Below are 70291 nucleotides of genomic sequence, written 5' to 3' on the forward strand. Positions count from 1 at the left end.
TTCTAAAGGTACCTTCTATTTCCCAAGTTTTTTGATTTCATAACTAAGGCACATGGCCCTTGGCAACAGCTAATTTCTTTGATGTTCAGAAGCCATCTATGTATATTCATTTCCACAGTTTGGGTTTTGTTTTTGTTTTGTTTTGTTTTGTTTTTGCCTCTAAACAGGGAAACTCAAAATATTATTCTCCCCTACCTCACATAGGGTTTTCAGGTAGTAAATTCTGAGGCAAAATTTTTTTTAATTTTTGAATAGTGTTAGGTTCCCTAGGATATAGGTTCTCAAACCCCTTCTTTGACCTCCTCCTAAACATTTCTGAGAGAGAAAGGACTTCATCACATCTGTGGAAGAGCACAAGTAGAACCTAATGGATTTTTAAATTAATTAATTCATTGTATGTATTTAGGTTTTGCAGCACTAGGATTGAACAAGCAAATACTATAACCCTGACCTCCATTTCCTTCCACCCCAAAACTACACTATATATATATATATATATATATATATATATATATATATATATATATATAAAATGCACTTAATTTGCCCCAGTTTCTTCCCCATTTCTAAGGCAGCTGTGGGTCATAACATCTCAGGATGAAAATCCTCCTAAAAGCTGTATGCTTTGGGTCAGCCACCTTTTTTTTTTCCATGAGAGAGCTCCTTGACATCCATCCCAGTCTTTGGGGAACAAGGATAAATTGCATCCCATTGTCATTTTTCTTCAGCTTCTGTCCTCCACCTCATGCATACTTTGATCAAGAGCCTGCTGAGGAAACCCAGTATAAAAGCAAAACCAAATATAAATAATAATGGTGACACAATTACTTTCTGGTGACACAATTTTAATCCTAAACAAAAGTCTCACATTAGACAAAACCAGATTGCTTTAAAAGAGGGCAAGTTCCCACAAATCACTGCAATACCACTTTTGCAACTTAGCAGCATAAACAATATAATGCACATAAATAAGACAAAAAACATTCTGCAATTTAAATCCAATCACTGGCAAAACAGACACAAGCTGGAAATCATCCATGGGAGCCACAGCATAACTGGACCAGACAGCCTGCACTCAACATGTCCAGGCTTTCACTCAACATTAAGAGACATGTTCAGCTTTCTGAGAAATTGTGAATAAACTCTAAAGCCATTTGCCTGTAATTTAAGGATAAAAAGGAGGAGAGGGGGTTTTGCGTTGTACAGACAACCCACTCACATTGGGATGAAAATAACTCCTCCTTTCTTTTTCTTTTTTTTCTTTTTTTTTTTTTTTCCTCTTAGAGAGGAAAAAGAGTGGCGGGCAGAAGAGAAAAGTGGGGTGTGGCTATGAATGATGACCTTGGGATGCTAGGGCAATGTGCCTAAGCAGAACAGTGTCTCTTCATGAGTCTAAAAAGTCTTTCCCGAGGAGTCCTCGCCATCAGAGGGCAAGTGCAGTTCTTCTTAGTCTCTGAATCTGCAAATCCTGGTTCTGGCATTTTAACTCCATGTGGGCATATCCCCTGTAGCTCATCCTTCAGCTCCCCTGAAGCTCTCACCCCAGTCTGCCTTCCCTTCGCAATTCAATAAATCATACCTTTATTTGAGGACAGACTGTATGCTGAAAATATTTATCCTAGCCATCCTGACTACTGCACACACCAACTGTCCTACAGTTGGACCAACCGGGGGTGACTTCATTTCCCCAGATTTGAAAGAATCTAACCTCTAAAAGAGAATTAGAGGAGAATGTAGTAGTATTCACTCATGCTTAAAATGAGGTTTGAGGCTGGGCAGTGTAAATCTGTAGTAATGTGTGTTGAACATGCACCAGGCTGTGGGTTCAATACCGAGAGGGGGAGAGAGAGAGAGAGAGAGAGAGAGAGAGAGAGAGACTTATACATTTTGTACATATGCTTACTTATTCATATTTGTTCTTTATAAACAAATATATATGTGCACGAATTCACACAAACATATAGAAATAACCAGTTATATATTGCTTATCATCTTCTTTGCCTAGAAAACTATGGAATGAAACCAGACCTGCCCAAGTACCATTTCCAAACTTTATTTTTTTTTGCTTTTCATAAAATCTTTTTCCTTCTACATCTTCTACATGTTACCTTTGATGTTCATCTTACTCACATTTCATTTGAATAGAAATGTTGTGAAAGAAATAACATTTTGCAATGGTCTTTAATTTGTCCCACTTTGGGACTGTGAATTTGCATGAGGAATTTATAACTAACCCAAGAATTGTCTCTAACATCAGAGGACAAAGGGTTAAGGGCATCTACAAACATCTGGCCATTGTTGTTGCTTGTTGTCTGCTTGTGGGCTCTGAGAATTCAACCAAGATTACTTTTACTGCAAGTTATTAGTGACTTTAAGAATTCCACTAAACCCCAAAGTGTTTTACTCTGTTCATTTCAATGAAATCCTTTAAATGTCCTAACTTTTCTGATAGAAATCATCTCATTGATTCATCAAGTGTTACCTATCCAAAGTGTTAACAACAGTTGTCAGCCAGACTAAGCCTCACTTTGCTTTGGCCTTCATTCTGTCCATAGCTTTGCAAAATGACAAAGATATTAAAGACACAAATTTCCTAGGTAGGCAGTGTGATGAGATAGAGGCTCTGACTTCTCAGCTTCACTAATATTCAAAAATCAGAACTGTAGAAACTTCCCTGTGAGGTTTCCTGGAGCATCGCCTGGCTGAGAGGAAGAACATTGGAGTATGGTTGATAAGCCTTAAACAGCTCAGCCTCATTCTGTCTGCCACACCATGGGCACATCATCATGGCAAGCTTCTTGTGAGGTATCCTGAGAGATGACTAATTATATGCACACCTAGCAAAATCTTGGCTGTCCACACAAGCACACTTACAAGCCCAGCTGGGTACCTTCTAAAGGCATAAATCCCACAAGAGATTTGGTCTGCAGACTTAATTTAACTGTTGCTTCATAGGACTACAAAACTGTTGGTCTGCAGACTTAATTTAACTGTTGCTTCATAGGACTACAAAAGCCATCCAGTTTGTTGGCTTTTATGTCAGTTGGGAAAAAACCATTTAACCTTAAACTTGAAGCTTTAAATATCCACATTCCTTCCTTAAGAGAGAAGGGAGGGCTGTCCTGCTTGGTTAATTATTGTATTGACAATTTCTGTTTTTAGAAAAGTATGAGTTACCTTTAAGTGTTTAAAAACTTGAAATCGAGCCAAGGGGAGAAGACACCTCACTATTAAGTCCTGGGTGTTTCCTGGGGGGGGGGGGATTGATAGCAGGGGGCTGAAGAGCCATAATTTTTGCAGCCAAAAGATCAATCGGCTCAGACAAAGGAGAATCCCCCCAGGGAGGAACAGGGCTTTCCTGCTGGCTGCCTGAATACGAAGCAGGGACATTGCTTGCCCTTCAGTTATCCCACTCTGATTCCATCCTAACGTCCCCTGTGAATTTTCTAACAGTTTAAATCTTTAAAAACAATTGTGTCCTTTAAAACATTTTGTCCACCAACAGGTGACTGTGATTTGTTAAACCTAAAGGAGAAGGAATGAGGGGGAGTGTTCTTTTATATCTCTATTAAAAGGAAAAAAAAACGGGCTTTCCTGAATCAAAAATAAAGTAAAAATGGAAATCTGCGGGTACCCTGGTTACCTGGCAACCCAAGCCCAAGGGCTGCCTCTGTTCGGATGCTAATTTCCCCCAGCATGAAAGATGTACTCAGAAAGGTTTTCATTATGTGGAGCTTCTTCACTCTTCTGCACTTCATTCATCCCCAGTTGTTTGTTTTCCAAGTCAGGAACCCAGATTTCTGCCTGCTCTAAGGCTTGTCTCTGCGGGAAGGAAGCCTGCACTGGGGAGTTTACTATCACACCTTTTAAAATGCATCAGTGTTTTTGCAAAACCCCTGGGAAATTCTGTGTTAAAAGGAGACAACAGAAGGGTGATGGGGGAGTATTGCTCATGGCTGCCCTGCTGTCCCTTCCCTGTGGCTGGAGGAAATCTGCACTGTCACGCCAATTTCACCATAGGCACCTTGCTGTCTGAGGCTTCACTCAGGGAATTGCCTGTCACGCTGCAGATTGGTCTATAAATAATCCACCCAAATTGGCTACCGTCTGGAATAACAGTGACAGAGAAATAATGCACTCTACACCTTTGCTACAGCTTCTTGAGATTCCAACCCCACCCAGCCCCAGACTAACCACTTATTTTTAGTTCTTTCTATTACAGGACTATAAATAATATTTTAGGGTTGTTTTTGTTATTGCTGTGTTAAATTTGTCACTTAAAGAAATAAATTGGAAAGGATACAAGAGCCATGTGCTGAACAGCAAACTAGAAAGCTTTAAAAAATTAACATTTTTCTCCTTTTGGAAGAAAAATACTGCTCTATCTTCCCAAGTTTTTAGACTAAATATCCATGGTCCTTACAGTGATTCTGTTGGTCCCCATTTAAGGGAGACAGATCTGTCTGCTCTATGTCTTAAAAATTTTAGTTCTCCCAAGGTCTTGTCCCATTACTATTTATTGATATTTCCATCAGGGATTTTAAAATTTCAGTGAAAACCAAATCTCAAAGTTTTTCCTATTTGTCAGTATCTTTATTGAAAACTTTTTATGAAGGATGAGAATTTTAACTCTAGGTATCACAATATAGAAAGATGAGTTAATTCCCTATAAACTTAAAATTCTTTCAACAAAAAAGATTGAGAAACCAATATATGTGATACTTCGCTTTTTAAAAATGAGTGTGAGGTACAGAGATGAACAACACAGTCCATGTTCTTAGAAAACTTAAATTCTGAAGAGAAAGATATCTAGGAATTGGTTTGTGGACAGTTTGGTTAATATACAGGATACATGGTTTTCAGTTTCAAATGTGGCCTATCTGTAACTGTAAGGGGATAAATAGATGAGGATGGTGGGAACACAAGGTTAAGAGAACAATTCTATAAAACGAGCCCACCTTATAAACTCCCCACAGGTTTTCTTTGCCCCAAAACATTCTGCCTGCAGCCCTGCCTAACCCAAGGGGACAGGAAATGTCACACTGCTCAACAAACCGAGGCAGGGGGTTTGAAGGTCTGGCAGTCAGTGAAGTTAAGGAATGAATGAGGAATGAGGATGGTTGTTTATCACTGGGTTACTAACAGCTAACCTCAGAGATCCCATTTCCCAGCTCAACAGGTTGCTAAGACCTCCTTTCCTAACACAATTGATTATCCACCTCCCCTTCTTACTGCCTTCAGGCACATACTAGAGAAGAAAGGGAAGGTGGGAGGTTCTGAGGTCTATAAAAGAGCAAGACACACCCACTCCTGTAGGCATCTAGCTCTGGGCCCCACTTCTCCATCTCTGTTCCTTTCTTAAATAAAACTTGCTTTCTATGCTTGTCTAGGTGTTTCTCAGGTGTTTAATCTTCAACACCCAAGACAAGGAGAGGACTCTTTCCGGATCTCCAAGATCATCACAATGATACCTTCCGCAATTCACTCACATATTCATTCAACAAATATTTACAAAGTGCCTACTCCTTGGGGTAGAAGCTTAAGAAGATATAAAAGAAAAATCATAAACAAGTAATTCTGCAACAATTTTTTTCAAGACCCTTTGCCAGAGCAAGGTGATCAGAAATCACCTTGCTTGCTTCAAGATTATAATAAGATCACTGTTAATGTTGATTTTTTAAAAAATGCTGTGCACATTTAATATGGTTTACTCATGAAGTAGTTTCTTTATCCCAAGTGGGCAACACAAAAGCTTATTGTAAGAAACTGGTTCAAAACACAAAGCATTCAAGCCAAATACATGCAATTTGAATGCAATTGGGGTAAAGAATACCCCCAAATACATGCAATGGACCTCCCAAAGTATCCCCTGAGGAACTGGGGTTTAAGAGGTGAAGCTTTGCCATTTTGTTTGGAACTAGTTACCAAACTATTTCATTTAAAAACTGGACATATAAAGCCAGGCAGGTAGTGCACGCCTGTAATCTCAGAGCTCAGGAGGCTGAGGCAGGAGGATCATGAGTTCAAAGCCAGCCTCCGCAAAAAGTAAGGTACTAAGCAACTCAGTGAGACCCTATCTCTAAATAAACTACAAAATAGGGCTGGGGATGTGGCTCAGTGGTCAAGTACCCCTGGGTTCAATCCCTGGTACCTGCACACAAACAAAACACTGGACATATACATTTCATAAGAAGGAAAATATGAAAGAGTGTAAGAACATTCTCCGACAGTATTCTTAAACTTTGGATAAAGAGGAATAAAAATACTTGCTGGATATATTTCATAGCATTGATGTACAGATGAAATTTTCAAGACAATAGATGAGAAGCAATCTGTAACTGCTAAGGACTAAGCAATATTGGCTCATTTCACCACGAAAGTCAGTCTTTGCTGAGCAGTGCCTCCCTTATTCCTCTCTGACAATGGTCCCATCATACACAATAGGATACCTAAAGGTGGTTAAGCCAAGTCAGAAGGCTATGGTGAAATATTTCTTAGGATTCAGGAGAGAGCTGGGGACTGTGTTGGGCACCAGTCAGTTCCAGTAAGCAAGTGGCAATCACAAGAGCAGCAAAATACAAAGTCCGTGTATGAAGACTTGAATTGGGTGTCAACATGCCTTATACATAAACAGAGATATGACAAATTGTGGTATATATGTGTATTAAGAATTGTAATGCAAAAAAGGTACATGTATAATGGCATAAATTGATGTAAACATAGTTTATATACAGAGATACAAAAAATTGTGCTCTATATGTGTAATAATGATTGTAATGCATTCCACTATTGTCGTGCATTTAAAAAATAATAAAATCAATTTAAAAAAAAAGAGCAGCAAAACAGCTGATGGCTCTGAGAAGCTGAACGCACTTACTGGTTCCTGGAGAGTTTCATCCAGATATATCCTAGCCACTAAAATTGGGATCATGTGGTCTATACTGTGAAAAAGTAATACAAGTTGAGGCACAGCTGCAAAGGGTCCTTTGCAGGACAGTGTGAGTCATGTGAGATATCATCTTTGAGTTGCAGCCATCTCATATTTTGGCCATCCTGAATCATCATATGAAGCAAGAACATCAGACATTGAAACTCATTAGATGGTAATAATTGCTGAAAATGGATTACCTAATTTACTAAACTATCTTTGATGGTCAAAAGCTTACTAAAGAAAGACAAACCAATAGTTATTAACTGTTCACTTCGTGCCAAGCACTCTAATTGTCATTTACGTGTTAATTATATCGTGTCACATCCAAAACACGTGTATCTGAAAGGGTATATGATAAATCCAGTGTTTTTGTTTCTGGCTAGAACTGTAGTGTCACCTTCTCCTGCACAGAAAATCTTAATTAAGCTTCTCCAGAAATCTTCACCATAATTGATCTTAGGACTATCAGCAAAAGAATCTGTACAAAAGAGTTCAGTGTAGTCAGGTGTGGTAGCACACACCTATAATCCCAGCAGCGCAGGAAGGAGAGGCAGGAGGATCACAAGTTCAAAGCCAATCTCAGCAATTTAGGGAGGCGCTAAGGAACTCAGTGAGACCCTGTCTCTAATAGTTCCTGAAGAGTTTCATCCAGATATATCCTAGCCACTAAAATTGGGATCATGTGGTCTATACTGTGAAAACAAAACAGAGCTAGGGATGTGGCTCAGTGGTCGTGGGTTCAATCCCCAGTACCTCCCCCCCCCAAACAACAACAACAACAAAAGAGTTCAATGTAATTAAGCCTCCTATTTCCTGTTACTCTATCTTACAATATTTAAATTTGGCCACAGGCCTGAAAGAGATCAGCACTCTAGGTACTAAACACTAGTTTACTAGTTTTTCACAAACATTTATGAACTATCTAGTGTGTTTGTATGTCTCTGTGTGTGTTTGTGTGTGTGTGTGTGTATCAATTTGTAAAGGTTTTCAAGGAAAGTGTGTCTGCAAATGCAGAGTGTGATAAGAAAAACAGATTAACAAATTCTTTTAAGTAGGCCTCTGGCCTTTGGCCTGAGCATCACAGAGATGTTTACATTTCAAAGAGAAGAGAAGATGTTACTTGGGCTCCAGGGTAACAGCTGGCAGGGGGAAGGAAGAAAGGGGAGAAGATGCTGTCCCCTTCTCAGGCACTGTCCTTAAAGGTTAACTTGCCCAGAACAGTGAAAGAAAAAGCTACTTTTCTAGAAACAATAAGAGAGGTAAATAGGGAGCCTACATCCTGGGAACAAATCTTTACTCCTCACACTTCAGATAGAGCCCTAATATCCAGAGTATACAAAGAACTCAAAAAATTAAACCTTATTGTTTAATTAACGAGTAACCCAATCAACAAATGGGCCAAGGACCTGAACAGACACTTCTCAGAGGAGGACATACAATCAATCAATAAGTACATGAAAAAATGCTCACCATCTCTAACAGTCAGAGAAATGCAAATCAAAACCACCCTAAGATACCTTCTCACTCCAGTGAGATTGGCAACCATTATGAAGTCAGACAACAACAAGTGCTGACGAGGATGTGGGGAAAAGGGTACACTTGTACATTGCTGGTGGGACTGCAAATTGGTGTGGCCAATTTGGAAAGCAGTATGGAGATTTCTTGGAAAGCTGGGAATGGAACCACCATTTGACCCAGCTATTCCCCTTCTCGGTCTATTCCCTAAAGACCTAAAAAGAGCATGCTACAGGGACACTGCTACATCGATGTTCATAGCAGCACAATTCACAATAGCAAGACTGTGGAACCAACCTAGATGCCTTTCAATAGACGAATGGATAAAAAAAAATGTGGCATTTATACACAATGGAGTATTACTCTGCATTAAAAAATGACAAAATCATAGAATTTGCAGGGAAATGGATGGCATTAGAACAGAGTATGCTAAGTGAAGCTAGCCAATCCCTACAACACAAATGCCAAATGTTTTCTTTGATATAAGGAGAGTAACTAAGAACAGAGTTGGGAGGAAGAGCATGAGAAGAAGATTAACATTAAACAGGGGTGAGACGTGGGAGGGAAAAGGAAAGAGAAGGGAAATTGCATGGAAATGGAAGGAGACCCTCATGGTTATACAAAATTACATACAAGAGGAAGTGAGGGGAAAAGGGGAAAAAAAACAAGGGGGAGAAATGAATTACAGTAGATGGGGTAGAGAGAGAAGATGGGAGAGGAGGGGATGGGGGATAGTAGAGGATAGGAAAGGTAGCACACTTACACACTGGGCATAAAGTTCTGAAACTGCCTGAACTCTTAGGGGGATTAATTGATTACAGCGAAAGCTTTATCCTCTGAATCTGGTTGCAGCCAAAAAAAAAAAAAAAAAAAAAAAACTATTTCTTGCTGTCTTAGGTGTCCTGCCTTGTCTGTCCCCTACAACAGAACTAGCCTAAAATTCCTTGACCTCTTGACCCCACCCCCTGCATTTTCTAGAACTTTTAGGAGTCATCTGTTTAGAGAGGGCAGAAATAAGGATAAGAAAGAGTTGCAGAGATTTGAGGCTGCTCCTCTTCGAGAATCAATAAGGAGGGTCAGCAAAATTCATTTCTGATTTTTTCAGGTCAGATAGAAGAGATTTGTAACAAATCAATCAACATAACATCATGGCTTCATTTAAGACAAGGAGAAAAAATTACTTAGTATCATGCTTCTCACCCTTTTTTCTCTGGGAGAAGATACCTTTCCTTTTATCCTACCTTTTAGAGGTAGCTAAAACAATTGCAATGAACACATTAAATAACATGCAAATCAAAAGGCCTACACTCAATAAAGTATATTTTCCAAATTCATATGGATGAACACAAAATTCAAATTTACTTTATGAGATAGGTTTCCTTCTTGGTGAATCCACATCTGTGGAATTCCACAGGCATGTGCTAGAGTATGGAGGTAGATCTCCTTGTCATAGATTCTAACAAATTGAAGGTCTAAAGATTTTTTTTCAACTGTTTTTTTCTTTTTTATTTTAGCCATTGTATTAGCTTTTCATTATTATAGTAAATATATGAGATAATCAACTCATGAATGGATAAGGTTTATTTTGCTCCCAGTTTCAAAGGTTTTAGTCCATGATCAGTTGGCACTGTGGCTTTTGGACCATGGGTAGGCAGTACATCATGGAAGGAGTATGTGGCAGAAGAAATTGGTTCACTTTGTGAGCAGGTGCAGGAGGAAAAGAAAAAAGAGCCAACTATAGTCCCAGGATCCCCTTCAAGAACTTGTCCCCAACACCTAAAAACTTATCACTAGGCTCCATCTCCTGAGGTTTCCAGCACTATCCCACAGGCTGAAAACCAAGCCTTAACACACAAACCTTTGTGGGACACTTAACATCCAAAATTACAGCACTATTATGGTTTAGATATGAGGTGACCCCCCGCCCCCGAAAGCTCATATGCATGACAATGCAAGTAAGTTTAGAGTTGAAATGATTGGGTTATGAGAGGTTATGATTGGGTTATAACCTATTCAGTGCATTAATCTTCTGATAGGGATTAATTGGATGGTAACTGTGGGGCAGGTATGGTGTGGCTGAAAGAGGTGGGTCATTGCCTTTGGGTTTATAATTTGTGATCTGAGTTTATGTCTCCCTTTGCTTCCTGAGCTGTATCCCTCCACCGTATCCTTTCTCCATGATGTCCTGCTTCACCTTGGGCCCTGAGCAATGGAGTCAGCCTCTGACTGAGACCTCCAAAACCATTAGTGACAAATAAACTTTTCCTCCTCTGAAATTATTCTTGTCAGATCATTTGGTCACAGCAGTGAAAAATTGACTGAAACAAGTACCCACAAAAGACTTTCTTCAACCCAATGTTAAAATCTCAACTCCACCATAACTTCCCCCAAAAGTCACAAAGTCCAAGAAATGAAGAATAATATGGCTGAACTACACTTTTCCCAAAATCAAAATCCTTTTCGACTCTCACTATTTCAGGCAAGCTTTCATAGGAAACCTGACATTAAATTTTTACTTGTCTTTGAGTTAGAAAAGCCATTCCATTTAAAGCGTGGATTCAAGGAGTAGTAGAAATCCTTAATCAAACCTGAAATATGATTACTGAGCTCTGTAAGGTTGGTTTGAGGTGGCTAAGGGAACAAAGCACTAGGCAACCCCGTGCATGAAAGAGCAACCAATCAGGCGCCCCACAACCACCTGTCAATCAGCAGGGTCTCCTGACCAATTCTGGAAGGATATGGATCTCAGCGAGATTCCCCCAACCAACCCCAGGAGGATAAGGGACTCTAAAAACCTCCCTTTCCTGTCCCAAGCCCTCCCTTCCTGCCCTCAGCCCAATAAAATTCCAATTTGGCTGAGGCTGGGCACGATTTCCCCAGATCTGTTCTGTTGGACTGGAGGGTCTTGCCTGGGAGTGAATCTCAATAAAGCCTTGTTCAGCTGCTTTTAATCTGCTTCCTTTTGGTCACCAGTGCCTGACCTTACAAGCTCATTTAATGCAGCTATAATAGCAAGTAGTAGTCTAATAATGGTAACATAGCAATGCTACAATTTCATTATTTGAACATTTTTAAAAATATTTTTTTAGTTGTAGTGGACACAATGCCTTTATTTGTATGTGGTGCTAAGAATTGAACCCAGTGCCTCACCCATACATGGTAACCGTCTACCACTGCACCACAACCCCAGCCCCTATTTGAACATTTTTAAGCCTAGAGAATAAATTTGAAGAACTATCATATTAGCAAAATGGCTTTTCTTAAAACTGAAGATCCCATTAAGAGCTTAGATGTTTATATGTTGAAAACCTTGTCCATTTATCATTGTGTCCCCACCAAAAAACAAATACATTTCTATGAAATGGGTTTTAAGGTAGCCTGAAGAGCAAATAGGATCATGTCTGTGAACTGTTCTGTAAAGGACAGAACAAAATGCAAACCCAACTCCCTTCCCATGCCCCGTGTTATTCAGATTAGACTGACTCACAGTGAACAGAGATAAAATTTGAGTCTATTTATCATAAATAATATAATGTTTCAAGTACTGTCACATTCACTAATATTGCTTTATACTAAAGATTTATGCCTGCATTTGAAAAGCCAGCCTCTATCTCAGAGCAAAGCCTGTCCAAAGAAGGGGGCGCGACCTTTGTCCTTGGAAAGACACACAGAGCACTCCTAGGCCCAAACCACCCTGCTGAGTTGTTTAGCTACAAATAACAGGAGAGATCTGCTGTGCCAGGTGTTTCTGACTCAGTCAGTCTAGGTGGGGACTCATAGCAATTCCCTAGCAGCCACCAATCAGCATGAGACAGGGAAATACCTGGGATGCCAAATGACTCTCCCAGTAGTTTATGGTGGTTGATAATATGTTGGGAAACCATGTAGTTCAGCATGTACTCCCCTCATGGCCTAAACCAATCAGTTCAAACGAATCCCCCTCTTGTACTAACCAATCACCCCTACCCAACTCATTCCCGCCAGTGAATGTGCTAATCATGTTTTAGAGTTGTTTTATGATTTTCCATGGGTGTGTGATGATTTGTTAAGAGATGCTATGATGTATGTGAAGTCCCTGCCTTCCCCAAAGAGTGTATAAAACTGCTGCAAACCCTGGGCTGGGGCCTCTCAACGTCACCAGTTGCTGTGTGTGTGCAGAGGACCGAGCTAGCTCGCAATAAACACCTCTTTGCTGCTTACATTGATCTTGGTCTCTAGTGGTCTTTTGGGGGTCCTGAATTCGAGCATAACACATTTAAGTTAGGCATGAAGTCCACTGACATAGATTGGATTATACAAAGTTGCCAAGATTCAACTATTTTTTTTCCTTAGAGATTTCTTTTTTAGTTGTAGATGAACACAATACCTTTATTTTGTTTATTTATTTTTTTATGTGGTGCTGAGGATTGAACCCAGCACTTGCTCTACCATTGAGCCACAACCCCAGCCCTATGAGATTCAACTATTTTAACTTGTAGAGATATTTAGTTGATGGTTCAACCCAAAATAAAGCATTATGTTTGCTTTTATGATTCTGCAAATTTATGAACATAAAAATTAGCTGTTATGATTCTGATAATATTTGCACTAAATAAGGAAGAGCTATGCTGCCCACAGAATGGGGACCCTCCATAAGAACATGGAAGGAGGTAGCAAAAGGGTAGGTTTTCTGACTGAGGGTGACAGAACCTACTCACTCCAAGGGGACTAGCTGAGTAAAAGAATCCTTGGCCAGCTGGGTGGTGGTGCACTCTTGTAATCCCAGAGGCTCAGGAGGCTGAGACAGAAGAATTGTGATTTCAAAGCCAGCCTCAGCACCAGCAAGGTGCTAATCAACTCAGTGAGACCCAATTTCTAAATAAAATACAAAATAGGGTTGGGGATGTGGCTCAGTGGTCCAGTAGCCCCTGAATTCAATCTCTGATACTAATAAAAAAAAAAAAAAGAATCTTACCCTGTGATTTGGAGACATGTTGCTTCCAGCCCATAATAGGATATTGAAAGATTATTTTTCTCTTATCTCAGAATTTCAACTACAGCCCAAAGCTGAGGATAATAGGTGCTAAGAACCCCCACATTCTGAAGAGAACTGCCAGACATATCTCTGCAGAACTTATCAGTTATGCAGCTATCACCCACTACTCCCACCAGCCTGTATAAGTAACAGATTAGAAGTTCTAGAATTCCTATGTGTTACCAAGTTGTTGGTTCAAAAACTGAGTGGAAGTTGGAAATGTGAGGAGGTGTTTTCTGGGGGTGCTATTGGCATTTAATGGGCAGGATCAGGGATGCTAAATATACTGCAATGTAAGGAAGAGCCCTGTGCAGGAAAGCATTGTCTGATCCAAGTTGTCAGTAGTGCTCCCACTGGGAAACAATGGCATACAGTGAAAGTCCTATGGTTTTTCTTCTCCCCTCCAGGTATAACCGAAAGTTTGGTCCCTGTCCCCAATGCCAATCAATGCCAATTTGATAATAAGGACACAGTTGTGAGAAACAGGAAAAAGGAGGTTTTTTGCTTTGCTAGAAAAGGGGAAACACAGGAGAACGCCTATCCCAAAGGCTATGACTCTCTCCATCAGGAGGGACAGGGGGTTTTAAAGGAACTTCAAGGGTTACATTCCAGTTTGCTCTTGTAGGGGGTCCCAGGGGGCCCCAGAGTGTATTAGGATTCACTTGTTAATTTGGGAGTTATTCACTTCCCAGATCCTCAACAGACATCTCCTTCTTGTAGTGGGTGTGTTCAAGGGCAATTAACTGGGGGAAGAAAAAATAGCACTACCTCCCTAATCTTGTTAGGGAGGAGGAAAGGGGAGAAGAGAGAAATAAACATTTTAAAAAAATAATAAATCTCACAGCAATGAGGGCTATATTCAGAAGTTTAAGGGACCACTGTTACACAGGGACAAGGTTATTCCTAAGCCAAAGCCAAGTCATATATTCTGGAAGAAATTGGTAGAGGTTGCAAGAAGACTGGCACCAGTTTTCTAATTGGGCTCTCCATGAATCTGCCACTCTGTCCCTTTGGGCAGAGAATAAGAGAATACATTGAGGGGAGGAGGCTGGCTGAAAAATGGGGCAGCAATGCAGCCATCTACCTCCCACCTTGCAAAGAATTCCTCCAGATCAAGTGGACTGCCTGGAAATTACCCTGGCTGAAGCTGTGTGGCCAGAGGATTGCCCACCAGGTGGTGAGAGAATTGTTGTTACCTGCCTGCCACACAGAGGGTGTGGCCAGCCAAGGAAGAAAACACACTCTTCTTCCATAGGAGACATGTCCCCCAGTGCAGGTCCTGTGGGTCTCAGGCCAAGCCTGGTGAGAAGATCTCTTTCTTATTGGATATGAGACTGATATCTTAAACTATTAAATTAAGCTAGACTGGAATTTTACATCCAGAAGTGTCCACAAAACAGGGATCTGTCCAAGATATTACTAAGATACAAAATATTTGACAGCACATGATTGATGGCCAAAAAGAGGGAGAAAAGACATAGCACTGTTTTATATTTGCATGTCACCCAATCTTGACTAACAAATATCCTTAGATGATAATTTTTCAACATCAAATTACAAAAATAATTCTACTGTGTGGATGGAAACACTTCAAAAGTAACTAAAACTGCTCAAAGAGATCCATGGCTCTCTCCAGGGTCAATAATTGTAAGCGCAAATAGATTTTAGCTCTTGTAGGCAAATAGTGAATTTACTGGAGACTATAACAGGCTCACAATGCTCGTTCATTCAATAAACACTTGTCAAGTGCTATTATGTGTCAGGTATTGTTCTGGGCATTGGAATACAACAGTGAACAACAGCCAAACTCTTTTCCTTCATGAGGCTCAGCATCTAATGAAAGAGTAGGCCAAAATCAAATAATCATATCTACTGTAGTAGACGTAGTAAATATGCTTAAAGAGAACCTAAAGTAGGGATGGGGAGAGGGAATTCTTATCTATATAAGAACTTGCTCTGTGGCTGCTGCAACCCGGCTGGGCACAGAATCACAAGCCACTCAAGCAGGAACAAAACTTTATTTTTAAAAAGGCCACCAATACCCCGTGCGCGCCTGGCTAGCAAGCTGGTCCACACACGTGTGTGCGTCTACTGGAACCGGGGGGCCCGGACCTCCCCCGGAATTCCCGCCTACTATCCTTCCCCAACCAATGGGAACTCTCCGGGAGTCCCGTAACATGAGTCCCATAGCATGAGTCCCATAGGAGGCCGAGGTGAACAGCAGGAGTCCAATTTCCATATGAATGTAAATCTTAACATAATCATATCATCTCAATGGCTAGCTGGCAGTCACCTTAACCAAAGGTGCCATGCATCATAATACTTTGCTGTGGCTCCTAGCAGTGGCATTCAGCCAAATAACTATTACTTTTAAGAGGCTAAATGGCTTAATAGGGCAATACAAAGTGAAACAGGAACAAACTTGGATATGAGCCTCAGTTGACTCCAAAGTCACAAGAAAGCTGTTTCCCCTAATGAACAATTACTTATTTTCTTGCTGGCCTGTATGGGGTGGGTAGTTATGATTGTCCCCAAGGTCAGTGTCAACCATAGGCTCCCTTAAAAGCGTTTCACAAGTCTCATGATCTTCACTCTCATTTTAGGTGTTCCTTCCAGTTTCCCCCATTTCAGGTTCTCACTGGCAAGCAGCCAATTCCTAATCAAGTCAGGTGGGTGGTTTTGCCCTATAGGTAAGTGTTTCTCAAAATGTGGTCTATGAATAGCTGTCAGCATCACTCAGTAGCACGTTAGAAATGCAAAACCTCAGAGAGAGAGAGAGAGAGAGAGAAAAGAAAAGAAATGCAAAACCTCAAACCCCACATCATGATCCACCAAATCAAAAATTGGGGGTTGGGCAGTGCTGCAGTCTGGCTAGGCACAAAATCACAAGCCACTCAAGCAGGAACAAACTTTATTTTTTTGAAACTGCCGCCAATGCCCCGTACGCCCCCGGGAACAATCCTGATCAACCCAGGCAGCATTACCCCGCCCCCCGCAACCCCAGAGGAAGTTCCTCCCCCAGAATTCCCTTCTACTGTACTTCCTCAACCAATGGGAACTCTCCAGGAGTCCCATAGCAGGCCAAGGTGAATAGCAGGAGTCCAATATCCATATGAATGCAAATCTTAACATAATCATATCATCTCAATGGTTAGCTGGCATCACCTTTCAACCAAAAATGCCATGCATCATATTACTTGGCTGTGGCTCTTAGCATCTCCCCCCTTCTGTTTAATTAAGCAACTAGCAATGTGGCTAGGGACCCTGCCTGTTAGGTTTGTCCAATTCAACATATGTTTCTTACCCGTCATCAGAAAACTGACCTCTAGGCGTCAGCCTCCTGTCTTAGGTTGATACCACTGCAATTGGATCATACCCGTCACTGACTACTGGTCCAGCATATAGCCATACCTGTGGATAGGCCTATGCACCAGTGGGGGGGGAGGTTCTTTGCCTCACCTCTGTTGGCCCCCAAAATTAGACCATCACTAGTAGAAGGAAGGAGGATACAGAAATGCCACAACATCAAGTCAATTGACGGCTCTTTAGGAAAAATTGCAACACTGGTGACACATCAGCAAAGATACACCAGCACTACCATAATTCGCTACATCAACATATAGAACACAATGCATACAAGTGATACATAGTCCAGGCAAGTTTTGTAAGCAGTTCAAAGCAGAGGAATCTATCAATATGTCCATTTCTTCCCAAAATAAATCTACTCAGTGATTGAGCATTACTTGTTGAGTTATTATTCATTGATGCATCAGTTTATACAGTTTGTTGTGACAACTATCGAAGAAACTGTAGTTTGGTTTCATCTTGTCTTCACCGGCACTGGGATGAAGATAGGAATTCTGACAATGATGCTAAAAAAAATTATGTAACATTCCAACAGGTACTAAGAAAACAATTTTTTGAATGATTTACATTATCCTGAACAGAATTACTAAATATAATGAAAAGGAAAGGAGAAAGTAAACAAACAGATCTGTTAACCTGCATGTTTGTACACATATAAAAACAATCCTCAACAGCTGTTTACCCAATTTAAATTAAACCATTAAAATCATGTGAATAATAAAAAAAATTCGGATCCATTTATTCATGAGTGCTCCTCATATATGATATATGAACATACGCACAGACATACAACACAAAAAAGAAGTGTGCACACGTAACATACAACACATAAGACAATAGTAAAGGCCTGGTAGCTTTACCTAGGTGAAATATCCATGGCAATGTTTAAAATCTCCATAGTCAAAAATAAAACTAATCAGAAAAACATTAACCTAGGTCTGTATGAGCTCAAAAATAAAATAGAAATTTATGATGTGGGAAAAAGCAATAATAAAATAGATATTGAAAAAAGCATCCTGGTTAATCACTGTCGCACATGTAAGAATAGCCAAGCTGGAGCTCTGGATATCAGCTGTTATGGATTTGAGTCAAATCATCTTCTTTTTGGTCTGTAGAAATTGTTTTGGTTAACCTCTCTGGAATCCAAATCGGCTGCTGTTCTCCCTGTGGAAAAACACAAACAGAGCCCCGAGTCCAGACAATCACTGGGTCAGGATCTTTACATTGTCCTGTTAGAATATCCTTCCAAAGTACCTTAGGCTTATGTACATTTTTTGGATACAAATGTCTTTCCGCAGCACTAAGCCCTGATGAACCCAAATTTTAAAAGTTTAGAGTAAAAAGTGTTATTTTAAGTTTGTATTTGGGGGATATATACCCCTTTCCAATTCCCCCCTTTTGTTTTAATAAGTACATTTTAATAGTTTGATGAGCTCTTTCAACTATGCCTTGTCCTTGTGGATTGTATGGAATTCCTGTTATGTGAGTAATGCCAAATGATGAGCAAAATTGTTTAAAAGAGGTAGAAGCATAACCAGGACCATTATCTGTTTTTAACTGTTTTGGAACACCCACAGTGGCAAAATTTTGTAAGCAATGAGCTATAACATCTTTAGTTTTTTCTCCGGCATGAAGGGAGCCCATCAAAAATCCGGAAGAAGTATCAACTGTAACATCCAAATATTTTAATTTTCCAAATTCTGGCAAGTGTGTGACGTCCATCTGCCAAATATGGTTAGGTATCAGTCCTCTAGGATTGAATCCAAGATTAACTTGTGGTAAAAATGTCACACAATTTTGACATTGTTTTATTATATGTCGGGCTTGTTCTTTAGTTATTTTAAAACGTTTTTGTAAAGTATTAGCATTGACATGGAAACTTTTATGAAAATTTATAGCTTTTTCTATTGTGGAGAAAATATGTATGTCATGTGTAGATTTATCTGCTAATTCATTGCCCAAACTAAGGGCTCCAGGCAATCCTGTATATGCCCTGATATGTCCTATAAAGAATGGACCTTTTCTGTCCCAGATTAGACTTTGTATAGTGGAAAACAAAGAGAAAACAGTAGAAGAAGGGGAAATCCCACCAGCATCTTCAAGGGATACTATAGCATTAACTACATACTGACTATCAGAAAATAAATTAAATATAGAATCTTTAAACATCATAAAAGCTTGTAATACTGCATTAAGCTCTACCTTTTGAGCTGATTGTTTGGGTACTAAAAATGTAAAAGTTTGATCAGGGGTAACTACTGCTGCTGTACCATTATTTGACCCATCAGTGAATATATTTGGAGCATTCATGATAGGGGTTTTTCTTGTCATTTTTGGAAAAACTACAGGATACTTAGACCAAAAAGACAACAAAGGATTAGATGGTAAGTGATTATCAAATGAAACATTAGATTTACACACAATTATTGCCCAAGTATTTAACTCATTAGCCAACTCATCAATTTGATCCATAGTATATGGAGTAATAATTTTATTGGGAGAAATCCCAAACACTCCCTTTGCTGCTTTTATTCCTTTGAGTATTAATTGTCCTACAGCCTCAGGATATATAGTAAGAATAGTGTTAGGAGAATAAGATAAATATATCCACAATAATGGATCTTCTTGCCAAAATACTCCTGTAGGAATATTTTTTGTTGGTAGTACAATAAATAATAAGGGCAAACTTATATCAATTCTATCCAAATACATATTTTCCATATATGTTTCAATGATTTTTAATGCCTTCCTTGCTTCAGGCGTCAACATGCGGGGTGAATTTGGATCTGATGGACCTTTTAGAATATCAAATAAAGGTCCCAACTCTCCTGTTGGTATGCCTAGATAAGGCCATATCTAATTTATGTCTCCCAATAACTTTTGAAAGTCATTAAGTGATTTGAGTTGATCTACTTGTATTTGAATTTTTGGTGGATGGACCATGGTTGAGGATAATAAAACTCCTAAATAATTAATTGGAAGATTTAATTGTACTTTATCTATTGCTATCTCTAGATTATAATTTTTTAATAAATTTGTAAGTGTGGCATAACATTCTAGCAATGTGTTTTTATCTTTATGTGCCAATAACACATCATTCATATAGTGAAATATTTGTAGTTCAGGATTTTGATTTCTAAGTGGCTGGATTGCTTTGTTAACATAAATTTGACACATAGTTGGGCTGTTAACCATCCCTTGAGGGAGTACTTTCCATTCATATCTCTGATCAGGACCTTCATGATTCAGTGCAGGGATAGTAAATGCAAAATGTGGACTATCCTCGGGATGAATTGGAATTGAAAAAAAACAATCTTTAATATCTATAGCTAAAACATACCAGGTTTTTGCTAAAGCAGATAATTTGGGAATCCCTGATTGAGCAGGTCCCATAATAACCATCTCATTATTAATGGCTCTTAAATCTTGTAATAATCTCCATTTACCAGATTTCTTTTTAATGACAAAAATGGGAATATTATGGGGAGATATGGAAGGTTGTATATGTCCCTCCGCCTATTGTTGTTTGACCAGGTCATGGGCTACTTGTATCTTTTCTTTAGTCAGGGGCCACTAAGGAACCCACACTGGTCTTTCTGACTTCCAAGTAATTTTGATTGTTTCAGTGGCCCTTTCTGAAAACCCAATCCATGTCTATTTATTTCTTGATCTATTTGAATTGGTGTTGTCATACCTTGTTCTTGTTCTCTTAATCTTTTTTCTTTCCTAAAGCCTTGTCTAGCTCTAGTAGTGGGCACGTTAGGATTCATGTTATTTGTTAATGTAGACCTAATTGATCTAGGACATCTCGTCCCCATAAATTTATAGGAAGATGATCCAATACATAGGGCTGTATAGTTCCTTCACATCCTTCAGGATCCTTCCAATCTAATACCATTGCACTTCTATGGGGATTTGTTGCCACTCCTAGGCCTCGAAGCATTTGAGTGGCTTGTTGCAATGGCCAATGTTTTGGCCATTATTGACGAGATATGATGCTAAGGTCAGCACCTGTGTCCAGTAGCCCATTAAAGTCATGTCCTTGAATATTTAGTTTTAGCATGGGGCGAGAATCTAAATTTAAAGACAGCATAGCCCAATCTACACCTGTGGAGCCTAATCCCCTGGAACCTCTTTCTACAGTACGACTGGAAAATTTATCATGCAGGCTGGGTATTATTAATAACTGTGCTATTCTATCTCCTGGTGAAATTACTGATATACCTCTTGGAGAACTAGCTATAATTTTTATTTCACCCTCATAATCGGGATCAATTACCCCAGGATTTATCATAAGTCCTTTTAGTGTAGAAGAACTGTGTCCCAATAATAAGCCTACTGTTCCTTGGGGAAGAGATCCTTTTACTCCTGTGGGAATGATTTGAACTCCCATCTCTGGAGTTAGTACTGCTCTGGCAGAGGCACAGATGTCCAACCCTGCGCTCCCTCTGGTTTGTCTGATGAGGGATTTAATGGATAATGCGTCCTGGGCACTACCTTGATGGTGCTGCTGGGTTCCTCCATTGCCCCGTATATTTGTGGTTTTGGGCCCCGGAGCATTGGGCCCTCCAGTCCGGTTTTTGGCAATGGAGCCTGATGCCTTTCTCCACGATATCGTGGATAAACACCTGGTCCTTGTCCATTTTTTGATAACGGAATACCCTCTATGGTAGTTTGCGAACGGCATTCATTAGCCCAATGTCTCCCTCTATGGCATTGTGGGCAAATACCCGGTATTCTATTCCTTTGATACATAGCTTTGTTAAACCCTCCTCCTATGGGGCAACTCCTTTTAAAATGTCCTGTTTGATCACAATTATAGCATGTTTTTGGCCTGGCATCTAAAGCCTGTTGTACTGCTGCTAAGACTTGCCCTTGTTCATTAATGTCTCTACATAATTTAATATATGTTTTTAAATATTCGTATCTCCATGGTCTAATGACCTCTCTGCAGCAATGATTTCCTTGTTCATAAGCCAGTTGTTTTATAAATGGCATTGCCTGTTCTGTATCTCCAAATATTCTAGAAGCTATTTGAATAAGCCTATCTACAAATTCAGCATAAGGTTCATTAGTTCCTTGTATTACCTTAGATAATTGTACTTGTAAATCTCCATGCCCCTGTAAAGTTTCCTATGCCCTAACCGCGTCTACAGCAATTTGTGCGTATACGCCAGGATCATATTCAATTTGTTGCCTTTGACCCTCATAAGGTCCTTTTCCTAATAACATATCTAGATTTCTTTGAGGGTAACCAGCTGCTGCATTTTGCCTAGCTGTCTCCATGCAAAATTCCTCATTTTCAACCTTCCATAACAAATATTGTCCTCCATTTAGCACAGATCGATACATGTTATCCCAATCTGCTGGCTTCATGTCTAAGTTGGTAATGGATTCGACCATGCTCACAGTGAAGGGTGCTTGGGGACCATAGGTTGTTACAGCCTCCTTTAATTGCTTCACTGTATTGAAATCGAAAGCACGGTGAATTCATTGCCCTCCTGCCTGTTCAAGTACAGGGCATGCTAATCTTTGGGGTCCTGCCTCAGGATTCCGTCCATCAACTATGGGAGTTGAGGGCCGCTCAGCTGTAGATGGAGCTGTTGGTTGAATTACGCCCTCTGGTGAAAGAATGGAGTTAGTAGCAGCCTCCTGTTATAATTCCCCGCCTGATGGTTGTTTTTCCTCTAAGCTTTCTTTCTTCAAATTTTCCTCTGTCTGACTAGCTCAAGAGACCTTCTCTTTTGCTTGACCTAACATGTTTTCTACCATAGTCTGGACCTCTAATAATTTACTTAACAGTCTTTCGGTTTGTTTTTTACTAGTTTCTAATCTACTATAAAGGTAAACGCAAGCCAATAAGATAGCATAAAATAAAACCGAAACAGAATGAAACAAAAACGGAACAAAGAATCGTTGTATCAATTTTCTCTTTCTCAGGGCCGAACAACTTCAAACCTTGAGCCAACCATTTTTCCCAGTTCGCCTGAGAAAATTCTAGGGATAGGCAGCTTGAAACAAAAACAAAATAAATCAAAACAAGAACACATTGTTTTTGGAAATGGTCACCCATTCTCTCGCCTTCCCTCAGGGGTGAGCAATTTTACTCGCCTCCAAGCTTCAGGCGTCCCCCGCACGGGCCACCAATTGCCGCAGTCTGGCTAGGCACAAAATCACAAGCCACTCAAGCAGGAACAAACTTTATTTTTTTGAAACTGCCACCAATGCCCCGTATGCCCCCGGGAAGAATCCTGATCGACCCACACGGTGTTCTCCTGGCACCCCAGAGGAAGTTCCTCCCCCGGAATTCCCTCCTACTGTACTTCCCCAACCAATGGGAACTCTCCAGGAGTCCCGTAGCAGGCCAAGGTGAATAGCAGGAGTCCAATATCCATATAAATGAAAATCTTAACATAATCATATCATCTCAATGGCTAGCTGGCATCACCTTTCAACCAAAAATGCCATGCATCATATTACTTGGCTGTGGCTCTTAGCAGGGCAGTGATGTTTGTCTTAAGAACCCTTCCAGGTGGTTTGGATGGAGGCTTAAGTTTGAGAAACACTGCCATGGCCATGCAGCTGTTCTGGATGCTGTGTCTTGTCCATGTATTTCCAGACACCTGGAATAGCCATGCTCTTGCCTCTCCACAAACCCCACTCAACTCCCACGAACAGCCTGTTGACCTCCTTCATGAAGCTGTTCCAGGCTGGGCACAGGAAATCTCTGCCTCAAAAGTTTTTTAAGAATCTGTCCTTACCTATGATACAAAACCTTAAGAGATTAAAACAAGTATTCCTATAAGAGCAGTGTACATATGTACAGTGCTGTATTTTGACAACTGAAGGAAGGATAGACACCTCTGGTTGGCATTTATCCCTTGAATTACAAGGCCACAGGAAAAGGGGAAAAATGTATTTTCCATATGATACACACAACATGGGCCATGCTTAACAAATTTTTTTTTTTAAATTCTTACCCACTTATTAGAAGTCAAATCCTGAGTTCCATGTGTGACTGGGTGGCTACTTATCACAGGTTCTCCATGGGTACAGAATTGACCCACAATACAATTAAAGCCGTGGAATGGTAAGATAACTAAAACCAAAGCTTCACTGAAATCTTTATAGCTTTTTATAAATGCAAATTCATACCCCTGGGTAAAGCTTCACACAGTTCTTTTATACCAAAGCAAAATGAGACTCCTCAGTTTCCATGGATCTATGATTCTCTAGGGTCTTGAGAAAAACAGTCTAGTCTTCTTCAGCAATGAAATTTTACTTCATGATACTTGATAATCTCACTCCCCCTCCCCATTTCTTCACTCTAAATAGCTCCCACATGTTTTTGTGAGGTTAATTTCTTTTTATCAATAACATTCCATTTTTCTTCTTATAGAAACTATATATTTGTTGCAAAATGATAAATTAATCTCCTTAAATTAGTATGTGGCATTTTTCTTCAATGTTTGCAATTCAACTTTATAATTAGTAGTATTTGTCAAGAGAATGAAACTGTTTTGTAGAAATAGATGCAGGAATGCAATTTCAGAATCCTTCTCTAATGCCAAATTGCTGGTATTTATTCTTGTTTTTAAAAGATATTGGTCACCAATATTTAATACCATGCTTTGTGGTACTGAGGCTTTATGGTGCCAGGCAGTCTCAGCAAGATGCAGAGATCAGCTCAATAGGATTTTGTCACTCTGAAGTTTTCCCAGGAGCAAGTGATTGGCTTTTCAGTAAATATGTACCTGTTTACTGAAATATAATACAGTGAAAGTTTATGATCAAATTAAATAAAATATAGTTATTTAATATGTGTTTGATTTCTCCCTACATAATAAATAGAGTCACATTTTGCCCAGATTTTTAAATCAGTGAGTGCAAAACTTCCTCCCACTTTTCCAGGGACTCAATATAACTAACCATGTGTTTCACAGTTGTTACCCATGAGGAAAATCTAAAGAGTGAGAAGAAAGGGTGGAACATTTAGTGTTTATTTATTAGTGATCCTAGGTCACTACATGACAGCCCACCTTGCTCTTCACCAACGTCCTCTACTGCTGTAATTTGTCTTTCAGACTAAGATAGCATCAGCCCACTCCTTAGGGGAACAATAAGTAGACTAGCAAGTCTAATCAAATATGAACAGAGTAAGGTATGGAGTTCCTGAGAGGTATTTTTATATATTTGTGATAAGAAAATGCAATTATGTCAAGTTCCATAATCTAGATATATCTAAACATGCTTTGCTAGACATAGTATGCTATTATTGATTCAAAGATAATAATTCATTATATAACAAACATAACAACTAAACTTCAAAAAAAAGTAAAGAATTTAGACTTATTCTCACTAGAAGAACCAACAGATAATGTACTCTCAAACTTATATTTAACAAACATAGTTTCAACAGCAAAGAACCAAAGCAGAGCAACTTCTGTCATACTAGGAGGCCGGTGGCTGAAGCAGAGTGCCCCATGGTACTGAGGTTTCATGGTGTCAGGAAGCCTCAGCAAGCTGCAGAGATCAGCTCTGCAGGACTTTGTCACTTTGAAGTTGTCCCGGGAGCATGTGATGGGTTTTCAATAAACAGTGTAGCTCTTGGTAGAGAAGAAAGGCTGGAAAAGAGATACAGGCTCTCTAAACTAGAGCATGGATGCAGGGTTCTAGGATTCTGATAGAAAATAAAGGTCTCTGGGTATAGCAGATGGGCTATAGGGTGATCCCAGTAACTCCAGCTGGTTTTGTGAAATCTCTTCCTTTTACAATGGAACATGACTCCCATGATTATGCTACACAAGACTCTGTCCCAGCATACGGAGGAGGGGTTCTCGGGAAGCAGTCATGCTGGGAACTGGTTATGGCAGGGGCAACATGGCAGTAACATGTAGGTGGTCTCCAGTAGGGCAGGGGTCATCAGTCATTCAGCCACAAGGAAATGAATTCTGCCAACAACTTGAAATGGCTTGGGCACAGATTCTCCAGTTGAGATGCAACCTGCCTGGCGCTTCAATGGCAGCCTTGTGAGGGCCTAATCAGCTAACTTGTGCCCACTCTTCTCACCCACCATAATACGAGGTAATTAGTGAGTGTTGTCTTAAACCACTAAATTGTGGTTATTTCTTGCAGCATAGAAAACCAATTCACTGAGTTGACATGGAATCCTTTTTACTTTGAATCAATCATGTTTTAGTAACCTCCCTCCCTCATTTATTCATAATGGTTGCAACTCTATCAGATGCATGTATCTTATTTGTGTGGGATTTTCATCACCTCAGAGAAAACTAGTTAAAAGTTAATGCCTACTGCTGTCTTTTAATTCTTTCTCAGAACTAAAGCTGGCCTCTGATGGAAAATAATTGTTAAAATTTAGTAAGTTCATCTCTAGGTACATGTGAGGCTTCCCTTACAGAATGGGGAACTAGAAAAGGCAAGAATACAATCTTTGATGCATTTACTTAAGCAAAAACATAAGAACTTATTTAAGTAACAATAGCAACCACAAAAAGGCTCAGTTAACTATTTTTAGAATAGATGATATATTTCTTGCACTTCAAAGCAAAAAAGAATTCATGAGGTGTTTCTATATAATTTTTCTATTTTTTTTGTAACAAAACATAGATTTACCAGGCTTGAGATGCCATGCAACTTTTCACTCATTTAATATATATTTACTAAGAAATGGATATGTCAGGCACTGTTCTAAGCTTATTTATATTAACTAGTTAAAGAAAAAAACTAAAACAACCTTGCCCATGTGACACTTAATAGTTTAACAAGAGGAACAAAAAAATAAATGACCAAAATTAAAAAAAAACTAAATTATATGGTGCATTAAGTAGTGGTATACATGATAGGCAAGAGGAAAAATGGAGTAAGGGGTGGCCAAGTGGTGGGGAGGGAGGTCAGGGTGCAGGATGAAAGAGGTCGAGGAGGCAGGATTGGAGCAAAGACTCACTGTAAGTGATAAAGTCAGCCACTCACTTCTATGAGACATGTGACATCCACACGGAGGAACACTGAGGTCAGAACATTTCTGCCACTTCCCAGGAACATCAAGGAACCATTTAGAGTATCAGCTCAGAAGTCCCCAAACCTTATAAGATCATGGCACCCTTACTGTCTCTGTGATTTTTTACCTGGCACTCCTAGGCCAAATAAATACCTAACCATTCATTTTATTTAGTAATTAGGTCTAAAAAAATCTAAGAAGTATTTATGTCAAGCCTTCTAGTAACCATTTGAAACTGAAACAAGTCTATGGAAGGATGAAAATTTTAATTTAGTTCTTAAATAACCACAATTACTTACAAATGGGGAGAAATGGCTCTTGGGCATTGCACAATTCCTCAGACACTGGAATCAGATGGGACAACGGCCATCCTTACTATTCCAAATTGATTTTTACACAGAACTTGCCTCTTATTCCAGCAACCTCCACCCCCCACCCCTTGCAAATATGTAATGTTATCCAAAAGAAGGTAGTGCAATGTAACATTGAAACTCAAGTTATTTGCTTCATCTCTGACAGATGTTGCCTTGTTTTCCACAGAAACAAAATATCCCAGGATATTCCTTTGAGTTTCCTGCAGCACCCTTGGCTGTCCCAGCACAAAGTTTAAAAACTGCAGAGTTGACATCTACTATAGACTTGGTCCTTCTCCCAGATCAAGTTTCTTCTACTCTCTTGAGCAGCTTCTCCGGCATCCTTTCTGAAATTTCTTCTCCCAAAATTTGTCTTGAGTAGTCACAGAGTGTCTTAATAAAGCACAAGTATATAGAGATAAAGACAGAGAAATATATAACTATGCATCTCATTATAGTAATGCAATCATTCTGAAATATCTATCTTGGTGAAGGACTCATTTCCTTCCCTCTGGGTTCTTGTTAACCCATTCTGAATGTTTTAAACACCAAATGGATTGAAACATAGATTAACAAATTAGGACACCATATTACCTCACACCATTAACTAAGGGAGGCTTGCAGGGAATATTCCCTGTCCCCACAAGTATAATTTGATTTATAGTGGAAGCCAGGGCTATCTTCTGCCACAATTTGCTCTTCCACATTATTATCAGCCTTCAGTATTCAATTATTTTCAAAATTATTAACAGTTTGAATCATTACAAATTGTTTTTTAAAGGGCAAAGGAACATTTTAGCCCATTATGGGAATTTCAAAGGACTGTGAGTAAAGCAATACTTGTATTCTAATGAAAGCTAAATAGTCATTAGCTTTCAGAGAAGGAAAGACTAGAAAGCATGTTCTCATTGTGACAATCAATCATGCTCCTCCATTTCTCCAAATCTCAAGTCACCTTCCGACTGCTCATGTGACACTGAGTTAGCAGTGGGAGAAAGATATCAGAGCCCATTACTAACCCACACACTGTGAAACAGAGCTGGCAGCAGCCTGGTACTCTGTCCCTCCAGGTGAGAATTAAATCAAATTGAACTTGCTTTATGCAAGGATAAAATAATACAGTAGGTCCCTGATCCTCCTCCATTATTTTAAAAGGTCATGATTTCTTGTAGAGTATAATGAGAAGGAAATTACTTGAATTAAACCTCTGCTTATCTACATTGTCGGCTAATTACAAAAATTAGAGATTCTCACTCTGGCCTCCAACATCCTGCTGTCGTCACGGTGACAGAGCACCATCTAGTGCTGACATCGTCTGAGAAGAATTCAAAAGCTATTGAGTAAAGGGTGTCCCCAAAAAGGAATGGAAAAATAAAGTCAACAAATATTTATTGAGTACCTACTGTCTGAATACCATTTGTCTAGCTTTTCTCTTCTCAGTCCTAAGAATTTCAAAAAGCTTTTGCAAGCACGAATTGCTCTGACTTTTGTGGAAATTATCTTCATTGTCATAGGAGGGAAGAAAGAGGAGCTTGGTTGGAAGTTTTGCCAGTGATTCCATCAACATTAAATATGAGTGTGGAGGTAGCCATCAGGCCGCTCAGCTTGAACAGAACCCTGATTACATTTACTGCACCTCTTCCCAGAAAAATATGGAGCTACTTAGCATTTATATTGCACTTTTCGTCTCCAAACCACTTTACAGAACCTCTCAGACTAATTCCCCCACGCCCTTGCAGAGTAGTTATTACTCTATACGACGCGCTTCCTTATGAAAGCTTTTGATGGCTGTTTGCACTGGGTGTGTGAGTGGATTGCATTTACCAAAGAGAATGTCTCCAAAGACTCGTGTCCAAAGTCGAAGAATAATTACCATCTAAAACCTTACTATTTCTCCTTTCTATAGAGAAAAAAATACGTTTATCATTAATTTAAATGGTGAGCGTATTACCTTTTCCAATTCAAAGATAAAGAGTGTCAGAACAGAAGAAAGCATTGTGTCATTGGTACAGACCTTCCCCTGTTCTTTGGCCAGTGCTGCCACACAAAAGGACTCTCCCTTGAGGTCAAGTACTGTGTATCCCGGAAGTAAAGGTGGCCCAAGAGAAGAGGAACATGGGGAAAATGCTGGAAGAGGGGGTTTTGTAAGTCAGGACTCTGCAATATGTTAAGGAACTGATGTTCTTGATTTTTAAAAGCTAAGCACCCATCACTCCTAATTGAATCACTTTCCACAGATCAGCTCTTTATTACATTATTTGGTGATTTAGGAGAAAAATAGTAGAGAAGTTGTCATTTTAATGAGCAATATCTACATTTTTTCCATATATAATTCAAGTTTGATGATTGTAATTGTGGTTCTCTTTTTTTAAAGAAAACTTTTTTTCAGAGGCATTTGTTATAAAGCATATTTACTATGTGACTCTCATATACCATGAGATAAAATATGAGGATTTCAAGAGAAAGGACCCACATGAAGATGCATCCCAGGGAGATGCATCCCACAGAGCAAGGCAGAGAAGTTCAGAAGCAGGATCCTAAGCACAGTGTAATGTCGTTGGTGAGCGTTGGAGGCCAAGACGTGCCAGCACAGTCAGCAAGGGACCTGGCTCCTTCACCATCACTCCTTTTTCTGCTTTATATTTATTTATCTTCATCCCAGGGATTACCAAGAGACACATATGACAGACATTTCACAATGCACATTTTGTGACTGAAAAATATTTCACATTAGAAACAATCATCCAATATTTTCAATTTTAAATTAGATTATTCCATGGCATGTGGGAAGCAGAGTTAGAATTAATGTATCACACGCCATTTCCAAAATCTTTTCTGCAGACCTACAAGGATTTTTTAGTGATGTTTCAATGCCAGCTTTTTAAAAACAATCTCTAGTTATAGCCACTTTATGTAAGGGAATTCATCACCATTCTGTTACCTAAAGTATTTTCATATATTTTAGGATCTAGGAAAAGAAGCTAGTGTGAACTGAAATAAAAATTCTAATGAGCATATTCATTAGGCCAGATCATTTTAGAGCTTAAGAAAAATCTCCTGATGATTCCTTAACAGGAAACTTTATAATTTCCATCAAAAAGAGATTTTATTTGGGGTTGTTGGGAGAGTGGAGGTAGGATTCTTTTCCAAGAGCAGTGTATGTCCATCTGGGAAAAGTTGGGAATTTCAGGTGAGCAAGGAAATCTGCGATTCAGAGAGAGCCGTTGATATCAATGAACATTTAAAGGTAACCCCCTGCATACACAATGAAGTTGAAACCCCTTGGCTGCTGTAGGGAGATATTTACTTCCTCCCAATATATTCAGAGGTGGCCAGAAACCTTGGTTTCCTTTGATCATTTTCATCAAGTTCCCATCTAGCTAAGTAGCATGGATAATTTAGGTTTGTGATTAGCAATGTTTTAATCTCTTCTATTTTAGACAGCTTTAAATAATGCAGTTTAAACACTTGGTCCATTCAAAGTTAGCCTTATGTTATGTCTAGTTTCTGTGATCTCTTTGGGATGACTCAGACCTTTTTTGCCAAGGATTCATTTTTTTTTTTCAGATTTTGCTCTCTCACTTCCTGCTTTCACCTAGACAGCCACAGTGTATTATATGTAAAAGGTATTTCTTCTGTCCTCCATGCAGCAGCAAGAGGACACAAATTATTAAGAGATACTCAAATTATCACACCATTGTCAGGTCACCAATCCTTGCTGCAGAATGGCTGGGTTGATTGACCCCTGAAGTGCAACTAGCCATGTCCAGGTGTGCGGGGATGGTGTGAGAATACTCACCCCTGGGCCTGTGTTCCCACTCATTTGTCCCCAACCTAAAGAGTCCCACCCGTGATAATCTCTAAATTCTCACTCCAGGCTCCCATCAGCCCATCCCAGTCAGCAACTCCAAGTCTCCTCCCCGGGCAAATGAAACTTCCTACATCTCTTGTAAACCACTCCAAATCCATGGGGAATCAGAGGGACTGCTACAGGCTTGTCTGTGAAGCTCTGCCCCCACTGTTTCTGGGCCACAGCCTGTAGTTTCCCTGTTATTTGTGGTCACTTGAAAGGCAAGATCTTGCAGTGTCCTGTAGCATAACTGAGAAAGTTAAGTGCCAGTCCTAGTCATCTCAGGCTCCCTGAGATGTATCTGGATAGTTCTGTAGTTCCTTGATTCCTGATTTACTTGTTCTGTTTTCTTCCCTAATCCCTGTAAAGGGGTGGACTTTCCCTCCTTTGTCAGTGCTTCCCATCCTTTTTCACGATAAACATAAAATTTGATAATATTTATAATGCACCATTGGAGTAAACTGGAGGGGATTTGAGGATATCTATACACAACTTGCTGAAAAAAATTCACTATATTGTTTTTGTAGCACACAATTATAGTAAATTAAAAAACAAGTATCAGGAAAGTATATTTTGAATTTGTTTAAAATACATAAGTATTTTTCAATCGTTTAAAAGAAACTAGAACTTGATTCTATGTGCGTAAATTATGTCAGTTTTTATTCCTAAAACAGGTCCAAGTAATTCCTAATCAAGTTTTTAATGATAAGCTCTTCAAAGTCTAGGTAGTCCCCATTAATGAGAAACTTTATTGTCACAAGTGGATAATCAATGTAAAATATTTTACACCAAATATTTTACAACCACTTAAAATGTTTGTAAAATTCCAAAATTTATAGTAATTAAAATTACACTTAAAGAATCTATCAGCTCTTTTTCTTCCTTCCCTGACTAATGGGATGTTGAAATTTTGGGTGTTAATGCAAAGGCTTTTCTCATCCAATTAAACCTTTCCCATGTCAAGTATTCAAACAAATGGTGAAGTTAATTTGCAGAACCATGTGCATTGTGAGAGCAGTCACTCTGCCACTAGCTTCAGTACCAGAAAAGGCCCATCTGCTCTGCATGGACAAATGTATCTGATGCATGGGAAAACCACTTCAACTGGGTTCTTTAGGGGCTCCCACCAGGCCTCCCAGCTCTGAACCCTAACCACAGGTTCAGGCTGCACCTCTGTTTCTGAGCAGGAAGATGAACCCGTGAGGCCCACTACACCACAAGTGTAGAACATCATCTAAGCTAGGCACAAGAAGAGAGCCTGATTCCATTCTGCTCAAATTCTAGGCAAAAGTATTTATTTCCAGAGGCTCCTAGCCAGGGGCCATAGCTACCAGCTCAGGCATCTCAGGTACTTCTGGGCTTTTCTGAAGAAAGAGGATCCCAAGATGCCTCCAACCAACTAGTGCACACAGCTTGATAATTTGTACTACTTATTCTTTTTTTTTAATTTATTCCTTTTTTTTTTTAGTTTTTGATAGACCTTTATTTTATTTATTTATATGGGGTACTGAGAATCGAACCCAGTGCCTCACACATGCCAGACAAGTGCACTACCACCGAGCCACTGCCCCAGTCCTGTACTACTTATTCTTGATTCCTATTTGGGCTTCAAGTCTTCACACCTAGACCACAAAAGAGAATGGAAAATCTGTTACATAGTGTAGTAGAATTCTATGACCTGAGGCCTCTGTGCTCTGTTCTCAGCCTTTTAAAGGAATTCAGGAAGTTTTCTTCCTTTTGAGAAAAGATGGCTTATAAGCCTACTGTCTTACTGCTTGATACTATTTTGAATTTTACCAGTGAAATACTTTTGCTTGCTTTTCATTTGCATTCTAACTTTAAGAATTCTAGGGATGGAGTGTAGCTCAGTAGCACTTGCCTACTACTGGGCGTGCATGAAGCCCAAGGTTGGATCCCTGACACCTAAAAAAAAAAATGATAATGTCTGTGCTGCAAAGGAAGTTGTACATCTTGACCATGGAGATTAACTACATAGAAGATGAGAAGAGAAAAGCTCATTACTATTTTTTATACATCGAATATAATCCTGGAACATTGAGCATCCTCTAAGAAGTAGCCTCAACCTATCTCTCAACCTCATCTCGCCTTACTGGGCCCTACACAGGAATGTAGCCAATCTAGACAAGTCAGCATTCTTTGAGTAGATGCCATACAGCTCATGTTATACTTGATAGTTTTGTACTACTTATTCTTTTTTTTTAATTTTTAAAAATTCTTCTTAGAGAGCCTTTCCTGCCTCCATCCATTTTTTAAAAACACAACTATCCATTTCCTTTCATCAAAAATCTATCTTCTGCTGACTCATTCATCATATTTACTCTGCACTAAACTTGATGTAGCTCTTTCTTCCCGAATTCCTACAGCATTTGCACATCTCTTGTCTTGCTGCTCGATATTATTTTGAATTTTACCAATGAAATACTGATGCTTGCTTCAATTGGGTCCATTAGGGGCTCCCACCAGGCCTCCCAGCTCTGAACCTTGGCCAGAGTGAGTTATGTAGATTTTTACTCCTCCTACTGATTCATGAGCTCCTTGAGAATAGGAGTGATATCCTATTTACCTTTGTGTCTACTCAACAGTCAGAGACTCAAGTATTAAATGATTAGAGTAGAAGTGTCAATTAGAAGTGGGTTTAGAGCCTGGGGATATGGCTCAAGCGGTAGGGCACTTTCCTGGCATGTGCAGGGCGCTGGTTCCATCCTCAGCACCACATGAAAATAAAATAAAAATGTTGTGTCCACCGAAAACTAAAAAATAAATATTAAAAAATTCTCTCTCTCTCTCTCTCTTCTTAAAAAAAAGGAGTGGGTTTTGCTATATAAAAAGAAAAAGTAATAGTAGCTTAAACACACAAGGGCACACTCTCTAATGAAAGAAAAGTCCTAGTGTAGGGTTTGTTTATTCGGAGCAAGGCAAACCAGGGCAGGGATTTCTGCTCCATGAAGTTGTCAGGCTCCCCATATTTTCCTGCCCTGCCATCCAAATTAGAATCTAATTTACATCCTCAAGGACAACTTGAAATGGGCAGGAATGAGCCAATATGAGAAAAGTAAATAACACTGGGGACCAATGACAATCAAGGTAAGATGTCATTGGTACTGATAAATTTCCCAGAATTTATACACAACTTCCCTGTAAAAAGAAGTGAGACAACTTAGATACAACTAGATAAATGCAGCCTGACTTAAGTATTAAATTTGCTTTTAAAAAATTAAGTTAAATTTTTGCATATCATGCCAATACCATTAGTAACTAACCAACTTTTTCAAGAAAGGGATAATAATATGATGATGTGGCTGCACTGATTTCACAAGGTAGTGTTCAATCTGAGTTATAAGAATTAAGAATTTACTCTTCTGAAAAGTGAGAGGTCGCAGAAAGACACTCTTGGAAGATGGTCCCCGTAGAAGTGGTAGCACTTGAAGGTGAAAAAGAACCCCTTGAGAGAGAGAGAAAAAAAAAAAAAAAACTCTGGTGTGCTTAGAAAATTGCCACTCTTCTCTTTCCATGGGTTTTCTCTATTCACACTTTGGATGAGTTTGTGTTGTTACTATTTTAACATAGAAGTGCTAGTTTCTTAGTAGTATACTCAGTGTTCTAGAGAAAAGCAAAATCTTGGTGGAATAAAAAATTAAAGTGACTTTGATACTGGCTAAAATAAATGAAATACTTCTCTTAATTAGAAGCCATTTGGGTTACTGCTACCTCTCCTGAAGCTTGGAAAAAGAAACGTAATCAAATGGAATACATTAGCCACATCAGCTCCATTTTATCTGGATGGGCAGCAGGCAGTTCCAAACTAATTTCATTTGGTCACTATTTTAGAGATATTCTGTACATTACCCTTCCTAAGCGCTCTACAAATCCTATTGGATTAGATTGGATCTGATTTGATCCTTTGTTTTCTGACAGTTGTGGGGACTTGCGGAAAAAGCAGAAATACTTACCATTACTGAGTACCACTTTCTTCTGTCGACATTGAACACTTTTGAACTTCACAAAATACCTCAAGAACATACCATTTTCAAATTCCAAGGATGTGGGAAAACGTGGTTTTATCTAGAGCATCTCAACTTTGGAGGAAACCATTGGCACAGTTAAAAATGAGAACACTCTTTTCATGGAATAATCATTCTTCTAACTTTTCCTCGAAAAGTTCAAATAAACATGTTTCATGTATGCACAGGCATACACACCCACAGAGATGGCATTTTGTAGTCAAACCACATTGAAAATGAAGACAATCTTGGAATGGACTTCAATGGGACAAAAGACACTAAAAAGCCATTTTTTGAAACACTGCAAAGTATAGATATATATCTATTACTTAGCAAAATCACCAAAACAATGCTAAAGGTATGAAAAAGTTAAATAAATTTTTAAAAAATGACCAACCAGAATAAAGCAATAGATGAAGACAGGAACATTCTAGAAGATGGGAAACAGAAGAATGAGTGGTCACTGACTTGCTATCACTGGCTGTATAACAAACTACTCCAAAACAACTGAAAACAATTATTGTCTTTTTCCTCATAAATTTCAAACTCCAAGAATTTGGAAAGGACATGTCAGGGTCAGCTTGTCACTTCACACTGTTGGGGGCCTCAGCTGGGAAGACTCAAAAACTCAGGTGATTCCACAACTGAGGACTAAAACAATGTGTAGGCCTTTTCACTCTCGGGTCTGGAGGTTGATTCTGCCTCTTGGCTGGAATCTCAGCTTGGGCTGTTGGCTGGAGAGCCTCCTCTGACCCAAATGGTCCAGACTTCCTCAGAACCTGGCAGCCTAGGACTTCTCACACAGCAACTTGAAGAGCCAAAGTCCAAACAAGAGTGCCCCAAGAGAACAAAACAGAAAATGTACCATCTTTTCTGATCTAGTCTTGGGACACTTTATTAGTCAATCTGTCACAGGGTTTAGTCTGTATTTAACAGAAGAGAACACAGACTCCCACCTTTCTTGGGGAGGGGTGTCAAGGTGTTTGCAGACATGTTCTAAAACCACTCTATTGACTTAGCAGAGCAGAAAGAGCTGGAATTTTGGAGTTCATAAAGGAGGATGCAGATGAAAATGAGGCAGTCCCTTTTGCAAATTCCAGTACACCTCAGGAACTAAGTACACCTCAATCCATGAGAGGTAAGGTGGGGACAGGAGAACTGGGTGAATCTCTGTATCAGTAGCATGTTGACTTCAGATCCTTTCCCCAATTAACAGAGACAACCCTCCCATTCTCGCCCCTAGAAAAGGAAGGAAGTTTGCTCTTTGGAGCAGCAGTTCTAAAGTACAGAGTCCCCAAGACACTTTTAGGTGGTCTACAAAGTCAAAGCTGTCTTTATAATAATGACAGAATATTATTTGCTTTGTGTAGTCTCATTGGTGTATAGGTGAACTTTCCAGAGGACATATGCAACAAAAGATACGAAAATCCAGCTGTCTTCTATTAAGCTGGACATTAAAAATATTTGCAAAAATGTAAAACAAGACTACTCTTTTCATGAAATTGTTTATTTTTGTTTATTTTGGAAAACATTTGGATGGGGTCAAAAGAGAGCTGCTTTTTAATATTATTGTATTATTTAGCCTTTTAGACTATATGCATCAATTAATAAATTAAAAATCTGAGGTTATGATGAAATTGAAATATTTTCATTTTGCAACCTCTAATGAATGTAGACATCAATTATTAAAGTCTGCTAATGTTCTAAAAAGAGACAAACAGGCCATGGATGTTTCCTGGTGAAGAGTGCAGTGTCACCTTGGGAGATAGTCCTGTCCCAAATCCAATCTGCATTTGATCCCAGCCATTACCAATTTACAGAAAATACAGAGGATTTTAAATGACATCATAGGAATTATAATCAGCAAAAATCCAGAGTGTGGAAAACTACAGAGCAAAGCAATCCAGATTCTTTAACTGAAAAGAATAGATGGGAGAACTGGAGGAGGGAAAAAAAGCAACTTAAAAAAATGTTTCTATGTCCCTAAATCTCTAGCAATGAGCTATTTAACTGGGCTCCCAGTTACAATAAAATAACCAAAAAAGGAGGATTTATTTCAGTGTATAACTTCCCAGAAACAAAGATGCCCTTATGTTAATAGCTCTGTGATGACAAGAGGTTAGCATATTTTAGTTTCAAATAGTTCATTATTCAGGAAGAGTAACTTCTGTAGGAAGATGCCCATATATGTGTACCTAAAAGTCAAACCATGAGGTCCCCAGTATGGTTGTTGGGATGCGCCCATTCTGCCTTGTGCGGGCACTAGTGGTGCCTGTCATCACCACACAGGGACAGGTTTCATTCTATGCAGGGCTGGCAACCAATGGAAATTCCACAACAAAAGGGAAAAATGCCCTAAAGACAAATTTTAAATACTAATTGATTAAGATTAGCAAAATTAAATAAAATTATTCTACCCATAAGAATAAATTATAATGGATCAGAATCCCTAATAATTAAAATTTGACTTTTAGACAGAATCAAACATTCAGGGGCATCTGCACATATCCAGATACATACGCCCTTTCCACCAACCTATGCCAATCAATACGTGGAACTCAGCTCAGGAATTAGAATCTGACTCTGTTACTGCCAGTGGAAAGAGATTGGGTGATACTTCTTAGACAGAAGCAATTGCAGTTGTGAGGACCTAAGATCTGGAACTATTGCTAACTCATCCCCAAAGACCAGAGCTTGCCTCAGAATGGAGCCCAAGTGAAGAGGAGCAGATCTCACAACTGCAAAGAAACTCTATCCCATTTACATTGTTTATTGCCCTAATTAAGATAATGAGCATTCCATTATGACCTCCCTGACAACTGTTTGTTTACCAGTTTGAGGAAAGCCAGTCCCACTTCGAGGGGCACAACTGGGAAAATCCCCCTAAATAATATAAAGGTAAAGGGTATATGACTGAAGAGGTTTTGCTTTAACAGACAATGGCCTGCCAAGCCGTTACCCCAGCCCAGCTGCCCACAGTGGGGATGTGTGCACCTGTCTTGTGGCCATGATGCATTTCTGGCAACAGACTAGCATTTATCAATTTTATCCTTCATATTAGCATCTGCTATTACAGCAGCATTTGGTCACATATTCATTTTCTAGGATTGCCATAACAGATCACCACAAACTAGATGACTTAAAACAACAGAAATTCATTCTCTTATAGTTGTGGAGGCCACAAGTGCAAAATCAGTGTCAGAAGGCTCCATCCTTACCTCTTCCATTTTCTTGTGGCTACTGGCATTTCTGGGCATTATTCCAATCTCTGCCTCCAAAGTCATATGGCCCTTGTTATGGTTTTGATAGGTAGTGTCCCCAAAAAACTCATCTGAGAGAGAATGCAGGAAGGTTTAGAGGTGAAATGATTAGGTTATGAGAGCATTAACCCAATTAGTGAATTAATTTACTGATAGGGATTAACTGGGTAGTAAGTGTGGGTAGGTAAGATATGGCTGGAGTAGATGGTCCATGGGGGCATGCCTTTGGGGTATATATCTTGTCCTTGTTGAGCACAGCGCTCTCTCTCTCTCTCTCTCTCTCTCTCTCTCTCTCTCTGTCTCTCTTTCTCTCTCTCTCTCTTGTTCTTCTCAGGTCTTCTGGTCACAGCAGCAAAAAGAAAGCTAATTAAAACATCCCTCCCCTCTTCTCTGTCTCTCCGTTATAAAGACACTTGCATTGTATTTAAGACCCACCGTTAATCCAGGATGATCGGATGATCTCATCTCAAGATCCTTAACTTAATTTCATCTGCAAAGGCTTTTTTGCAAATAAGGTACACAGATTATGAATCTATCTTTTGTGGGTGGGGTACCTATTCAATCCACAACAGGTAATTCGTGTCCTTAAAAACCCATCCAAGAGTGAAGCATCTTCTTGAGGAAATTCTGTTTGACATGGTGGTGTACAAACTCTTTTTTTTTTCCCAACATGCTAGAATTAATTGGAAAACTCCTAATACCCAGGTAGCACCCCATGAGAATCAGCCACCCGTAGTTTCCCAGATAATTCCAACAAAGCTTGGGATCACCGGTTTCAATCCATTTATTTCTGTACCTTTTCACTTACCTTTGAGTTCAAAACTCTTTGGTTTACTTTTTCTGTTTATTAAAACTCTTAAACCTTTCCCATATGGCTTCTTTATTAAAATGAAATCCCTTTATAAAAAAATAATATCTTCCTGAATGTTTGCTGATGTTTTCCTTTTGATCCTGCTTACAAGCATTCGGAAACTATTCTCACCCCAGAGACACACAAATTTGCCATTCCTTCCCAGTATACACATCTTGGTCAAATGCAAAGGCCAGATGACCTAGATTTAATTCCTTTGAGTAAACCTTTGGGTATATTGGATTTCATGTCACTTTCAAAGAACTACTCTAGAAGAAATGATTAAACATTTAAAGATTTAAGGTTTATAAAAATTAACCCCAGGGAAAAAGGGAAGAGATGGAGTTTTGAAAAATGTCAATAAAGACAGGAAAAGGAGATGCTTATATTTCCTGTATTTCAATAGAGATGGTTCAAGATGTTTTCCTATGAGGTGCATGACCTTAGGAGAATCTTAGGCTTTGGTCCTGTGACATGTACATTCCGAAAGATGCTAGTTTCCCTTCATGCAAATAGAAGTTCAGGTTACACCATACATACTGATAAACTAGTTCTGCATACTGAAACATGACTGACTTACCATTCTCTGTATTAATTTTTATCAAAATCTCCATTATTCCAGTCAAATATTTTAGTTAAAAAGATTTTCCAATGTGCATCTCTCATCACACTGACGTTTTTTTTTTTCTTTTTTGTTTTTATTTGTTCTTTTTAGTTACACATGAAAGCAGAGTCTTTTGGGCATATTTATACAAACCTGGTATATATCTTATTCTAATTAGGATCCCTGTGTTGTGGAGGTACATGATGTTGAGATTCACTCTTGTGTATTCATATATGAACATGGGAAAGCTAAGTCAGATTGATTGCATTGTCTTTCCTGATGCCATTCCCTTCCCTTCCCTTTATTCCCTGTTGTCTAATCCACTGAACTTCTATTCTCTGCATTCCCCTTGTTGATCACACTGACTCTCTAAGTTCTCGGCCACAGCCAAAAATTATTACATCATCCAAGAGCTCAGATATATTGGAACATAGCACATATTTGCCTAAAGAAGAATTTTATACCTATTTTCTATTACTGAGATTAATTTTTCCACAGTAATGAGCTATTTATAAACATAGTTCATATTAATATATTTTACTTGGGCTGGAGTTGTGGCTCAGTGGTAGAATGCTTGCCTGGCATGTGTGAGGCCTGAGTTTGATTCTCAACACCACATAAAACTAAATTAATTAAATAAAGGTCCATTGACAACTAAAAAGAAATTTTTAAATCTATTATACTAAGCTAACATGATTTTTTACATCATACTTTAATATTTGCTAACACTTGATAAACTCCATGTGTTGTACTTTGTCGTGAGTCAGCCATGGGCTGTGTGTGTGAGCTGTGCACATTTGAGTGTATGAGGGGACTGGCCCGACATTATTGCCTGATTGGGCTGTGTGACATATGTGTGCCTTTCCTCTCACTCTGCCTGTGATCCCACACAGCACCTGAGATGGGTGAGGCTTTCCAAGATGTCAGTCAAGCTCCTGACCACAACACATCACCAAGCAAGACTCCACCCTTTGAAACTCAATCCCTTGCCTTAGTTGGATGGAACTTTCTCTAATGTCTTTTCCCCAATAAATAGAAGGTTTCGGGTGTACTGGCTCTCTTGTACCTTCCAGAACCGGAGCTAACCCTTGGGGTCAACAAGCCGTACTGCCTTAAAAACTTATGTTTGTGTGCTGCATGGTTTCTTTACCATTTTCTTAGTTATTGATATAGCCAGCTCCTTTGAACCCAGTTCATATTGTTACTCTGGCCAGCTGATGATAGTACTTACTGTCTCCCTAAGAGCTTATAGACACAGGACACAGGAGCCCTGATTCAGAGCAAATCATCAAAAACAAATATTTGTTGAGTGCCCCTTTTATGCAATGTGTATTTCTAGCAAGAGGTTCATTGCCATTCATGGACTAGATAGATTGCTGGAAGAATAGGACTTGGACAAGGAGGGCCTCTACCCAAGAAAGTCAATAGCAGGAAAGGAGCACAGATATGAAAGTATGTCATGGTAGCAGATTCTGGCAGTGCTTAGCTGTGCAGCCATTCTTTCCTTTTCCTTATTACTCTTTTACTCTCAGCTTACCACAGCTTACAGATACTGAAAAAAAGAAAAGACATTCAACTCCTGGGTCAGAGTCAAAGCACCTGGTTACTCACAGCAATAGCAGATGCCAGAGGATTCATATTTTCTTGTGCCAGTTCTGAGTCTCAGTTCACAAAGAGCAGTGCCAAGAGAGCCAAGTGATACTCTCACGGACAGTGCATTGTGTTATAGGAACCCAAGATTTTACAACCAACAGGAAGTACGGCTGCCCTGGAAGTACAACACACTGAACATGTAACCCCATGGTTAAAGCTATTAGTAATCTAGCATAATTGAATGACAAAAATCCTATAAAGTAAGGAACAGAATATCTTCATTAGGTGCTGCACTTAAGGAGGACTCGGGAAAGCATGGAAACTTTTTGCTGAGAAAATTCTGTCCTAGATAATAGTCCCAAACTTCAACTCTTGAGAAAGAACTTTGGATTTCACAGTCAGGGAGAACTTGTAGGCATTTTCAGAAATAATCTGTCCTTTACTGGGACAGAAAAACAGCTCTTTTTACCTTCTTGTAAATCATTTTTTTCATTTGCCAGATCACTTTCAAATTATCTCATTTGAAAGATGAGTGTGCATCATGAAAATAAAAACATATTTTTCCTCATTTCTTTTCTCTGATGAAATAGCAGAGAAATACTTGTATTTGACAGAGGTAAATTTATTACAAATGAAAGAAATTTCTACTTAACCATGTGGGCAACAAACTGAGAGAACCCATTATCTTTAGGAGATAAATTATTCCAGTGAATTTTTTTTAAAGATTTGGACAAATTTATGAATGGCAAATGTGTGTGAATCAGCTTGGGCTGCTATAACACTATAGCATAGGCTGGAAGCCTTCACCAACGGAAATTTATCTCTCCCATTTCTGGGGGCTGGAAATCTGAGATCAGGATGCCCCGTGGTCAGGTTCCACTGAGCACTCTCTTTCTGGCTTGTAACTGGCTGCCTTTTTGTTGTGTCCTCACATTGCTGTAAATTTTTCTTCATTCAGACAGCCAGAAAATATGTAATTTTCTTAAATCTTACCAACAACTCTTCTGATTATGTGAGCAAGTACCTAGCAGCTAGCTAGTTACAAGAGAAAACATTGACATTTTAATTCCATCAAATAAACTGAGATCATATTGTCTCTTAAGGGGACATGTCTCTTTTGGAGACTGAGAAGGTAGAGTCCCTGGCAAGGATCATGTAGGAGAGAGGTATAGCCATATTTCTACCAGGACTTCCAGGTTGGGCCCACTGCCCAGGGTTTCCAAGCTCTGTCTACCCACCACCCCTTCCCTCAGATGGCATGTCGGTGTGGGAGGGGAGTGCGCAGTGGAGAAAGGGGTCTGAAATCTGGGACCTGGCTAGTGTCCTCCTGCTTCTCTGACCTCTAATCAACCTCCCTAGTCGGACTGGCCCCTTCTCCCTCTCCTGGCATTTACATATAATTTGTAGTTTGATCCCTGGCTTGTCTGAAACCTGCCCCACATACCTAAAGTTACCACCCAGTGATCCATTCAAAAAAAATTTTTTTTATTAGAGCTTTAGGATTATACATAGCAGTTGAGTTCCTCCCAACAAACTTATACAGGGATGGAAGTCGATTTCAGTTCATGAGTCTGCCCTTGGCCCTCCTCATTTTCCCTCCCATCCTCTCTCCCTTCTCCCATTCTCTATAGACTTCCTTTCACTCATCTATTAATTTGTATTTGATTGGTTCTCTATGTAATCTTATCCTTTCTCCCCCCCCTTTCCTTTATTTTACTCTAGCTTCTGCATATGAGAGAAAACATTCAACTTTTGAGTTTCTGAACTTAGCTAATTTCACTTATTCTCCATTTCTATCCATTTACTGGCAAATGCCATAATTTCATCCTTTTGAATGGCTGAGTAGAACATACTTGTATGTGTGTGTGGAATCTCCATATTCCTTTCCAGCATGATTGTACTAGTCTTCGGTCTCACCAACAATGTAAAAGTGTGCCTTTCTCCCCAAAACCTTGCCAGCCACTTATTGTTTGTATTCTTGATCATTGCCATTCTGACTGAAGTGAGATAAAATCTTAGTGTAGTTTTGATTTGCATTTCCCTGAAGTCTAGAGATGTTGAATTTTTTGTTTTAATAAATTTTTTGGGACCTTTGTATTTCTTCTTTTGAGAAGTTTCTGTTTAGTTCTTTTGCCCATTTAATGATTGGGTTATTTGTGGGGGTTTTGTTTGTTTGTTTTAGTTCTTTGTATATTCTGTATATTAACCCCTTGTTGAAGGAGTAGCTAGCCAAGATTTTCTCCCATTCTGTAGGCTCTCTCTCTCTCCTAGCTCTTAATTGTTTCTTTTGTCCTGAAAAAAGACATTTAGTTAGATGGCATCCCACTTATTGATTATTGGTTCCATTTCTTGCACTTTGAAGATCTTGTTAAGGAAGTTGGTGCCAGGACCTATAGGATGGGCTGTTGACCCAGTTTTCTTCTATCAGTTATATAATTTCTGGTCTAATTCCTAAGTCTTTAATCCATTTTGACTTGAGTTTTGTGCATGGTGAGAGAGAGGGGTCTAATTTCATTTTTCTATTACAACTATCCAGTTTTCCCAGCACCATTTGTTAAAAGGCTGTCTTTTCTCTAAGATCTATTTTTGACAACTTTGTCAAATATCAATGGCTGTAAATATGCAAATTTTTCCCTGTGTCTTCTATTCTTTTCCATTGGTCTTCATGTCTATTTTAGTGTCAATACCATGCTGTTTTTGTTACTACAGCTCTGCAGTGTAATTTCAGGTCAGGTATTGTGATGCCTCCTGCTTCACTTTTCTTGCTTAGTATTGCTTTGGTTATTCTGGGTCTCTTATTCTTCCAAATGAATGTAAGGATAGCTTTTTTAGACTTCTGTGAAGAGTGTATTGGTATTTTGATAGGGATATCATTGAATCTGTATATTGCTTTTGGTAGTATGGCCCTTTTGAAAATATTGATTCTGCCTGTCCAAAAACATGGGCTGTCTTTCCATCTTCTAATGTCATCTTCAATTTCTTTCTTCAGTGTTCTATAATTTCTGTTGTAGAGCTCTTTTGCCTCCTTGGTTGGATTAATTCCCAAATATTTTTTCTTTTGAAGATTTGTTCATGGGATGGTTTTCATGATTTCTTCCTTGGCGGCATCACTGTTGGAATATTGATTAATGAGTATTGATCTTGTAACCTACTACTTCGTTAAACTCATTTATAAGCTCCAGAAGTTTTCTGGTAGATTTTGGGGTAGGGGGATCTTATAGATATAGGATCATATCATCAGCAAACAGAAATAGTTTGACTTCTACTTTTCCTATTTGAAAACTTTTGACTTTCTTTTTTTGCCTGATCACTCTGGCCCATGTTTTGAGGGCTATATTGAATAAGAGTGGTGAGAGTCAACAGCCTTGTCTTATTCCTAGAGAAAATGCTTTTAGGTTTTCCTCCATTTAGTATGATGGCTTTGGGTTTGTCCCATAAACAGCCTTTATCACGTTAAGGTAAGTTCATTTTAACCTAGCTTCTCCAGCATTTCTTTTTAATTTTTTTTAAGTTGTTGGTAGACCTTTATTTTATTTATTTATATGTGGTGCTGAGAATCAAACCCAGTGCCTCACACAAGGCAGGCAAGTGCGCTACTGCTGAGCCATAACTCCAGTTTCTCCTCCAGCATTTTAAAGACGAATGGGTTTTATCAAAGGCCTTTTTGCATCTATCAAGATGATCGTGTGATTTTTGTCCTTAATTCTGTTTAAGTGGTGAATTACATTTATTGATTTGTATGTGTTAAAATAAAACCCACTTGATTGTGGTGTATTACCCACATTATCTTGATGTGCTTTGGAATGTGGTTTATTAATATTTTATTAAAGATTTTCACATCTATGTGGAATATTGGTCTGTAGTTTTCTCTTTTTTCTTGTGTTTGTCTGGTTTTAGCATCAGAGTTACACTGGCTTTATAAAATGTATTTGGAAGTATTCCCTCCCTTTTAGTGTCATGGAATTGTTAGAGAAAGACTGGTGTTAGTTCTTCTTTAAAAGTCTGGTAGAACTCAACTGAGAATCCATTAGATCCTTGGCAATTTTTGGTTTTTGGTTGTGTTTGTTTGTTGCAAGGCTTTTAATTGTTGTTTCAATTTCATTCCTTAATATTGGTCTGTTTAAGTTTACTCTAGCTTCCTGATTCAATTTGGGCAGCAGGTCATATGTGTCTAGAAATTTTTCAGTGTCTTCCAGATTTTCCAGTTTATTGGAGTATAAATTTTCAAAATAGGCTCTGATAAACTTCTGTATATCAGAAAGTCTGTGGTGATACCTCCTTTTTCATCTCTGATCTTGTTGATTTGGGTCTTCTCACTCTTTTGGTTAGTTTGCTAAGGGTTTGTCAATTTTACTTATCTTTTCAAAGAACCAACTCTGTTGCATTGATCCTGTATATTGTTTTCTTATTCTTAATTTCATAGATTTCATCCGTGATCTTAATTATTTCCTCTCTTCTGGTTTGGGGGTTAGTTTGTTCTTCTTTTTCTGAGGCCTTGAGTTGGAGCATAAACTTATTTATTTTGGATTGCTCTAATTTTTTAATGTAGGCTCTCAGTGCTATAAATTTGCCTCTTAGAACTGCTTTCATATTGTTCCAGAGATTTTGATATATGGTAACTGTGTTCTCAATCGTTTCTAAGAATTTCTTGATATCTATTCTCATTTCTTCTTTGATCCATTCTTCATTTAGGAGAGAAATGTTTAATCTCCATGTGTTAATGTGGTTTCCATTATTTTTCTTGTTGTTAATTTCTAGTTTTATTCCATTGTGATCTAATAGAATACATGGTATTATGTCAATTTTTTTTTTGTATTTGCTAAGATTTGCTTTGTGGCCCAAAACATTATCTATTTTGTCAAATGTTCTATGTGCAGCTGAGAGGAAGGTAAATTCACCTGTTGGGGATAGAATATTCTGTAGATATCTGTTAGGTCCATTAGATTTATTGTGTTGTTAAGGTTAGAGATATCTTTATTGATTTTATGTTTTGATGACCTGTCTATTGGTGATAAGGGTGTATTGAAATCACCCAATATTATTGTGTTGGGGTCTACAATTTAATGTTGTGGAGTACTTTTTTCCATATAATTGGCTATGTAGTCATATGGGGCATAAATGTACTAATGTTATATCTTTTTGTTGGAGTTTTCCTTTTACTAAGATGTAAAAGCCTTCTTTGTCTCTTCTGATTAATTTTTGTTTGAAATCTGTTTTGTCAGATATGAGAATAGCTATTCCTATTTTTTTTTTGTAGTTTATATATACGGAATTTTTTTGTCATGCTTTACCTGCATGTCTTCATCTATAAGATGCATCTCTTGTAACAGCATATTTTTGGATCCATTCTGCTCATCTGTATCTTGTAATTGGGGAGTTGAAATCATTAATATTCAGCATTAATATGGATATGTGTGTGGTTTCCTGCCATTTTGTGTTTTTAATATATTTATTTGTTTGTTTGTTTGTTTTTATGTGGTGCTAAGGATTGAACCCAGTGCCTCACTTGTGCTAGGCAAGTGCTCTACCGCTGAGCCACAGCCCCAGCCCCCATTTTGGGTTTTTGCTGTATTTTATCCTGTCTTGAATATGACTTAACAGATTCTATTAAATTCTATTGAATTTGCTCTGTTTGGGAGCTTTAGGAATTGTTTTTTAGTTATTCTGTGTGCAATTTATCTTGGAGTATTCTTTTTAGTGCTGTATTGATACTCATGAATTCTTTTAGTTTATTCTTGTCATGGAAAGTTTTTATTTCCCCTTTAAATTTGAAACTGAGCTTTTCTGGGTATAATAACCTTGGCTGGCAGTTGTTTTATTTTAGGCCTTGGAATATCTCATTCCAGGTCCTCCTTGCTTATAGGATCTGAACTGAGAGATCAGAAGTGAGCTTTATTGGTTTGCCTACAAATGTGATCTGAAGTTTCTCTCCTGAAGCTTTTAATGTTCTTTCCTTTCTTCTTTTTAATTTTTTCTATTTATTTGTTCTAATCAGTTATACATGACATCAGAATGCTCTTCAATTAATTGTACACAAATGGAGCACATTTTTTCACTTCTCTGGTTGTACACAAAGTGAGGTCCCACCTTTCGTGCAATCACACATGTATCTAGGGTAATGATGTCCATCTCATTCCACCATCTTTCCTATCCCCATGCCCCCTCTCCTACCCGCTCTTTGCCCAATCCAAAGTTCCTCCACACATCCCATGCCCCCCTCCTATTATAGATTAGAACCTACTTATCACAGAAAACATTTGGCCTTTGGTTTTTTGGAATTGACTTATTTCACTTTGCAAGATATTCTACAACTCCATTCATTTATCTGCAAATGCCATAATTTTATTCTCTTTTATTGCTGAGTAATATTTCATTGTGTATATATACCACAGTTTCATTATCAATTCATCTATTGAATGGCATCTATGTTGGTTCCATAGTTTGGCTATTGTGAATTGTGCTGCTATAAATGTTGATGTGGCTGCATCAGTGTAGTATGCTGTTTTTAAGTCCTTTGTGTATAGATCAAGGACTGGGATAGCTGGGTCAAAAGGTGTTTCTATTTAAAGTATTTTAAGGCATCTCCATACTACTTTACAGATTGGTTGCACCGATTTGCAGTTCCACCAGCAATGTATAAGTGTGACTTTTTCCCCACATTCCTGCCAATACTTATTGTTGTTTGTATTCTTGATAACTATAATTCTGACTGGCATGAGATGAAATTTTGGAGTAGTTTTTATTTGTATTTCTCTAATTACTAGAGATGTTGAACAATTTTTCATATATTTGTTGATTGATTGTATATCTTCTTCTGAGAAGTGTCTGTTCAGTTCCTAAGCCCATTTATTGATTGGGTTGTTTTGGGGGTTTTTTGTTTGTTTTTGTTTTTGTTTGGTGCTAAATTTTTTGAGTTTTTTTAATATATCCTGGAGATTAATGCTCTATCTGATGTATGTGTGGTAAAAATTTGCTCTCTCTTCACCTCATTGATTTTTTTTAAATCTTGTTTTTTGTTTGTTTTGTTTGTTTTGCTGAGAAGAAGCTTTTTAGTTTGAATCCCTCCCATTTATTGATTCTTAATTTTATTTCTCTCACTTTAGAAGTCTTGTTAAAGAAGTCAGGTCCTAATCTGACATGATGAAAATTTGGACCTACTTTTTCTTCTAATAGGCGCAGGATCTGTAGTCTAATTCCTAGGTCCTCAATCCACTTTGAGTTTTGTGCATGGTGAGAGATGAGACTTTACATTGTTACATATGGATTTCCAGTTTTGCCAGTTGAAGAGGCTATCTTTTCTCCAATGTGTGTTTTGGGTGCCTTTGCCTAGTATGAGATAACTGTATTTTTGTGGGTTTGTCTCTATGTCTTCTATTCTGTACCATTGGTCTACATATCTATTTTGGTGCCAATACCATGCCATTTTTGTTACTATGACTCTGTAGTAGAGTTTAAGTTATTGTATTATGATGCCTCCTGCTTCACTTCTCTTGCTAAGGATTGTTTTGGCTATTCTGGGTCTCTTATTTTTCCAAATGAATTTCACAATTGATTTTTCTATGTCTATGAGGCATGACATTGGGATTTCAATTAATATTGCATTGAATCTGTATAGTGCTTTTGATAGTATGGCCATTTTGAAAGCATTAATTCTGCCTATCCAAGAGCACAGAGATCTTTCCATCTTCTAAGGTCTTCCTCAATTTCTTTATTCAGTGTTCTATTGTTTTCCTTGTAGAGGTCTTTCACCTCTTTTGTTAAATTGATTCCCAAAGGTTTTTGTTTGTTTGTTTGTATTTGGGTTTTGTTTGTTTGTTTGTTTGTAGCTATTGTGAGTGGGGTAGTTTTCCTAATTTCTCTTACAGAGGATTCATCATGATGTATAGAAATGCATTTGATTTATGGGTATTGATTTTATATCTTGCTACTTTGCTGAATTCATTTAATAAAGTTAGATGTTTTCTGGTGAAATTTTTTGGATTCTCTAAGTATAGAATTATGTCATTAGCAAATAGTGATAGTTTGAGTTTTTCTTTTCCTATTCTTATCCTTTTAATTTCATTCATTTCTCTAATTGCTCTGGTTAAAGTTTCTAGGACTATGTTAAATAGAAGTGGTGAAAGAGGGTATCCCTGTCTTGTTTCAGGTTTTAGAGGGAATCCTTCTAATTTTTCTCCCTTTAGAATGATATTGGCCTTGGGTTTAGCATAGATAGCTTTTACAATGTTGAGGTATGTTCCTACTACCCCTAGTTTTTCTAGTGTTTTAAACATGAAAGAGTGCTAAATTTTGTCAAATGCTTTTTTTGCATTTATTGATATAATTATAAGAGCTCTTTCATTAAAAGAAGAAAAAGTAAACAAATAAATGACCTGACACTGCATCTCAAAGCCCTAGAAAAAGAAGAATAAATCAATACCCAAAGCAGTTGAAGACAGGAAGTAATTAACTCAGGGTTAAAATCAATGAAATTGAAACAAAAGGAACAACTGAAAAAATTGACAAAACAAAAAGCTGGGTCTTTGAAAAAGTAAATAAAATTGATAAATCCTTAGCCACCCTAATGAAAAGAAGGAGAGGAAAAAAACCTCAAATTACTAAAATTTGTGATGAAAAAGGAAACATCATGACACACACTACTGAATTATAGAAGATAATTAGCACCTATTTTGCAAATTTATACTCCAGTAAAATAGAAAATCCCAAAGACATCAACAAACTTCTAGAGGCATATGATCTGCCCAAACTGAATCAGAAGGACATACACAATTTAAACAGATCAATTTCAAGCTAGGAAATAGAAGATGCCATCAAAAGAAAAACCCTGGACCAGACAAATTCTCAGCTGAGTTTTACAAGATCTTCAAAGAAGAATTAATACCAATACACCTCAATTATTCCATGAAATAGAGAAGGAGGGAACCCTTTTAAACTCTTTCTATGAAGCTCGTCTCACCCTAATACCAAAGCCAGACAAAGACTCATCAAGGAAAATAAACTTCAGACCAATATCCCTGAAGAACACAGATGCAAAGATTCTCAATAAAACTTTGGCAAATTACTACAAAATCATATTTAACAGATAGTGCACTATGATCAATTTGGGTTCATCCCAGGGATGCAAGGTCGTTTCAACATATAGGGGTCAATAAATGTAATTCACCACATCAGTAGACTCAAAGATAAGAATCATATGATTATATTTTTCCTTATTTTCTATATTAGGCATTTTATTATGATACATCTTGGCAAGCTTCTTATTTGACTAAGTCTATTTGGTGTCCTGTAAGCTTCCTGTATGTGGATGTCTATCTCATTTCTGATATGGAAAAAGTTTTCTGTAACTATCTCATTGCAAATGTTCTTTAGACATGTAGTTTGTGTCTCCATTTTCTCTCCCAGCCTGATGATTCTCAGGTTTGATCTTTTAAAGTTGTCCTAGAGTTCTTATATATTCTGGTCATGTTCTACATTTTTTTTCCTTTATTGCCTTCTGCATACTGAAGATCATATAGTCAGTCTTCAAGGCCTGAAGTTCTATCTTCAAGGGCTTAGGTTCTATTTTCTACACAATCTAATCTATTAGTGATGCCTTCAATCAAGTTTTTAATTTGACTGATTGTGTCTTTTAATTTTAGGAGTTCTGCTTGATTTCTTTTCACTACTTCTATTTCTGTATTAAAATAGTCTTTCATCTCCTGTAATTGCTTTCTTAATTCCTTTCTTAGATCCTTTATTCATTGAACATTTTAATAATCAGTTTTTTTTATAATCTTTCTCTAGGCTTTTATCCACCTTACTATCAGTGGGATCCTTTGCTGGGAGACTGTAAATTTTGCAGGGAGATTTGTTTGCCTGTTTTCTCATGTTTTCATTATGTCTTGGACTTGTGCATCAGTTGAGGTTGATTCCCATACCTATTTTTTTTCTTTCTTTTTTCTTTTCTTTTTTTTCCCACATGTCCTTTTGTGTGTGATCATCTTATTTGTTCTGGGTCTTCTCTCTTGTTTTTGATATATGAGTAGGTGCCAAGGAGTGGGACCCGAGGTCCCTTTCTCATTGTTCCTCCTTGGGTCCTTGTTGTTGGTGTGAGGCTTTTGTTTCCCCAGTTCTTTGAGTTGGAGTCATGTTGGAGAGGAATGTTTTGTCTAGCAGCAGAGTCTCTAGCTTATGAACTTTCAGTGTCCCTGTAGGTTTCAAGCATCTCACAGAATGGAGAAAAATAAACAATAGTAACAACCATTGCAAACAACAAACAATACACAGTGTTAAAGACTCCCTTTCTACTATGATGTCTTCAACATTAATTGCTACCAATAAAGAGGAATGGTGGAATCAGCATTTGTCAGCAGTAAAAACAATAACCATGAATTAGATGTGGCTTTAAAGCAAACATCAACTGTCAATTATATCATCCACAGCAGTAATGATTATATTCGTATTAATGGTGGCAGCAGGAATCATAACAACCAATTAGTTCTGAAAGATTATAAAATATAGTTAAGTAGGGGAAAAGAAAAATGTGTTAGAAACCTAGAAAAGACTTTATAATTTCAAAAAGTGGGCAGAAAGAAAGCAGAAGAGATGCAGTAAGTGATGTTTATATGGATGGAAGAGAAAAAATGGAAGCAAGATATTGGGAGAGAGGGAGCCAGAGCAATACAATTTGAGTGGTAGCAGGAAAAGCTAAGAGAGAAAGAGAAATTAATAACTGAAAATAATACAATCCAAAAAAAACAGAACCCTCAAATGGCAATGCTAGGAAAAAATAATTACATTTTAAAAATGCTAAAAATGAGAGAAAAAGAAATAAATAAGTGTATGCATATATGTCCCTGAACCAATCAGCATAGTCAGAATTTACATGCAAATACACACACACACACACACACACAAAGAATTTTTAAAAAATAAAATAAATAAAAAATTTAAACATTTTTTAAATATCCAAAATCATAGTGAACCTTCTCCATTTAGGTGGTCAAAATAGTTGACCAAATGGGTGGTCACTGTCTATGTTCAACAGTCGTTTTTTCCAATTCTTCTTGAGTTATGTACTGATAGAGAGAGAGCAAGGATTGGGGCTTGTTAAGCCCTTCCTGTTTTTGTGTTGCTCTTTGAGCTGCCAGTTGGACTGGCCTAAGACTGAAGCCATTTGATATAAGACTCAGCTTCCCTTCTCAACAGTGTGAGGTGGATGGGTTAGGACTTACTGTCAGTTGGTGTGTTACCCATTTGGGTCAGTTTGGTACACTCCTAGGGTACTTCTACTGCATTATTCTGATGAGAGGAGTTCCAGCAGGTGGGGCTGAGGTCGAATCAGGCTCATGGGCTTTGTTGGGTGGTGTCTGCTTTAGAGAGATGAGATAGACCTGCCCCTAGGGGTACACGGTAGCTGATCTTTGATGTGGCTCTGGTTCTCAGAATTCTCCCAAGAAATCCAATCATGAGGCAGGGAGGCCAATCCGACACTCACTGCTGCCCAGGAGCACAGCCTTCCCAGCTTAGTTCTTGAGTGTATTCACTGCCACCACCCCACACACACACACACAAGCTCAGCTTCAGCTGGCCATGTGAGCTATCAGACCCAGGGGGGAAGGGAATTGGGCTCCCCTCCACCCTTAAAACTAAAATCCCCCTGGGTACAGTCTACTGCACACCTGTTTCACTCACATTTCCTCACTTTCTGTCAAGCCCAGCCTGAGTCTCTTGACAGGTGCCTGCCAGGACATTGTGACTCTGTGTGTGTGTGTGTGTGTGTGTGTGCGTGTGTTCTGATCTCCCAGGTCCCACAGACACCTCAGCAGCATGCTCATCCCAGGACATCTCCTGCCTCAGCCCTCCACAGCCAGATGAGTTATAGAGCACATTTTTCAACATCAGCACACAGTGCATCCTCTGGATCCACTAATAGTCTTAAGCATTTTTTTATCTTAAGTTTCTCTGTACCAAGACTATGTTTCCCCTTCCTCTATCTGGGGTGAATCTGCATAGGTAGTAGGGACAACAGGTTGGTTTCAATGTATGTTTAATTTTTTTGTTTATTGTACCCCAATTTTTTAAACCCTAAGTCACTTTGAGTGCCCAATATTAAATTTTAATGCAATCCTCTTCCACCCACCTCACTGAGAAGCTGTACACCTGCCTATTTGGTCCCTCACAGCTTGAGATGCAGCTCTTCTCTACTCCTCCATCTTCCATCCAATCCATTCGAATTATTAACCCATCAAATGGATTAGTTCACTGATTAGGTGACAGCTCTCATAATCTAAGCATTTCACCCCTGAACATTGCTACACTGGTAACGTGCAACGTTTTCAGGGGACACCTCATATCCAAGCCAGAACAAGTGAGATAGTGCTTGCCTTTCTGGGCTTAGCCTATTTCACTAACATAATGACCTCCAAGTCAACTTATGTTGTCTGGAATGACAGGATTTCATCAATTTATGGCTGAATAGTACTCCCTTGTGTGTATTACCACACTTGTTTTATCCACTCATTAGCTTCTGGACACTTGGTTTGTTTCTATTTTTTGGCTCTTGTGAATGGTGCTGCAATGAGCAAGGACTTGCCGAGATCCCTTTGACATACTGATATACACACAGTATGGGATTGCTAGATCATATGGTAATTCTAGGTTTAATTTATTTTATTTCATTTTTTGTGGTGCTGGGAGCTGAATCCAGGGCCTTGTGCATGTGAGGCAAGCACTCTACCAACTGAGCTATATCCCCAGCCCCTAGTTTTAATTTTTTTCCCCATATGATTGTACTATGTCACACTCCCATCAACAGTGTACAAGGGTTCCTTTTTCTGCACACTCTTGTTTGTCATCTTTAGTCTTTTTGATAATAGCCATTCTTACTGGAATGAGGTGATATTTCATTAAGGTTTCAGTTTGCATTTCCCTGGTGATTAGTAATGTTGGGCATTTTTTCAAATACTTGTTGACCATTTGTGTGTCTTCTGAGAAATGTCTATGTAAGTCTGTTGCCCACCTTTTAATTAGGCTATTTATTTTTTGATATTGAGTGTTTTTATGTTTTGTTTTGGTATCAGGGATTGAACCTAGGGGCACTTAATCACTGAGCCATAGCCCAGGCCCTGTTTTTAGTTTTGAGATAGGGTCTCCTTAAGTTGCTTAGGGCCTCACTAAGTTGCTGAGGCTGCCTTTGAATTCACAATCTTCCTGCCTCAGCCTCCCAAGCTGCTGGAATTGCAGGCATATGCCACCACACCCAGCTGTTATGTAGTGTTTTGAGTTCCTTATATATTCTGGATATTAACCCCATGTCAGGTATATTGTTTGTAAATATTTTCTCTCATCTGTGGGTTGTCTCCTCACTCTATTGTTTTGTTTTCTCAATATTGTATTCAATTATTGTTTCTACTTTTTTTTTCTCTTGAATTTTCCTCTATTCAACCCTGGAGACATTTTTTGATCACTTAAGCCACTTATGACCTATTAAACTAGACTTTCTTTTGATTTATATTAGGTCTTTTCTATTTAGATAAAATTACAAATAATAATTATATTAATACCAGAAAGTAGGATACTCCACCTTAATTTTATCATTTAGCAACAGTTGGCTTTAGATAGCTCTTTATTTTCTAAGATATTTGTACCGTGGCTACTGTGATGGCCTATTTTACAGTGCTCCCAGTTCATGTAGATTTACCTGGGGGTGGGAAGAAACTATATTCATTTTCCCCCAGGATCAACAATAGCAAATCAGAAGCAAATGCCTAAAACCTTAACTCCTCTGAAGATAGTGAGATGCACATCAAAGATAAGAAGACTTGGTTGCTCTAACTATAGTTATAAAATGTACAGAAATCCCTTAATTAAAAGGTGGTCCCTATCATACATTAGCTTTATAAGTCCAAAGAAAATATTCTGGAGGGAGATAGACTGATTATGTGGCCTGCTCTTCTCTGCAGAACTTTCACTGAGAATCGACACTTTCCTGAGCATTGGCTCTCTCTTCTAACCACATTCAAAAGTCACCTTAATTATTTCCTCTCATCACTTCGGCCTCAGTTCTCTCAGCACAGTGCAGGTGAGTAAAACAACTGAAGATCTCACCTGCTCGCAAAGCTGGAAACAGCACAAGTCAGGAGCTGCCCAACACTTAAACCTAGGCACAGAAACCCCACCTGGCTGCCTCCTGACACTGGAAACCAAGGCCAAGGAGATCAGTCAGGATCTGGAATGTCAAACCAGCCACAACTTGATTGACAGAAGACTAATCTAAGAAAGAATGTTTTTTTCAACAGAAGATTTTTTTACACTCACATTAATTTACTGGTGCTAGCTTCAGGCTATCAGGCTGTGTCCAGTTTTCTTAATGAAATATTGGAGAAGTTCCTGCTTTTCCTGCTGCGACACTGTTCAAAGATGAAAACATGAACACAACCAGGAATAAACAATGTTCCAAACATAAACAATTTGTAGTTATTGTGTGATTATTCAAAATAAAAACAGAAAGCTCTCAGACATTTGTATGCCCCTGTTCAGAGGAGCAGTATTCACAAGAGACATCAGGTAGAAGCAACACAAATATGTATTGGTTCGACGAATAAACAAAATGTGGTATATACAAAAACAGAATATCATTCGGCTTTAAAAAGAAATAAAATTGACACACTGCTTTTGGGCTGGGCCGAAGTGGATGTTTCAGGGGCAGCTGTACTAGGGAAGCCTGAGCCCACTGTGCAGCTTTCTCCCTTTGTATCATAACCATGTCCACCATGAGAATGCTAATTCACTAGCTGCCTAGACTAACAGACTTAAGAACAAGGGAAAAGACAGTATACAAATGAGGCAGCACTGAACAGAGTTTAATGTGGAGCTAAGGAAAGCTAAGAAGGTTGATCAGATGCTGAAAAGGTGAAATGTAAGCTCTTTTCCTTATGCTGCTACTTTTCCACTCCAGGAAAACCGCAACAACCAGGGCACTGTGAATTGGTCTGGTGATGACATTATCAAAGGCATAAACAGCAACAATTTGGAAAACCAACTCCAAGCTGCTAGGAAATTGCTTTCTCAGGAAAAACAGCCCCCATAGACAACATCATCCATGTTGGTTTGGTTACAAAATTTATGTTCTTCTTGGGCAGAACTAATAGTAGTCTCATCCAGTTTGAGTCTGCTTGGGCTCTCACTAACATTGCTCTGGGTGGACGAGGAGGAGCATAGTGACCCCAGCCTAGTGCGCAGAGGAGGAGAGCAACCAGGCACACATGGAGGAGAGTGACAGTGCTGAGGTCCTTCCATGTACCAATGTGTGGCTCTCCCGGCTCGCTTTCATCCAGAGACAACATCCAGGACCTGGAAGACCATCACCAAGGTCCCTGCAGGCCTGGTTACACCAGAAGTCTCCCTGCTAGCCTACTTCTCTTGATTCCTCTTTTACTCTTCCTATGATACAATACCTCTATATTCTCACCTCCCACCTCATAAGCCCCACATCCTACACTCCACCCCACTCCCTTTGTCCACCATTAGAAACTGTAGACCGTTATTCAAACCTACTATTTATATTGTAGATACTAATTAAACACATCATTTCTGTTTATTGCAACAAAACTGTAATTGTCTAAATAGGAGTTATTTGGTTTAAGGCTGCATATTGTTCACACTTGTGGCTATAAATATTGATCTCCCCCTTAAAGGTGAGGTATTGGTAACCTGCAGGGACACTACAAGATTATAGAATAGAAACTATAAAACCTCAGATCCACACAGCTAGAGAGAAAGACACATGAACTACATGAAAAAAACAAAGGAAGAAAGTGCCCCCAAACAAACCAAGATACTACAATAGTAGAATCCATTGACAGTACAGTAGATGAAATGTCAGAGAAGGAGTTCAGAACGTACATAATTAAAATGATCTGCAAAGCACAGAATGATATATGATATCATATTATATATGACATAATGTTGCTTCTGGGACATCACAACAGACCAAGGCTGTGGTGGATGGAGGTGCTATCCCAGTATTCGTTTCTCTCTCGGCATCTTCCCATGTTTCCATCAGTGAACAAGACATATGGGCTCTAGGAAACGTTGCAGGTGATGGTTCAGTTTTCTGAGACTTGGTTATCAAATATGGTGCAGTGGGCCCACTGTTGGCTCTCCTTGGAGTTCCTAATATGTCAACTTTAGCATGGGGTTACTTATGTAATCTTACCTGAACACTTTCAAAACTTTGTCACAACAAGAATCCTGTACGCCCATTAAATGCTGTTGAGCAAATTCTTCCCACTTTTGTGGGAGATTTAGTCTCTTGTATCATGATGATCCAGAAGTATTAGTGGATACCTTCTGGGCTATTTCTTACCTTACTGATGGTACAGATGGATGCATTGAAATGGTTGTGAAAGCAACTTGTGAAGCTTCTAGGAGCTTCTGAATTGCCAATTGTCACTGCCACTCTACCAGCTATAGAGATATTGTGACTGGAACAGATGAGCACGCAGGTTGTAATAGATGCAGGTGCACTTGCTATCTTTCCCAGCCTGCTAACTAACCCCAAAACTAATATTCAGAAGGAAGCTGCACGGACAATGTGAAACATCACTGCTGGCCTATAGGACCAGATACAGCAAGTTGTCAATCATGGATTAGTCCCATTCCTTGTCAGTGTTCTAAGGCAGACTTGTAGACACAAAAGGAAGCTGTATGGGCTGTGACCAATTATACAAGTGATGGGACAGTTGAACAGATCATATGCCTCATTCATTGTGTATGCAATGATGCCAAAGATGCCAAAATTATTCTGCTTATTCTGGATATCATTTCAAGTATCTTTCAGGCTGCTGAGAAACTAGGTGAAACCGAGAAACTGAGTATAATGACTGAAGAACGTGGAGGCTTGGACAAAATTGAAGCTCTATAGAACCAGGAAAATGAGTCTATGTAAAAGGTCTCATTAAGTTTGATTAAGGAGTATTTTTCAGTAGAGGAAGAGGAAGATCAAAATGTTGGGCCAGAAACTACCTCTGAACGCTATACCTTCAAGTTCACGATGGGACTCCTGAGACCTTTAACTTCTAGGCTGTACAACTGAGGCATAAAGTTTGTTGTATTCTTTTTAATTGTGGCTTATAATTGTACCATTTTTTTTTACAACAAAACTATACTTGAACAGTTCCAAACTGTACGTACTGTATGAAATTTGTCCTCTAAATGGGGTTCTTATTGCTATGTGGAATTTCATATCTTACAGTGTCCTGTAAATAAAGATTAAATTCCACACTTTTCTTTAAAAAAATGAAGTGAAATTCTGATATATGCAACAATACAGATATCACTGAAGATGGTATGTTAAGTAAAATAAATAGGTTCCCAAAAGACAAATTTTTTGTCACTTTTATGTATTTATTTTTCTTTGTATTTGTTCTTTTTAGTTACACATAACATTAGGATTCATTTGACATAATTATAAAAGCATGGAATATAATTTGGTCTATTCAGTCCCTAGTACTTCCCCTTCCTTCCTCTCCTTCCAAGCTGATTCCCTTCCCTCTACTCTTAATAATCTTTCAGTTATTTACTTTCAAAAAAATTAGCATCTTACGGATGGATATGATGGTGCAATTCAGTGTGGTATATTCATATATGTACACAGGAAATTTAGGTCAGATTCATTCCACATTCTTCCCTGATCCTCCTCTCTCCTCGTCAATCCCCTTCATGTACTCCACTGATCTCTCTTCTGTTTTGATAGCATCCTCCTCTTTTTCCCTTTCTCTCTCAAAATGACAAATGTCCTATGACTTCATTCATATGAGGTATCTGTAATACAAAAATTCATAGGGACATAAAAAATAGTGTTACCAGAGACTGGGGGAGGAAGAATGTGGAGTTCTTGTTTAGTTGGCATAGAGTTTCAGTTTGGGATTGGGTGAACATTTTAGAGAAGGATAGTAGTGATGATTACACAAGAATGGGGTTATACTCAATTCCACAAAACCATACACTTAAAATTATTTAAAAGAAATATTTATGTTACATATAGATATAACATAACACACACACACACACACACACACACACACACACAGAGCTGTGTCCTTGGTCTGAATATGAAAAGTTTCTCAGTTTTGAACTTGCGAATGTAATACTGAGGATTTGATTTTGTCTTAAGGTACCAGCAATATGAGAAATATTGTGACAAGTTCTAAACTCCCTGCCTCCACCAGTGGTTAGTGCTTCCTGGATGCACCTTCTGGGCAGCAGCAGCCTCGTCCTGGAGAAGTGACAGCAATGAACCTGAGGCCCTCATTGGGTTCTGCTAAAGCACTTCTCTGCACCTGTGCTGTCACCTATCTATCCCTACAGGGAATGCTCCCTATTTACCCCCACTCTTTGTGTCAGCTGAATTTTCAGGGTTCCTTGTTCCCTTAGAAAGCATCCTGATAGTCAGAGAAAATCACTTCAGCATTCGTCCAAGACAGAGCTAGGTGAAACTTCACCATGTGAAACAAGGAGAGAAGTGAGTCAGGACTTCCCATCCCTCCCCCTCACTGGAGGCTGAAGAGTAAGTGAAGGTTCCTCTGTCCTTATACTAGACTACAGGAATGCCCTCTGACTTTGACCCTGACTGCGTCTTTCAGTCTTTCACGTATCATATGCCCTCTTGCAGTGCAAATGTCTTTCCATGAGAGTTTAAAACTAAGGCAGTAAGCAGTCTTATCTGTGCCCTTAGAATGCTTTCTATCAGGAACGGGAACGAGATTAGAAACACAGTCCCCTAGGCAGCCCCACGTGTCTGATCTTCATGCTAGCCCATTAACGTCTCATTTGGATGGCAGACTCAGTTAAGTTTTGGGGATGCATTTCTCCCCCCAACCCATATGTACACATGCTTGTCTGTTCTTCTTGGTGATTTGAAAACAGATTTTAAATTTTAAAAATGGAATCATCAGAGCCTGGGGTTGTGGCTCAGTGGTAGAGCACTTACCTAGCACATGTGAGGCATTGGGTTCAATTCTCTGCACCACACACACACACACACACACACAAAAAGAGTAAACAAAATAAAGTTATTGTAAAAAAACATTAAATACTTTTCTAAAAATGAGTTATCAAATACAAACTTTTTAGCTGGATCAATGTAATAAATGGACTTTTTACAGTGGTAAGTTGGCCCTGGTGTCTTTGCAGAGTTTTTATATTTCAAATGTGTCTGCATTAGTCCAGTGCACAAAGTGACAGTTCCCAGACCTAAGGCCTTTTGTGGGGAACAAAGCAACAAATTTTGAACTGGAATAAGAAAGCTCTTGGGATTGGTTTGGCTCAATCTTGAAATTCATTCATTAGAGCACTGCATTTTCTCTAAGCATTTGGCAGCAATTTCACCCACAAAAGGTTTACCATATCAACTTCCCATGGGAACTTTGGGGAGATAACAATCCTAAGAAAAAAGTGAAATAACCTCTGTACTAGCACCTAACTCAGTGCCTGGTACTAATTTTAATGCTTTTTTTGAGTTTGAAAAATAATGAAAATTTTTTTATTAAGCTAGCTTTAAAGTGTTTTTCTATACTTAATAGCAGTGTTACTTGGAGTGTTAGTTTGTGTGATGCTTTATCTGCTTGTAGGCAACCAGCCCAGAAGAGTAGATTCATCCCAAATAGACCTAACTCCTTGTTTGGGAAAAGATAGCACACACCAGGACTCCCACACCCAACAAGCAGCAAGCAAACTTAGGAGATTCTGCTGCACTCTCTCTTAAACTCCAGAGTTTGCCTAGAGACAAGTCAAGTCTAAGATTGGCCAACAGATAAAAATAATAATAGGTATCTACTCTCTCTGTTCCTCAAACCTTATCCATCATAAGATTAAGGGTGCTAACATGCATCCTAGGCCCCGTGGAAACAGGATCGACCTACATTACTATTTTAGGGAGAGATCTGTGACCTCTTTTCATATCCTTGTGATCTCAGTGCCACCCTGTGAAAGAGAATGGGCAGAGCAAGACATCTGTATTAGCAACTTTTGTTTCAAAGGATTAACCCTTAAATGTCAGGACTGTTTTATGAGTCTTAAATAGAAAAACTTCCCAAGCAGATGTCCTATTCCTCTTTATTTACAACTCACTCCATTTAATGGCATACTTCTTGTGTTCTCTGAACTGCCTGAAAGCTTTTTTTTTTTAATTTATTTAGCCATTTTGACTTTAACAAGACTTCATTTACCATATGCTTTCAGCATTATTTATTTTGCTTGTTCTTATTTCCTAAACCATTTTTCACTAAATTTTACTTCACCTTGGAGCACATATTTATACTTTAAAACTGGTTAGGTGATTTATTTTATTTGTTTGCTTTTGTTTCTTGATTATATGGTTAGTAAAAATAAAACCTCATGTTAGGGTATATGCCTTATGAGATAACCTGGTAACCATTTTCATTTAATTTTAGAAGCCTTGATAACTACCTTAGATATTGTGCAAGTAAAGAGAATAACCAAAATGAAGTCATCAGCTGTGTGGGTTCTAGAGCAAAGACAAACATCAGGACATGTTCAGACCTCTCTCTTACTCACCAAAACAACTCTCATTTTCTAGGTATAAGTCTTCTTTAGTTATCCTACAGTTATAAAACATAAATATCTAGCTGAACAAATTATTATGAAGTGAATCTTTTTCAGAACCACTGAAAAGATTAGAAGATTTGGCCAAGGCTCTGAGGCATGCCTTCAATACTCAGGAAGTTACAAGCCTTCCTTAGCCTTCACTTCCTGTTTGCACAAGAACTCAGAGAAAGAAGTAATGAAGTGTCAAGGCTCTCTCAAGTCTTTCTTGGGTCTTCACAAAACCCTGAATATGCATATGACTTTCTGGATTCCAAAGAATATGTCAGCATTTTTCAAATTCCCTACATTATACATCTCATTTCCCAGATTCCCTTATACATTTTGAGTCCGGCTTGTTTGCCCTAAGTGGTATTGAAGCTCCAGGTAGTGAGACGTTAGAACAATTTCCCCTGATTGTTCTTGACAGATGCCTTGGGTTAAAGCTTTCCCAACGATCAAACTCTGAATTCAGTCAAATAAGAGCAATACCATCACTTTCACTAATTGAATTTTGTTTTGGAAACATATAGTTAGTATTCATTAAAATATTTATTTATATTAAAATGTAATCAGTAATTCTAAGGGAATAAAATTAAGTTTTCTCAGTTTTAATACCTAGTATTAAATATGGATAGATATAATACACATAAATAAAATCTCTTTAAGACCCTCAAAGATTTTTAAGAGTATAAAGGAGTTCTGAGAGTGAAAGTTTGAGAACTAGTGACTTAGCCAAACATAAATTTTGAATTCAAAAGATTTTTTTAATTTAACACATTAAGTTTGTTCTTGTTCCTTCATGGCTGTTTGTTCTTTGTCTCCAGAATCCTTTAAGATTTCTTCTGCTTCTTTGTTGTTCTTTAATTTTATTATAGTATGTCTACATATTTCTTCTATCTTTTTTTATAATCTATGAATTATTTCTTACTTCCTCACTTTTGGGGAAATTTTCCATCACTATTTCTTAAAATATTTATTCTTATCTACTGATTTTTTTCCCTTGTGTTTCAAGCCTCCTGTTTATCATAGAGATATTAACAGTATTCCTTCTACTCTACACATTTTTTGACTTTTTAATATTTTCCATGCATTTATGTCTCAGGAGCTGTCCATGGGTTGCATGGGGATCACCGTGCATGGAAGCCTCATGGATAGAGACATTTGGTGTCTGAGAATGACCAGTGGACATTTCCTCTGGTCAATTGCCTAGGGATAATGTGAATCTCTATCCCGCTCTGTCACGGCCTACACAGCACCTGAGGTGGCTGTGACCTGCCAAGATGCCAATCAACCTGTTGACTACAAGACATCAGGAAGCAAGATTCCACCCCTGAAACCTTATGCCTGCCTTTGATGTACCCCCTTAAATAAACCACTGGAGCCATTTTGTCTTTGTCTAGTTTCAGAACCCATGTGGACTAGATCTATCAGGGTTTCGCCTTTTGTAAATATATTTCTGAGTATTTGTGCTTTGTTATTCACTAATTATTTGAAATTTTAAGTTTTAGGTGGCTTGGATTCCCCTGGGAAAGAAGAGCCCCCAATGAGACACTGGCTGTCGACTCCCCAATACTTATGTCTTCCTGATTAATAGGCATTTTCAAGGTAATCATATAAAGTTCTATTTCATTCTTTGTCATTTTTTCTTTAAAACAAGATTTTATTGTGTGGCCCAGGCTACTCTTGAACTCGCAGTCCTCCTGTCTCAGCTTCAAGTAGCTAGGATTACAGGTGCACACCCCTCCACCCAGCTTCTTGATCATTTTTTTAAGTTCTCTTTTTATTAATTAATTTCTAATATTTTTATTGTGAAACAGAACAAAGAAGAATACTATATATATATATATATATATATATATATATATATATATCTCCAAACAAATTATTAAAAGGTGACTCCTCATACAATACCCATCAGCAGGGCTGGCTTCACTTCATATACTACTTCATCCAGGCATGAAAACTGCACACTTACAGAGGAATCTGCATTTAGACAACCATGCCTGGTTTAATACTCTGCTGTCTCTGTATAGGGAATTTTCAATAACTTTTAAGCCAGATGCCTCACATATTCATTTGGCACTAACTCCACAAATTAGATAGCCTAACTAATTATGTAGCTACTATCTATGCCAAGAAACAGGAAATTCGTCACACTTCAAAAGCCCCCAACATGTCTCTTACCAATTACAATTTCTTCCCTCCCTAAAAGAAGATCTGTCCTTTTATGGTAATTACCTCATTATTTTTCTTATAATTTTAATACCAAGGGATGATCCTAAAACTTAGTTTTATTTTCCCTGCCTTCAGGAATGTCTTACTTTGTGACACACTAATAAAAATAGTACACTAAAACCATTAAAATTTTAATTATGAAAATTGTAATTCTTCGTTGCTGACAAGATGGCTGATTATCATAAGTTATGACTTCTCCCTGCAACCAACCCTGAAGATGGAACACAGAAAAGAGACATAAGTGGAGCTAGGGCCTTAATGTAAAAGGAAAGGGAAGAAAAGGCTTCAGTATGCTAGGCACCTGGTTGCAATGGTGTACCTAATAGAATTCCTGCAAAGACACTGAAACAGAGGAAAGGGATTTGGTCAATCCCAGAGTGTCAGAGAAAGTTTCCCAGGCGTAAATTTTGCTCTTAGCTCTAAGATGAATAGGAGTTACCTGCAATGAACCTGGGATAGCACACCACCACTAAAGAATTCTAAGACAATATGCAGCACATTAAGAGGTGCCAGCAAAGCTTGGAGAGGTCAGCAGGAGCCAGGTCAAACAGGCTTTATCCCAACAGAAATGATTTTAAGATCAGTTGATGTGATCTAATTTGGATTTAAATGATGGCCTGCCTAAGGCAGTGTCAGTGAAGAGAGAGATCTATTTGAAAAATAGTAAAGAGTGAAATAGTCATTTGTGGTTGTGGGAGTTGAAGTAGAATTTATAGAGATAAAGAATAACCCCTCAGTTCTTGACTTACTCATCTGTGTGAAGGGTGGTGTCATTTACTGGGTTGGGAAACCCAGGAGAACCCGTGGTGTCCAGAGGATCAATGATGCACCTGGTTCTGTTTTAGACACAAAGATTTTAGTTTCTTTGAGATATCCAATCAAGATGTTGAATAACCTTTCATACAGTTTCTAATCATTGTAGCTTACTATTAAAAAAAAGGCGAGAAGACACAAAAATCAATATTCTCTTCATACACATCATTCTTACTCCTTGCTCCTTTGTCCATTTCTCAAGGAAATTAATGATGCAATAGACACCATGCTTACTAGGATAGCCTCATCTTCAAACCATGGCCCTATCTTACTTAACTCTTCTTATTGGATGCCTAAAATTATATTGAATACTAGGACCTTATTGAGAATAATGAAGACACTATGCACAGAGATCTTTCTTATAGAAAAACAATTAGTGGAAGAATGACTTTCTACAATTTTACAAAGATAATATATGCATTCCTTTCCCTTAAAAAGCTACACATGTAATTCTGTGTGAATTTAATGGTTAAATGCTAATTATTAATTTAAGAGTTCCCATGATATCATTATACTCATAAAGCAAGCTATAACTTCCATAGCATTAGTGATTGGTGTTTAAAGGAAGGGCACTGACAACAGGGTAGAAGGTAAGGCCCCTAATGTGTGAGTGTGCTGACCAAGACCAAGTCACCCTTCACACTTTTCCTTTGTTATCTAATAACATGTCCCTTATAGAAGCATATATTTCATACTGTTTCTGTTTCTCCTTTCATGGCACGTTTAAATTCTCTGAGCACCTGTTATTAATTTATTAATTATCACCAAGTTAAAATCTGCTAAAAATGCCCAGAGGATGTGTGCTATGGGTTCACAGCTGTACATCCAACAGAGTTTATGAGCTAATTGCCAATGATTTAGGAGGCTTCCATATGCTCATAGGCTATTACTTGAGTAAAAAGTAAAATTTCTCATTATTTCCACCCATAACATGTCCAACAGAATGCTATGCTATGCTAATTTTAAAAACGTACAGTAACATAACAGATGTCACTGGTGGTCTTCTAACTAGGAGGCACAAGTCCTTCATTGAAGGAGGTATTTCTTTTGGCATTGTCATATTTCATTATTTATGAACTCTTATCACTAAGTAAGAAACAATGGTATATTATTGGAGTGCCTTCTCTGCCCCAAATTCTAAATCAGGTATTTTCCACAGTATCTTGTTTAATACAGCAACCTTATGAGGTGCATCTTATCTGCCTTTTACAAAAGCAAGAGCTGAACATATTTCAAAAACATTCCCCAAGTCACATAGATAAATAAATAATAAAGGCATAAATTAGTCCCTTGTATTTGGACTACAGAAATAATAATAAGGAACAGTTAGTAACCTATGTGCATTATGAATCCTAGAAAAAGAAATCACACATTGACAAAGATTTCCCATCAGGATTTGCACTTCCAGTCAATTCTTGATCCTCACAGGATACAGAAAACAGAAATTACCTACATCATGAAATCTTGGGAGAGGCTCCACAGTTTGTTTTCTTATTTGGTGTGAAAAAGCATTTAGGTTGCAGAGAACTATTTCCACAAAATCTAACAGTAACTATAGGATAATAATAAGCAGCATTGGTGTAAACCATATATATAGGCAAATGGCCTAGAATTTTTCCCTTATTTCTCTTTATGTTCAATAAAGAATCAGATATTTCTTCAGAGCACAATAGCACCAAATAGAACCACATTTTTATAACTGCTTTCTGTTTGCTCATTTTATTGTCAAAACTAATTACTTTTTCTCCACTACAACCTTCATTTTTTAATTCAAGTTTTTGGCTTTTAAAATTTTGGGGGTCTTTTCCAGAGAAACCTAGGCTCCCTGCCTATTGTATAAATCTGAATAACTTAAGAGATTAAATGTAGATTTAAAGGTGGTGAGCCCTAAAAAATTCAATTAGGTAAAAAGCTCCAGGATATATTTGACCCTCTTCGGGAATACCAATTACGTATTTATTGGATCTTTGTAGTTGGTCTTCTTGGTAGCCAACCCTAGCATATTTCTATTGGTCTCTCTTTTTACTTCATCCTCTTTTATTTCCCCCAAGTGTATCTGATGTTACGGTCCCTGTTTTCAGATGTGTTACTTTTAATTTTTTGTGTTGCTGCTAATACAGTCTTTATTCAATTATTCTTCGTTTTCTTGCATTATTTCTGCTCCCTTTTCATTTCTTTCTATTGTCTGAGCATCTCTCATTCAATTTCTTCCATCTTCTTCTTTAGATGTTCTGTATCTTTAAATTCATTCTTTTCCCATAGTTTTTGTTTTACTGTGGATATAGCTCAAATATTTAAACAATTTAAAAGAAAAGTAGAATGAACACCCATACCTATTACCTAGTTTCAAAAATTATTAGCATTTGTAATAATTGCTTTACCTATCTTTCTATATGAGCCATTTGAAAATCAAAAGCAGATATCATATAACACTTCACTCCTAAGAACTTCAGAATACAGCTTCTAAGAGTGAGGACATTCGCTCACATGAACACCTTACCATCATCTTATCTTAGCATAATGTTATTTTTAATAAGACTCTATATAATTACTATCCTTGAATAAAAAACAATAGCATATTATTGGAGTGCCTTCTCTGCCCCTGGCTCTAAATCAGGTGTTTCCCATAATATTTTGTTAATCTTTTTTGCATTCATCTAAAACAAAATCTTTTCACACTTGTTTTTCTCAAACCAGAACCTAATTGTGTCAGATGTTTCCTTTGGTGTTAGTGTCTTAAGTCTCTTATCGAGAGCAGTCTCCCACTTTTCTCCCTATGCCGCTGAGTCTTGAAGAAACACGACCAGTTTTCCTATAGGATGTCCACTGAGTTATTATAGTATCTTTTAACTTATTCTGTTACTCCTTTATTTCCTAATATTGAATCATACTTACATTTCTGGATAGATTCCATTTGTACATGTGGTATCATTTTTAATGTCCTTCAGGGATTTTGTTTTATAATATCTTATTTAGAGCTTGTACATCAATATTTATCCCTAAGTCTCTAGTTGATCTTTCGGGCATAGAGATGTACAGTATTCCAGGATACAGTCAATGAGTTAAGACTCACTAAGTCCCATTGTTCTAAATGTGAGACACCTATAAAAACTTAAATTTAGAAACATATATATCACTTATGGTAACTTTTGAAATAAATATTATGTTTTTAGAGTTCTATAGTTTTGAGAAAAGTAATAGGTGAATTATTATACCATTTGAAAATATAAATATATATTCTGACTATATATGCTTTAGATTATGATTTCCAAACTCATTTCATGCACCTGTATCAATTTTGTTGAACTATCCACAGAATTGAATATGTAGGACTTAACAGGTTAATACAAATTATTTTCCTACAAAGCTGATTCTCTGTTGGGAAAAGATTAGCTCTGTGAGGGTATCCTTAGGACCCTGGACATTTTGAAAGTTATTCTTGTCTGGGATCAGGTCATAAATTTTAAAGACTATAGAAGCATCTGGTCTCCTTTCAACATGATGTTCCTTGCCATTCCTTGAAATAGAAGGTGCCCTAATCCAGGTTTTTCCCTAATTCTTCTTGATCCATCCACAGGCTTGCTCTTTCCTGCATTAAGTTAAAGGTTACTTTTTAATCTACTAACTTAACATTTTGTTCTCTCCCTTTCCCATAAAAAGAGTCAACTCTGAATATCCTTCCTTTTTTTAGTGTTATTGATTTTATTTTTTTAAATACACAACAGTGGAATGCATTACAATTCTTATTACACATAAAGAGTACAATTTTTCATATCTTTGTATACAGAGTATGTACTTTTTTGCATTACAATTCTTTTTTTTTTGAGAGAGAGAGAGAGAGGAGAGAGAAATTTTTTAATATTTATTTTTTAGTTTTTGGCGGACATAACATCTTTATTTGTATGTGGTGCTGAGGATCGAACCCAATGATGCACACATGCCAGGTGAGCGCACTACCGCTTGAACCACATCCCCAGCCCCCACAATTCTTATTACACATATATACCACAATTTTTCATATCTGTTTTTATATAAAGTATGTTGACACCCAATTTGAGTCTTCATACAAGTACTTTGGATAATGATGTCCATCACATTCCACTGTCCTTGCTAATCTCCTGGCCCCTCTCTTTCCCTCCCACCCCTCTTCCCTATCTAGAATACATCTAATCCTCCTATGCTTCTTCTCCTTACCCCACTATGACTCAGCCTCCTTATATTAGAGAAAAAATTCTCACTACAATCAAAATGACAACTATTATGTAGACAAACAACAATAAGTGTTGGCAAGGATGTGGGGAAAAACATACACTCATACACTGCTGGTGAAACTGCAAATTGGTACAGCCAATATGGAAAGCAATATGGAGATTCCTTGGAAATCTGGAAATGGAACCACCATTTGACCCAGCAATCCCTCTCCTTGAACTATACCCAAAGGACTTACAAACAGCATACCACAGAGACACGGCTACATCAATGTTTGTAGCAGCACAATTCACAATAACTAAACTGTATAGCCAACCTACATGCCCTTCAGTGGATGAATGGATAAAAAAAGTGTGGCATATATACACAATGGAATATTACTCAGCATTAAAAGAGAATAAAATCATAAAATTTGCAGGTAAATGGATGGTGTTGGAGAAGATAATGCTAAGTGAATATCCTTCTTTAAGTAATTTGGTTCAAATGATATTGCTTCTAGCAGATTTTCTTTATCTGTAATATGGAATTTAGTTGTTCACTAGTTTCATTGTAGATTTATATTTTTTCCTCTATATTATTTTTGTTCATTTCTACAGGTTTTGAAAAAAGGAATAAGACAACATTACTATCATTCTATCATCTTTCCAGAAATGTCTCTAATTTGAATATTTAAATTTTTGACTAATATTTGTTAAATATTAAGTATTTAACAAAATATCAATTAAATATTGGATGTTTTCATAGGTGGGGTACTATTATATTATATATAGTATACAATTTAATGTCAAAAATAAGATACTAAAGTATAAACATTTAAAATCTCTTCTGACATTCATTGTTAAGAGCAGTTATCCAAGCTTTGTTCAAAATGTGATCCTTTGACATAGGCTTAAGAAACCATATTACTCACTTTTTTATTATCCTCTGTCTTAATAAGAATCTTGGTCTTCTCCACATTACCCTAGGATCCTACACAGAGAAAACAAAGTGGGTAACCATTTAAACTTCACATAGTATAGGTAAGTATCAGCTAGCTAGTGTGGTGAGTAGGTAAGCAAATGAGTTCAAA

General features: G+C 38.1%; 1 pseudogene; it reads left to right on the forward strand.

Moving 5' to 3' along the window:
• Positions 1–14519: 14519 nt before the first annotated feature.
• On the forward strand, positions 14520–58440 carry LOC113178575 (importin subunit alpha-1-like; annotated as a pseudogene).
• The last annotated feature ends 11851 nt before the right edge of the window (positions 58441–70291 follow it).

Source organism: Urocitellus parryii, chromosome 1, assembly GCF_045843805.1.
Source record: "Urocitellus parryii isolate mUroPar1 chromosome 1, mUroPar1.hap1, whole genome shotgun sequence".
NCBI lineage: Eukaryota > Metazoa > Chordata > Mammalia > Rodentia > Sciuridae > Urocitellus > Urocitellus parryii.